General features: G+C 42.7%; 1 protein-coding gene across 1 annotated transcript; it reads left to right on the top strand.

The window, feature by feature from the left end:
- Nucleotides 1-5,247: 5,247 nt before the first annotated feature.
- On the top strand, nucleotides 5,248-27,472 carry LOC126262821 (uncharacterized). Its single transcript, XM_049959669.1, has 2 exons — nucleotides 5,248-6,141; nucleotides 27,107-27,472. Exons 1-2 carry the CDS (start codon nucleotides 5,285-5,287, stop codon nucleotides 27,126-27,128), a joined length of 879 nt encoding a protein of 292 aa, XP_049815626.1. The 5' UTR covers nucleotides 5,248-5,284; the 3' UTR covers nucleotides 27,129-27,472.
- The last annotated feature ends 44,617 nt before the right edge of the window (nucleotides 27,473-72,089 follow it).

Raw genomic sequence — 72,089 nt, forward strand, 5'->3', positions numbered from 1 at the left:
CTTCGGGGGTTCGAGTCCTCCCTCGGGCATGGGTGTGTGTGTTGCCCTTAGCGTAAGTTAGTTTAAGTTAGATTAAGTAGTGTGTAAGGCTAGGGACCGATGTCCTCAGCGGTTTGGTCCCAGAGGAACTTACCACAACTTTCCAATTTTCCCTGCTAATGATTGCTGTGATTGGTGAACGGTTTCAAGAATCCTATCCTCTGATTGCTCGTGATTTCCCTAAATCGCTCCAGTCAAATGCTAGGATGGCTCCTTCGAAAGGGCACGGCCGGTTCCCTTCCCCAAACCTTGGCATAATCGGGGCTTCTGCTTCGCCTATAATGATCTCGATGTCGACGGGACGTTAAACCCAATCTTTCTTTCTTCCTTGCTTCGTTCTGATTGTGAAACTGTCTAGTCGTTGGACGACCTCTGTCCATTACTTGCGGACGAAGATTACCCGTTTTCCTTATTGGGATAGTGCCTTCGAGAGTATTGTGGTGCACACGAACGAGTAGCAGCAGCAGCTTGGTTATTGGATGCACAGAGCACCAAATGCTTATCGACATATTCAGCTTTTATGTACTCCATCTGGAAGCCGCCCTACATGAACTCGACAGGGCCAATTACGGTTGTGCATTGCGCGGTTAATAGGCCACACAAGTTGTTTAATGGGCCCCACTGTCATGTGACAGGCTATTTTCAGGTGACAAAATGATGTCCTGCATATAAGCGACGAGAACTAGGGAACAGATGTCTAAAAAATGAAACTAACCTGACGAAGATTCGAAGCAGATCTCAGTAGTGGATGTGGGTTTGATGTCCCAACTGTCTACTAAGTGAGTTACGACAGCTGGTACTGTAGTGTGGGATGACTCCTATTCTTCTGAACATTCCGATGCACTGCACGAGGTGAAAGTGTTAACAGCTCTTTGTTTTCATACATGATTTTTCTAAATGTATTCGATCTGATTTTGCTACAACTATTGTCTTGAATCTGGGTGAGGACTCACATATCCACTTCCAAGCGCGGCATTCTTCCTTCACCCAGTGTAACAGATTTTTAATAGTAGAACAGGTAGTCACAAAGATACGTGATTAATCAATGTTTTCCCAGATACACGTCTGGAGTCCTGGTTCAGACTAAATTCCCTGCGTCGCGTCGCAGTGCCTTGGCACGTCGCTAGAGGAACTAAATTAAATTGCGCAGCCCATCTCTATTTTATCAACAGACTGCACCGTTTTGTTTTGGCTCCTCCAGCGATCATCTGACGTACCGTGGTGAGAGGATTTCAGTGAGTACCAGGACTGTAGACACGGTGTCCTGCAAACAAGCGAAAAATTCCCCTTTTTATAATTCCGTGCCTCAGTCTGTAAAAATGGTACCCTTAAAGGATCGCTTTGTTGTCCCTGTCTGTATGTCCGACTCCCTGTCTGTCCGATAGTTAAGAACCCTTTTTCTCAGGAACGGGTAGACGCATCAAGTTCAAATTGTGCCACATATTAAGGACTATCGTCTAATGGGGATGTAAAAATTTTAAGCTTTTAAGTCAAATCAGTCAAAAGATACGGCAATTAACATCACATGTTTTAATACTCGCAAACTCACTCATCAGAACCTTTGGGGTTGACTTATACCGACGAAATTTGGTAAGAAGAAGGTTGCAGAATACAAGTAAAGGAAAAAATGCGAGAATTGCTACTTTATAATTATATAACAAGAAAATATATTTTTTTGTCATTTTCTGTCAGTGTGTTAAGATCCTTTTTCTCTAGAACTGTTTGGCCTGTCAAGTTCAAATTTGTCAGAAACTGAAGTCTATGGTCCCTTAACAGTGTAAAAACTGTAAGCTTCTAAGTCAGCGTTGTCAAAAGATACGGCCATTTACGTCGGATATTTTGGTACCCAAAAACTCACTCATCAATATCCCGTTGACTTAGAATTATGAAATTTGACGAGAAGCAAGGTTTCACACAACAGGTAAAAGGGAAAAAAATCCAAAAATTGCTAAACTGTAATTATATCAAACGAAAACAGTTTTGTCATTTTTTATCCGTCTATTTATACGTATTTTAAGACCCATTTTCATCTGGAACAGTTCGGTGTATCGCGTTCAAATTTATGCCACACTCTAAAGTGTAAGATTCCTTGGCGGTGTCAAAAATTTAAGCTTCTAAGTCAATGTAATAAAAAAATTGGTAATTTATGTCAAGTATTTTGACTCTCACGTACTCACTCATCAAAACCTACAGATATATTCAGCAAGAAGCAGGGTTTCACAGTACAGGTAAACTAAAATATCTGAAACTTGTTAAGCTGTAATTATGTCACATAAAAGAATTCCATTTATCACGCGTGAAAAACATTACAGACGAACGTTACTAAATGAAAACATAAAATGTAAATTGTAATCGTGTTTTAGTAAGTAAATAAAATATGTTTCACAAATCTTCTTTCTCTACATGTGTAAACTGAAGTCCCCTGCCTGCTTCCTTTTGTGTGTCTGTGCTAGTCTGAGGAACTACTCTAAATATTTTCATACGGTATTAGAAATACCCGGACCATTGTCTAGCCAGTATCATTATCGACAACAGGGAAAAATCGTTGAGATTCTCGACTACCAGCATGGATGAACTACCTATATACATAATTAAGTTTGTACGGAACTCTGAGTGCGCAAGTCCTACTCGCAAATAGCCAATTTTTTTAGAGACGATAATTAAAACCATGACTACCCCCACAATACACGTGTTTCAGATGTCTGCTTTAGTGGCTGCTCGCGATAGAAAACATGAAATGAAGCATATTAGGTCGAATTATTATAAAAATTGGAAAAATCGTAAATTGTTATTATTAAGGTTCACATTAGGTCCGTTCCAAATTTTAAAAAAAAGTTCCTGTAATTTTCATAGATGTGTTTTAAATGTCGGATGCTCGGATGCTCACGATAGCAAACTTGAAAAAAAGCGCATTATGTCAAGTTAAAAATGAAAATTAGAAAAAAATCATAAATTGTTATTATCATGTATATACTTGTTTTGTAAATAAAACTTTTTCCTGCTGCTAGTTACTTTATTTATCCCATACGCGTTTCGCCTTCTCCTGTTCTAAGGCATCATCAGTGGGATCTGTAACGATAAACTTTTGTTAGTTATAGATTATCAAACTGTTCACTTCGCGATTTTTTTTTAAATGTAATTACTTACGATTTGCTGACTTGCGTTTCCTCACATCTGGTCTGGAGGTCGCATTACCACTTTTATCACTGCCATATAATCACATCTTTGTGTTCTCGCCTTCCACGCGCTGTTCACCATGTTTATCACTCTTTTTTGTGGTGGACTATTGTTCTATTGTCACTCGATGCAACTATTTCGTCGTACACTGCTTTTCACAGCGTAAATATTGCGACTCCATTACGTGTTTCATCTTCTTTGGAATGTTTATCTATTTGTTGCCAACCTAACGAAGTATACGTTCGAGGCTAACTGCTGTTTACGATGATTATACCGCGCGTGTGTATGAGTGAGAGAGAGAGGGGGATAGAGCTGACGAAATTCATTCTGTGAAGGGGTTCATGGGTGAGTGAGTGTAACGATGTTGGGTTCTATTATTATTACATTGGACAGCATTATTATATTCATACTTTTTGCGAACGTTATTCTATTATTTTATCTATTAGTGTATATAATGAATTGCTTGGCATGTGTCCTTGGTTATTCAACAGGATTTTCCTCTCTGCATTGGTTTTATGTATGTGGTAATTTTCTTGCATGGTCCACATTTGCAGAACACCTAAGAGCAAATGACCACAAACCAACCACTAGAGAAAATGACATGAAAATAATTAGATTCCGCAATAAAAAAACACCTCCTGACCATGCAAGAAAATTACCACATACATAAAACCAAAGCAGAGGGGAAAATCCTGTTGAATAACGAAGTACACATGCCAAGCAATTCATTATTTACACTAATAGATAAAATAATAGAATAACGTTCGTAAAAAGTATCAATATAATAATAATGTCCAATGTAATAATAATAGAACACAACATCATTTCACTTACTCATCAATGAACCACTCTACAGAATATTGAAACGAAAAGTCAAATAGCTGTCATCAAAGTTTTGAACCACTCACTAGCAGCTAGTACACCCCCCCCCCTCCTCCCTAGAAAAAAGAAAAACTCGTTGGCTCTATCCCCCTCTCTCTCTCACTCACACACACGCGGTATAAACATCATAAACAGAAGTTAGTCTCGAACGTATACTTCGTTAGGTTGGCAAAAAATAGATAAACATACCAAAGAAGATGAAACACGTAATGGAGTCGCAATATTTACGCTGTGAAAAGCAGTGTACGACGAAATAGTTGCATCGAGTGATAATAGAACAATAGTCCACCACAAAAAAGAGTGATAAACATGGTGAACAGCGCGTGGAAGGCGAGAACACAAAGATGTGATTATATGGCAGTGATAAAAGTGGTAGTGCGACTTCCAGACCAGATGTGAGGAAACGCAGATCAGCAAATCGTAAGTAATTACATTTTTTTACAAAAACTCGCGAAGTGAACTGTTTGATAACCTATAACTAACAAAATTGTATCGTTACAGATCCCACTGATGATGCCTTAGAACAGGAGAAGGCGAAACGCGTGTGGGATAAATAAAGTAACTGGCAGCAGGAAAGGCAGTTTTATTTACAAAACAAGTATTTATATGCTTCCTGCGGAGGATGGCCACACAAACAAACTTGTTATTATCATGCTTAACATTACATCCAAACTGGATTTTTTTTTTTTTTTTTTTTTTTACGTTTGTGACAAAAACTGGTTGAAATGGCTCTGACCACTATGGGACTTAACTTCTGAGATCATCAGTCCCCTAGAGCTTAGAACTTCTTAAACCTAACTAACCTAAGAACATCACACACATTCATGCCCGAGACAGGATTCGAACCTGCGACCGCAGCGGTCGCGCGGTTCCAGGCTGTAGCGCCTAGAACCGCTCGGCCACTCCGGCCGGCTAAGTTTGTGACAATTTTCATTTGTTGAGCTGCTGTAGGTGTCTACAGCTTTATCTCCACATGAGCTACATCAATTTTAACGAATGGAGGTCGTGTAGTGCCGTTTACGACTGGTGCAGAGCGGGCGGCGGCGGAAACTGCGGAAAATCGGCCGGACGTGTGAGATCCGGAAGTCACGCTTCAGGTGGGGCGGATGGGGACCGCGTCGCCGCCCACACAGGATCTGCTGCTACAGCTGTAACGGGGGGCCCTGCACGTCTGTCAGTCTACGCCATGCCGACAACGAGACACGTGGCAAACCGGCTGCCCGTCCTACTGCTGCTGTGGGCTGCCTCCAGAGTGGGCACAGCACTGGCGGAGCGCGGCAAACCGCCCTGCAGGGCCGACGACGTCGTGGTCTTCTACGCGGCTAAAGCACCGCCTCTGACCTGCTTCATCGACACTGACTGCGATGCAACTAACGGCACGGAAGCGGGTTTCAGACTCGGAGCTCGGTTGATGAGAGGCTCTCCCTACCAGTTGGCCAGTTACGTGTGCAACTTTGAAGAAAGCGATAACTTAAACAGTAGTGCATTATTTCGGGAGAGTATACCAGAATTTCAGACAGTCTTCGAGCAGCCGTACTGGATAACCGAGGAGCACGTGCGAATCTTCATTGGAAGCTCAGTTATTTGTCTGTTCGATTCGGATTTGCCGGATGATTTTTTCCACCTTATCGTGCAGCGGCCGCACGAAGACGCGCCGTTTAAATGTCGAGTCCGTGACCTTGACAACACTCTCTACCTCAGGTTTCCCGGTTACCCGATCGTCATTTGTGAGTTAGAACAGAGAAGAGTCTTCTCTCCGTCGACTTACAGATTCAAGCTGCCACAAATTGTGGGAGAGCCGTTTTCCTGCGCTTTTCTGGCCTACGATGAGGTGAACCTGGAGGTCGTGGGCACGGAGCAGCAGCTGCACCACGCGCTGATTCGGGGGTTCCCCGGACGGAAGACCAGTGGCCAGCCGTGGTTCAACTGTTCTCCCAGGGAGGCCTCGGATAAGGAACCGGATTTCGAGATACGAATTTCTGCAGGTGACTTCTACAACTGCCGTTTTCTGGATCCTGACGAGGATACCACAGAAACTGCTGCGTAAGTATGAGTGTGAAGTCATCACCACTTGGTTTTGAAGCTGTGACGTTATCATTTGATTCTAAAGCAGTAATAGTAGTGGTGCTTGGAGATTAAATTATAGAAATTAAGGTACACCTATTATGCATACCCACTTTTTTCGCCCAAACACACACAGAAACATGGCACTTTCTTCTACTGAGTCATACTCATAAGTTCAATTCTTCGAAGTCCAAAACTTGACAAAGGCACACAATTTGGTTGTTGCTATGTCGCTGCACAACAACCAAACTGTGTGCCTTTGTCAAGTTTTGGAATTTGAACTTCTGATTGTAATTTACTAAAAGAATGCATGGTGTTTCTGTGTGTGATTCTACAACGGACGAGAATGCAGATGAGGATAGACGCCACGAAAATGGCTATCTGAGGTTACAGAATAGTGAAAACACTGTATTTTTCTTTTATTCCTGCCCTGTGCCAACCTCTGCATCTCTGCATTCTAATGTGGTCTTACACTAAATAATAATCTGGAGACAAAGCCAGAAAAAAAAGATATAATAATAATGTCTTGTAACTAGGGCCTCCCGTCGGGTAGACCGTTCGCCGGGTCAAGTCTTTCGATTTGATGCCACTTCGGCGACTTGCGCGTCGATGGGGATGAAATGATGATGCGTAGGACAACACAACACCCAGTCCCCGAGCGGAGAAAATCTCCGACCCAGTCAGGAATCGAACCCGGGCCCTTAGGATTGACATTCTGTCGCGCTGACCACTCAGCTACCGGAGACAGACAAAAAAAATGATGAGGGGGCAAAGGTGCTGAAACCGGCCGCGGTGGTCTCGCGGTTCTGGGCGCGCAGTCCGGAACCGTGCGACTGCTACGGTCGCAGGTTCGAATCCTGCCTCGGGCATGGATGTGTGTGATGTACTTAGGTTAGTTAGGTTTAAGTAGTTCTAAGTTCTAGGAGACTGATGACCACAGCAGTTGAGTCCCATAGTGCTCAGAGCCATTTTTGAAAGGTGCTGAAGCCTGAATGAGATTTTCACTCTGCAGCGGAGTGTGCGCTGATATGAAATTTGCTGCCAGATTAAAACTGTGTGCCGGACCGAGACTCGAACTCGTGACGTTCGCTTTTCGCGGGTAAGTGCACTACCATCTGAGCTACCCAAGCACGACTAACGCCGCGTCCTCACAGCTTTACTTCTGCCAGTACCTCGTCTGCTACTTTCGAAACTTCAAAGACGCTCTCCTGCGAACCTTGCTGAAGTATCACTCCTGGAAGAAAGGATATGTGGAGACATGGCTTAGCCACAGCCTGGGATATGTTTCCAGAATGAGATTTTCACTCTGTCGCACACAGTTTTAATTTGCCAGGAAGTTTCATATCAGCGCACAATCTGCTGCAGAGTGAAAATCTCATTCGGGAAACATACCCCAGACTGTGGCTAAGCCATGTCTCCGCAATATCCTTTCTTCCAGGAGTTCTACTTCTGCAAGGTTCGCAGGAGAGCTTCTGTAAAGTTTCGAAAGTAGGAGACGAGGCACTGGCGAAAGTAAACCTATGAGGCGGGGCCGTGAGTCGTGCTTGGGTAGCTCATATGATAGAGCACTTGCCCGCGAAAGGCAAAGGCCTCGAGTCTCGGTCCGATACAGTTTTAATCTGTCAGGAAGTTTCGTGCTGAAGGCTATTTGAACATACAAAACTATTAATAAGCAGACTTGAATGACCATATTAAGCTTGAACGCTTCCGTGGCCAGTGTCAACTTGGAAATAATCCTTTTGACCATTACGACATTTTGATACTGCAACCACAATTAAAACGATGTTTCAGCCCTCTTTGCAACGGTTTTCTTTAGTCCTGCTAAACTGCTAGATTGTCTTCCTTGCGTGCTGTCCCTTTTTTCAGTTGTCACGTGAACATATCACGTCACACTCTTTAACGTCATTGCGCTGTTCTAACTGAAGATAGAGGTTGTGTTCCACTAGCATGTGACACGAAGACAAAAGCAAATGAGCAGCTTTTACCCCCAGGGGCAGCGTTGTCTTGCAACAGTACGGCGATGCGTCACGGTGGTTGCTTCTGTCCGTTGCTGGGAAACATAAAAAACATGTCGCAAATTGGTGGATCGGTCTCAATTAAGCTTGTGTTGGGTTATTACTGATTCGGTGTGTTACGTTTCGAAAATCCGATAACAGGTGGCGTGAAAGTATGGGGAGGCAGCTGGCAAATTTAAATTGTTAGCCGAATATCGTCCAGCCATTTGCAGAACAAACACCAACGACCAACCACCAAAGTAAGACAAGTGAAATTCGTTTTATTGTTTCAGTAACACATCAGCATTTCTAGTAACATGATGAACAAAGGTTGATACGATCGCCGATGAGCAATATTTAGTAGAGTGGAAATAGTCTTAAATACGATGTGGACTTGCTTGCAGAGCTGTTGTATCTTTGAGTGATGGTGTTACGGACGTGATAAGTTTGCGAGCTGACTAAGGACGTGTTTACCGCATCTCTCTCATCATAAAACGGTGCGTTTCAGTTAGAGATGCGCTCAACCAAAACTTCGGTTCGATAGTTTTGGTACACCACATAAATGACGTAATTACGTAGCAAACGGTAGGATTACCGGTAGTACTGTTAGGTAATGAAACATAAATGAATGTGTAAGAGAGAAAATGGGAGCCGAAGACTTCCCTTAGTTTTGCACGTAACTAGAACCGCACATCGTTCAGTGTTAATCCATTGTACATAATACATATTCAAGTAATATAAATTGCATTTTATAAGCATTAAAAACGTTGGATTTTACGCAGCGAAAGCAGTTACTTTTCGTGCAAATATAGTTTACGTGTACAAACATAAAAATATGTGTGATCGTTGTTGTTATTTCGTAGTAGAATGTTCTTTATCATGATCAAAGGCAAGAGTTCCTGTTATTATTGGTAAATGGGGAAGTTGTTTACGAATAACAGAGACAAGTTTTACATCATTTCGATGAAGCATTGATGCTATCTGTGACATAGTTTTGTTTTACGTTTCTTTCATTTTTGTTGACGAAAATGCATTTTCTAGCGCTCTTTGAGAAATCTGTATTGTTTTCTTTATTTTTACTACAACGTCCATTTCACATTACAAATCAACTATTTTCGAATAAAACATGAATTACATATTGACGATTTCAGTTTTTCTACAAATGCTGTTTATTATTAAGTAACAGGCAGGAGGATAACCATGCACAACAGAAATGTTCCGTAGGTTTCCCGGCCTTTCAGGTATCCTCACTCACTTTCCAAACGGTTCACCACCTCCGACTTTTAAGGGAATCAAGTAAGACAATGGTCGCCTATGTAAAGAAAGTAATTGTTATGAGCCAACTCCCGATAGATATGCAACACACCCAACAGACGGGCAATGTGACTACGACCTTAAATGACCAAGACTACTAAGGAAACTACCATAGTCTGCTATTATTTACTGAGGTCTTGAGAAACCTACGTTAGTTTTACAACTCTAGTTGTAGACAATAGGTCTGCACTGCATCGAGGAGTGTTTCCTTAGCCGTTTATCCGCTCCTTTGTGACGTATACTGTTATAGAAAAAAGGGAAAAGAAAGTAACTGTTTACAGTTACTTTTGCTTTATTTGCTTCTTCCACATCGTGCCCAAAAAGGTAAACTTTTGAGGTGGGGCAAAGGGGCTACAAATTCGGTATACTTGGAATAGAATTTACATTTTGGCAACTTAGAGACTATTTTTGATTTGTTTCTGGGAAGATATTATATACAGGTATGTCGTATGCGTGCGTGTGTGTGTGTGTGTGTGTGTGTGTGTGTGTGTGTGGGTGTGTTTGTGTATGTGTATCGTGGATGCGAAGGCTTTCATTTGTTTATACGTAGAATTGTGGCATTATTTAACCTGGAATTGTTTTAACGGGCCACAGTGGTGAAGGAACTACCTTAAGGAATCAATGTTAAAATGGGCATATTCGGGTACACTTTCTGAAGAAACTGGTAGAGGTAAAGACCCGGAATCTTTGCAGACCACAGATGAGACACCATGTTTAAATAGCATAGAAGTTACTTACTGTATTTTATATATGTCATATGTAACTCTATTTTTGTTTTAAAAGAGAACAATTACAACTCTTTTAAACACCTTGAAACTTGTAAATTTGTTTTTGGTGCCACTACAAGTCCCTTTTTTATCTGTTTAATTATTTTTTTAATAACAAAAGATACTGAGAGGTTGATGTCTTTATCAGCGTCAGTTTTTGAGAAAGAGTAATAGCAGATTATCAAAAACTGCAGTTTTGAGAATAACTATATTAAAGTCTTACAGATAAGAAATTAATGTACATAAGCATACAGATACACTTTTAAAACATACCAGGACGACACTGTGAATCAGCTTCATCCTCTTTTTCTTATTTCCTTTGATGTTCTGGCTGTCTTGGCTCCTTGGTACCACTTTCTGTAAAAATTTCAGCCTAAAAGATACCGTCCACGTCTATACTTTTCAGTTCCCTTTCAGTATTGATACTATCTCTTCTTCCAAAGAGCCTTAACACAACAGCATTGAAGCACATCACTTCATCATGAACACCAAACTTCAGCGTTCCTTTTCCAGTTTTTTTAGCCTTGCCCAAATAACAGAATTCAAAGTTTCATTCAGAGTCTGAGCTTTATCATGGCGACCCTTTTGAAGAGCTACTGTTGACTAAAGTCCCTGAAAATTGGTTTGACAGCAACTAGGAAGGTTTCCGGAATTGAATGCTTATGAATTTGATTGGAATCTATAGCTGGAATGTCGAATTTGTACCAGATGTCGGGTCCCTGTGGGCAGAGGTGATGAGGGTTTTCACTCGTTGAGATTTTATGAAAGAAAATAGCCCAGATAGCTCTTCTCAGTAGTTCTGGATACTGTATATTCTAACCTTTGTCAGGCCATCTTTACCACCAACATATTTCCCCTATTTACCTTTCGAATTCGTGATCCTATTCTTTTCTGTACATGCCTTACACACTCCAGTTTATTAATTTTGACTGTAGGCCCACATAGTTTCTATTCTAGGATTTTATGATAAGCCTTACTGTTCCCATTCCCAAGAGAGACTGTATACAGGATACATCTTGATGTCTAGACCTTCTGGAAATCGAAACAACACCAGCCATTCTCATACCTGCAATGGAATCATTACATTCTTTTTTGCACACACGCTGCACAGTGTGATTTTTGCTACAGATGACACAGAACTTATTAAATATTTCAATACTCAGAACCCTTATAGTATGAAAATAAATAGCTCGCAATGCTATTTGGGGATGTAAGTCTACGTTTCTGACAGCTGCCATCAAAACCTTAGGTTGGATTTTGGGTCATTCAACTGAACCTCTTTTGTTGCTGTGCAACACAAATTGTTAAATCGTTTACTTCAGAAGGTCCCTATGTTCTCCTGACATGGTTTTGAGAAATGTAAAAAAAAACTATTTTAATAATTTACAGGGCATTTTCATAATTGTACGCTGTGACGATGTGAGAGATCCACTATGAACAATTATTCTGACTTATTATGTACTGAAATATTGTGTTCGTTTATTGACAAGAGCTGAATATTTCTCCTGAACATAAGATTTTTCTGAAATAAGTGAGAAAGAAAAATATTAAAACCTTTACATCACACAACAAATTGTTCAATGAACATGTAGGTAAATGCTAGAGACAATGTTTAAAGAATTAACAATATTTGTTCTTGAAACCAAACATTTTATTAATTTTGAAAATCACAGATCTTCGGTGTCCAGTGCTCCTGCAGCAGTTAGCCACTGACAAATTACACTCCAGAATTCCAGGATGTGTTCGTCCCACACTATGAAAGCAGTCAGCTTCCTTACATGTATCATCTTCTTTGCGTTGATAGAAATGCAGTCTTCTGAGTAGGCCCGAACAGCTGAGAAGTTGACGCTGAATCGAGAAATTTAAGGTAGTCCTAATCTGAATTTGTAGATATTTAAAACATTGATCATACCACAGGCTATTACAGTCCCCAACACCTCATCACTGAAAATAAAACGATGAAATGTTGACACACTGAATGCTACTTTCAAGTCTGTTCGTGAAGTAACTGTCTCTAGTGAATGAGTGGTCCTTCTGTAAAGTCTAGTCCACCCCGACTTGAAGTCTAAGATATCATCCGCTGAGATAACCTTTACAGAGAATTGTCGAATTGCTTTCGATGATATGATCAGTTCAACTTAATTCATAATGGTATACACTCTATCAGTTCATAGCAGTGATCTCGTGATTGTACCAAAAGATCTATTAGACGGTAAGAAAGAGTGTCCCCTGACAGGAAACAATGCCTCTATTTTCTGAAATTATCCGGTATCCACAAAAGCTAATCACATTCTTGTTAAACAGGGTTTTTTGTTTTCCCCTTGGTAGTTACCGCAAAACAGATAAATAATTTTTATGTCCTTGGGGATGCAAATGGTGACTTAGTGATACAAGAAAGTGCACACATCGTTAGGACCTTTGTGGGTGACACCTTCGTGATAAAGGTAACGAAATGTCGTTTTCTCTTTCAAATTGTGAATGCTGAAACCATTAACCGTTAGCTGCCGGAGATAAAATAGTTCTTGAACAGGCATTCTTCGGAAATAAAGATTCTGCATGAAATCAAAGCTCAGACTCAAAATATGTTTTTCTTTGGATAGCCTTTCATTCACATTCAAAGCAGTATAAAATTTCTTGGCTCTTCTCTTGCGCAACATTAAATCACAAACCGCAGTCGGTCGAGATGCCTCATTCAAACTTTTGCTTTTAATTTTCACATTAATTGCTCACATTCACAACACGCATCTGCCACTGGTCTGACGAAATGAAGGTAAAAATCGTGGTCAAATATGTTCACATAGTATTCGAATTTGATGGGAGAAAGAGGATTCACTTCTTCGAAAAGCTCTGTTGAAATCAGCACTTATGTGAAGCTAAGCTTTACCAGCATAATCAGACTCTTTCGTCGGAAATGATAATACACTCCTGGAAATGGAAAGAAGAACACATTGACACCGGTGTGTCAGACCCACCATACTTGCTCCGGACACTGCGAGAGGGCTGTACAAGCAATGATCACACGCACGGCACAGCGGACACACCAGAAACCGCGGTGTTGGCCGTCGAATGGCGCTAGCTGCGCAGCATTTGTGCACCGCCGCCGTCAGTGTCAGCCAGTTTGCCGTGGCATACGGAGCTCCATCGCAGTCTTTAACACTGGTAGCATGCCGCGACAGCGTGGACGTGAACCGCATGTGCAGTTGACGGACTTTGAGCGAGGGCGTATAGTGGGCATGCGGGAGGCCGGGTGGACGAACCGCCGAATTGCTCAACACGTGGGGCGTGAGGTCTCCACAGTACATCGATGTTGTCGCCAGTGGTCGGCGGAAGGTGCACGTGCCCGTCGACCTGGGACCGGACCGCAGCGACGCACGGATGCACGCCAAGACCGTAGGATCCTACGCAGTGCCGTAGGGGACCGCACCGCCACTTCCCAGCAAATTAGGGACACTGTTGCTCCTGGGGTATCGGCGAGGACCATTCGCAACCGTCTCCATGAAGCTGGGCTACGGTCCCGCACACCGTTAGACCGTCTTCCGCTCACGCCCCAACATCGTGCAGCCCGCCTCCAGTGGTGTCGCGACAGGCGTGAATGGAGGGACGAATGGAGACGTGTCGTCTTCAGCGATGAGAGTCGCTTCTGCCTTGGTGCCAATGATGGTCGTATGCGTGTTTGGCGCCGTGCAGGTGAGCGCCACAATCAGGACTGCATACGACCGAGGCACACAGGGCCAACACCCGGCATCATGGTGTGGGGAGCGATCTCCTACACTGGCCGTACACCACTGGTGATCGTCGAGGGGACACTGAATAGTGCACGGTACATCCAAACCGTCATCGAACCCATCGTTCTACCATTCCTAGACCGGCAAGGGAACTTGCTGTTCCAACAGGACAATGCACGTCCGCATGTATCCCGTGCCACCCAACGTGCTCTAGAAGGTGTAAGTCAACTACCCTGGCCAGCAAGATCTCCGGATCGGTCCCCCATTGAGCATGTTTGGGACTGGATGAAGCGTCGTCTCACGCGGTCTGCACGTCCAGCACGAACGCTGGTCCAACTGAGGCGCCAGGTGGAAATGGCATGGCAAGCCGTTCCACAGGACTACATCCAGCATCTCTACGATCGTCTCCATGGGAGAATAGCAGCCTGCATTGCTGCGAAAGGTGGATATACACTGTACTAGTGCCGACATTGTGCATGCTCTGTTGCCTGTGTCTATGTGCCTGTGGTTCTGTCAGTGTGATCATGTGATGTATCTGACCCCAGGAATGTGTCAATAAAGTTTCCCCTTCCTGGGACAATGAATTCACGGTGTTCTTATTTCAATTTCCAGGAGTGTATGTGTTCATGAACTTCGGCAATTTCAAATTCTGATACTGATTTACGGCTCTTTGATTTTTCTCGTTCATCTGTAGTGCTTTTAGCAAGTGGAAGGAGCAGCATTATTCTTCTCACTTTATTCGCCAACTGCAAATAAGCTTATAAGTACATGTCTGCATATTTGGCTACGATTTGTTCCCATCATCCGATGATATTTTAAAGAACTTGCCTTTTGACTTTTTCTTCCCTTCATCTACGTCGTTACTTTTTCTGCCTGTATTAGGCTCTGAAGTATCTTGTTCACCTTTACTATTAAGATCCAGAAAACCTGTGATGAATTAATAACTGACCCCATCTTGGCTAATGGATTCAAAGCAGGCCGGCCGAAGTGGCCGTGCGGTTAAAGGCGCTGCAGTCTGGAACCGCAAGACCGCTACGGTCGCAGGTTCGAATCCTGCCTCGGGCATGGATGTTTGTGATGTCCTTAGGTTAGTTAGGTTTAACTAGTTCTAAGTTCTAGGGGACTAATGACCTCAGCAGTTGAGTCCCATAGTGCTCAGAGCCATTTGAACCATTTTGATTCAAAGCACTTAGTCTGACAGATTTTGCTGGTATTAGCTTACTTCAGTAATTGGTGTACTCCAATTGCTTTCGTTCAGTAGTTTTTGTTACATTTCGTTCGTACTGCTCAGGATAACATACACCTTTCCTCCTAATTTTCTAATGGATAGGTTCCACTTTACAATCCAATAGCTCATATTGATAGAACATAAGATACTATGAGGACAAAGCGCCACATATTACTGCTTGCTCTTCAACAATGACTTGAAACAAACCATAGATGCATATTTTATGTCGTTCTCCCACTTTTTCTGAGAATTAAAGTGTCTCGATAAAGTACATGGTGTTATTGTTCAGAATTGTCGAAAGCTCTTTCGAAATCAAGTAGAATTTCTCCTCTGTATAATTTGGCTATTTGATTAAACGTGGAGGTCCTTCGCACACTCAGCGATGAGCCGACCATTAAAGAACACGGAAATGTACATAGCGCAAAACGACGTAAGAGTGGACCTACGACCCTTCTGAAATAAGCGATTCAGTTGCTGTACTGGAGTCAATGTTGAGAAAGACAGAGCAAAAGTGGGCATGGCACTTAATTACCGTGTATCACGAAAAAATTAATAACTCTGGACCTATTCATCAAATTGTAATGAAACAAATAGCATTTTGTAACCATATACTATAGTGGATTTAACAAGACTTTTAAAAATTTTGAATTTTTTTTTCAGCCTGTTTGCGACTGCACTCCGTTAAGTAAAGGGAAATCTCATCAATTTTTAAAGCTGTGCTGTACAATGTTGCAGTTCTCTCGGGGAGTTTGGTCCGTGAGAGGACTTTCCAGAGTGAACGCCTTTTTTCAATGTGTTGTGAAATTTCAGCGATGGCAGCTGTTGAGAGATGTATCTCTCAGTATCACCTAGCTGTCGGCGTTCATTCAATGTATAATCAGCTTAGAGTGGTTGACTTACGGAAAAGAGTGAGTGGAAGTAGGAATGTCCAGCAGCGGACGACTAAGCCCTGTGTATTGTACTGAGCTGGAGCTGAAAGGACTGGCGGCCTCAAGTACATATCTACCTAGGATGCGGCTAGCGTAAGGAGGTGACTCACTCAAGCACATATTGGCGACGTAAATGAAACTGCTAAACTTGAGATTTCATAGACTTGGAAATTCCACAGAGGTACACTGAAAACGAAAACACGCTATGGCATGAAAAATTACAAGCGTCATTATTTTACGCCACCTTCATTTACGTAAAAGTAAGAATCGAGCAGAATTCTTGCGTAAATACGTAGATAATAGTATTCTTCTAAGCCAAGGAAATCGTACAAACGTAATAAACGATTTTTTTTATAGGTCCTCTGACTGGTTTGATGCGGCCCGCCACGAATTCCTCTCATGTGCCAACCTTTTCATTTCAAGGTAGCAGTTGCAACCTACGTCCTCAATTATTTGCTGAGTGTATTTCTCTGGTTTTTCCCCTCTACAGTTTCCTCTAGTATCATGAAGGTACTGAACTCGCGTCCTGTCACCGTGTTCTTTCTTCTTGTCAGTGTTTTGCACATGTTCCCACCTTCGGTGATTCTGCGGAGAACCTCTTCATTCCTTATCAGTTCACCTGATTTTCTCATTCATCTGCAGCACCACATATCAAATGCTTCGATTCTCTTCTATTCCTGTTTTCAAACTGTCCATGATTCGTTGCTGTATAATACTGTGCTACAAACGTACATTCTCAGAAATTTCTTCCTCATATTAAGACCTATCTTTAACAGCAGTAGGCTTATCTTAGCCATGGATGCCCTCTTTTCCTACGCTAGTCTGCTTTTTACGTCCTTCTTGCTTCGTCCGTAGTGGATTATTTTGCTTCCTTAACTTCGCCTAGTTCATGATCACCAATTATTATGTTCAGGTTCTTGCAATTCTTATTTCTACTACTTCTCATTACTTTAGTCTTCCGTATTCTGTAATCATTAGACTGTTCATGCCATTCAACATATCCTGTAATACGTTACTTTCACTGAGGGAGCACTGTCATTCGCGAATCTTATCATTGATATCCTTCCACCTTTAATTTTAATTCCACTTTTGAATCTTCCTTTTATGCCCGTCATCGTTCCTTCGACATATAGATTGAGCAGGAGGGGTGAATGACTACTTCCCTGTCTTACAACCTTTTTAATCCGATTACTTCATTGTTGCTCTACCACTCTTATTGTTCCCTCTTGGTTCTCGTACATATTGTATATTACCCTCTTTCCTCGTATCTCATTTTCCAAGGATTTCGAATCTCTTGAACCATTTGACACTGTCTAAGGTTTTTTCCACGTTCCTATGAGCGTGTCTTGATTTTTCGTTAGACTTCCTTCCATTATCAACCGCAACGCCAGCACTGCCTCTCTGGTGTCTTCATCCTTCACAATGCCAAACTGATCGTCATCTAACAAATCCTCAATTTTCTTTTCCCTCCTTCTGTACATTATTCTTGTCTGCGGCTTTGATGGGTGAGGTGTTAAGCCGATTATACGACAGTTTTCGCACCTATCTGCCGTTGGTAACTTCAGAATTGGATGACATTAGTTTTATCAAGTACGTCGCCATCTCATGGATAGAACAGTTATTTGGTTGCAATTCCCCCCAATGACTTCAGAAATTCCGATGGAATGGTATCCATTCTTTCTACCCCTACGTCGTCCAGAGCTCTTTAGCTCTTTTAAATTCTGCTGGATCTTCTACGTCTTTCTTATCGACTTAAGTTTCTTCTTCTGTGAAGTCATCAGACAAGTTCTCCTGCTCATAGAGGCCTGTAGTGTACTCTTTCTACCTATCCTCTCTCTATTCTTCGTTGAACAATGGATTTTTCGTTGTACTGTTAATGTTACCACCTTTGCTTTTAATTTCACCGAAGGGTTTTTTTTATTTTTCTGTATTCTGAGTCGGTTCTTCACTTCCTATAAGATGTCATTTATTTAAATTGTCCAATGAGCTCAAAAGTTGTAAATTTTATGCTAGAAGCGAGACAGTAAAAAGAGGTGCCCAATGACAGGCCACATACCTGGAAAGACACAGGATAGAAGGGTTGAACGAGAGTTGTTTCGAGATGAAAAAGGACACTCCGCTCTGGAAGACCGTGAAGTTCGTGCTGGGAGATGGACGAGTGACTGGTGTGAGGACAGTGCAGACAATGGTTCATCTTAAAAGGGAACCCCTCCTACCCATCATCACCGATTTTGTCCAGATTTATGGTATATGCAGCACTTGGCCACAAATGAAAGTCACAGAAGTAGAAACTTCAGATGGCCATGCATTTAGAAAAAAGTAACATTTCTGGCCTTGGTCGGGCGAGGTTCAAATGGCTCTGAGCACTATGGGACTTAACTTCTGAGGTCATCAGCCCCCCAGAACTTAGAACTACTTAAACTTAACTAACCTAAGGAGATCACACACATCCATGCCCGAGGCAAGATTCGAACCTGCGACCGCAGCGGTCGCGCGGTTCCAAACTGTAGCGGGTCGGGCGAGGCATGAAGCATTAACGTTAGTTTCCAAGCGCCTGTCGGCGCAGTGAAAAGGGTACAGTCCCAGTCCGTACGCGAAAACTTTCTTTACTTTTAGTTTTTACGTTACTTACACAAGAAATGAACCGAAATAATGTTCAGAACATTGTATTTATTAATGTCTTCATAAAAAGCATGAAAATAAAAGGCAAATGAAAATTTGGGATTGAAAATAAATCTGACAGAAGGAATTCTAAGGCGTCCACGAGAACTTCGTATGTAATTTTTAGATACTTTTGTTATTTTACAGACGATGATTTACACTTATTCTGGCTATATTCATCGTAAAAGCTGGGGAAGTAGTAATTTTCTCGCAATTTTGTTAACGTTACAAATACCGAATTTTTACAACTACTGTCTTTTTACAGTTTCTATAGGAAAACAAACTTGATTTACCTTCATAAACGTGTTTCTCTCATCGCACAGTTTCGCAGTAATGAAGTGAAAAGTATCTTTTGGTCAAATATTGCCAAGGGTGGCTGGTGACGTACAGTGAAATGTATTTTGATGCAGTCTTCTCGGGATGTGATTTCATTTTCTCTCCCGATGAGATAAGAGCAGTTTTTAAGCTAGTCGATGAAATTATTTGCATGACGATAAAAACAGGCATCGCAGAGTTGCATTAGCTGCCGAGGGCTGTCCGCAGGTCAAAATGCACCGAACGCAATACGATCTCTTAAAAGAGATATTATATATGTATCCTGTCTTGGAAAGATATTTGCGCATTCCTCGTTGACGCTGTAAGTGCAATCCTTTCTTGGAAATTTGTTTGCAATTCCAAATTATTCTTTGCTTTTGCTTTGCATGCCTTTTACGAAAATACTAATAAATGAAAGATATTCAGCATTATTTCGGTTTATTTGCAGTCTAAGTAATGTAAAAATTAAAAGTAAAAAAGGCCCATACGGATACGACCGAACAAACTTGGGATTATCGTTCTGTACTATTATCGCTGTGCTAACCACTGCCATAAAACTACGGTAACATAAATGGCTAATGCCTCACCCGACCCGTGACGAACATTCTGTAGTTTGCTAAACGCTTGGCCATTTTCATATCTCACTTCTGACACTTGTGTTTCTGGTCAAGACCAGCATATACCATAAATATGGACGACATCGGTGATGACGGGTAGGCGCGGTCCCCTTGTTAGTTTCTGGGCGCTATACAGCCGCCTTATCAAAAGCTACAATTTTGTAAAGGAAGTACCGGACTCTGATATTTTCGTGAAGCATTTTATGTTGTGAGCTGTAACGTCTCCGTCAGATGACGTGCTAAAAATAGTGATTGTTGTGACCAGACGCAACTACTAGGTTAGTGGCATTTTTGTTTTGCATGCTGTTTTTCATGGTATTCCGGTTGATATCGGTTCATTTACGGACTGTCATTTTTATTTGTAGTTCACTATCGCTATTTCAGTTTATATATTGTCATTTTCTCATTTGGAGATAGTCATGCTGTGGACGCCGAACAATGGAATGCCAAGTGGAAAAACTAGAATATTTCCAAAATATTCTTCTGTCTGACAAGGGGAAGGCCTCAGACACGGCCAACCGATTCGGCTCTAATTTGGCAGGTCGCTTATGTACAACCTAAAACGAAGATATTTTGGGTCAACACTCCTGCGTTTTTGAGAAAATCACCCCTAAAGGTTATGACGAACAGTCGACTCAAAATTGGCGGGATCGATAGATAATTGTAAATAGAGAATTTCTCATCATCAGATATGGGGTCCGAAAACGCATACTTTTCCAGGAATCGAGATAAGAAACTTTTACAACTGCCGCTTCTGTAGCCACTTGGTAAACGCTTTTCGCCGACAGCACCGATAGCGCAGTAGCCAAGGTAACTGGCTGGGAATCCTAGTGGACGTTCTTCTTTTCGTTTGTATTTTTCCATTTTAGTTGTTTACTATCCCATGAGGTTTGAGAAATTTATTTGCCTACCTTGTTATTATCTTTCCTTATTGATTTACTTACCTTACTAACCCTCCTACGCCTGTCAATTGAGATATGGAAAAATACAAACGAAAATAAGAACACCCGCGAGGTTTCTTCGAGATTCGAACCCGGGTTCTCCGATTCCCAGCCAGTTACCTTGGCCGTTGCGCTACCGGTGCTGTCGGCGAAACGTTTATCATGTGGCTACAGAAGCAGCAGTTGTAAAAGTTTCTTACCTCGATTTCTGGAAAAGTATGCGTTTTCGGACCCTATACCTGATGATGAAAAATGCTCTATTTACAATTATCTATCGATCCCGCCAATTTTGAGTCGATTGCTCGTTATAACCTTTGGGGATGATTCTCTCAAAAACGCGGGGGTGTTGACCCAAAATATCTTAGGTTCCTTCGTTTTAGGTTGTACACAAGCGACCTGCCAAATTTGAGCCGAATCGATTGGCCGCGTCTGAGGCCTTCCCCTTGTGAGTTCAATAGAGGGGTGACATCAGCGAAGACAGCCGAAACATTTCCTCCGTGTATGGGGATAATACGGCAACGGCCCTGCCGCAGTGGTAAGAGCGGTTCCCGCCAGATAACCGAAGTTAAGCTCTGTCGGGCAGAGGTAGCATTTGAATGGGTGACCATCCGGTCTGCCGAGCGCTGTTGGCAAGCGGGGTGCACTCAGCCCTTGTGAGGCACACTGAGGAGCTACTTGACTGAGAAGTAGCGGCTCCGGTCCCGAAAACTGACATACGGCCGAAAGAGCGGTGTGCTGACCACATGCCCCCCCCCCCTCCCCACGTCCGCATCCAGTGACGTATGTGGGCTGAGGATGACACGGAGGCCGGTCGGAGCCGTTGGGCCTTCATGGCCTGTTCGAGAGGAGTTTTTATGGGGAAAATACCACGGGGCATCGCACGGCAAGGAAATGGTTTTCTCGTTTTAAAGTGGATCGTTCTGACACTAGTGATTCTCCACGTTAATCCACAATGATCCAAGTCAGTGCACTCAATAACTGGGAAATGTGATGAACTGTGATCATCCCACCATCGTGCGACATTTGCATGCAGTGGGGAAATGGTGTGTGTGGGCACCGCGTCCTCTAACCCAAAAAATCAGCAGGTGGCCATATGTGCATCTCAGCTTGCTCGTCATCAGTTGACTCGTGAATTAAACCGGCCATTCCTATCCTGTATTGTTTCTGGTGACGAGAAATGGTAACTTCATGATAACATCAAAAAAACAAGGAAAGGTTGATTGCAACGGAGAAGCAACTCCCCGTACCAAGCCCTGCGCGCATCCTCGAAAGATAATGTTATGCATCTGGTGGAACAGCGACCGTGTGGTGTACTACGAATTGCTTCCCCGAGGTGCAACCATCACTGCTGGCATTTATTATCAACAACTGAGACGTCTCGCAGACACATTCCAAGAACAACGAGCTAGACGACTGGCTGAAGTGATCCTACTCCACGATAACTGCCGCCCGCATTCTGGTCGACTGACAAAAAACGCTATACAGGAGTTGGATTGGGAAGTCATTCCGCACCCACCTTATTCACTTGATCTTGTGCCCCCAGATTATCACCTTTTCCGATCTCTATCGAGTAACCTTCAAGAAACTTCCTTTCCGGATGAAAATGTGCTCCGAACGTGGCTCGACGAGTTATTCGCCTCTGTAAGAGTTACCGTAGCGTTGGCAGTAATATGTATTTGTTTAAACTTGTGGGAAAACGCTACGAACTAATGCACCAACCCAGTACAATCACCCAAAACAGTGGCTTCTACGAGTGCTCTACAAGATGGTTCATTTTTAACTACAACAGATGAAATATTAGTTCACTTTATTATATAAATGAATAAAAGGTTTACATAACTTCGACGCAGCGTTTGTGCTTGATAATTTCCTTACTGTCATTGACTATAAAGCATCACTTGTGGCACTGAGTAACAAACTATTCTGTTAAGGTACAATGTTCGAAATTTAAAACAGCATAAGTTCATTTACAACTTTAACTGTCAGTGTTTCATGCGATGATGACTGGTGTAGCTGAGATCTGGGTTAGAGCAGAACTCTTCTATGCTCGACACTATACTGACCTCAGTACGAGGGCATCGCAGTGCTGGGGGAGAGGATTGTCCCATACGTCGTTGCGGATAGCAGCCAACCCCCACTAATGTCCGTGGTACCGATTCGCATTGCCGACTCGCGTGGCATCGCTATCTCTGGACGACAGCACCTTAACAAGTGAGCACATGAACTTTGTCTTTCATTTACTGTAATATTAGTGAAACACTGTCATCGACTGCTAACTGCCGTTGTTATCGCAACAGTTTTCGGCCTCAGAACGACTTATTTTCTTTAATAAACATTTTTATTTGAAAATATGAACTACAGTGTCTCGTAGTTTAACCTTTAGGATTGGCGCACTATAACATTAGTACTGGCACAGGGCGTTGGAAACACCCCACGGTTTAAGAGGCTAAATAACGCTATAGTGCAAAAACTAAATGTTGTGTTGCTATTATATTGAAGTATAAACTTTTCCATAGTTTTATACGCTTTTTTGGTATTGGTAGTAATAATGTAAACACTAACACTATATGTAGCAATAAAAAATATAAACATTTCTTTCTTTTCGTGTAACACTGATGAACATCTATTGGTTCAAATGGTTCAAATGGCTGTAAGCACTTTGGGATTTAACATCTGAGGTCATCAGTCTCCTTGAACTAAGAACTACTTAAACCTAACTAACCTAAGAACATCACACACATCCATGCCCGAGGTAGGATTCGAACCTGCGACCGTGGCGGTCACTCGGTTCCAGACTGAAGCGCCTAGAAGCGCTCGGCCACAACGGCCGGCGATTGGTATCTATTCGTTCTCTCAAGGTTCAGTGTTTTCTACATTATTTTACGTTTCATTTCTAAACATGAACATGTTGTTTATAGAAATAATCATTAGATACTGTAACTATATGACTTAGACATGTCTTTTGTACATTTCACACTGAAACTTGTTTCCATGTCTTCACTTCTTGGGCAGTTGTACATTACATCTTCCCTTCTTATTTCTTTCATCGTCCATATTTCTGTTTGGAAGCCCCGGTCTTTAAACTGAAGTTCCTTCTTTTACATCGTCTTGTCTTTTCATCTTGTCCACTTTTTGTTTGACGAACTTGGGTAGGAATGTGGTTGTTGCTCTCTGGTACATTAGTGGATGTATAAAGTGAACTACTAGTTCACATAGGAACAATCTTCTGGCCATGGTCTCATTATGTCTGTTAAATGTTAATTGAGTATGTATCCCAGAAATATCCGAAATGCTGAAAACTATTACCCAGACCTGTTCCTTTTTTCCTGAAGTGGCGAATGTGGCACACATTTCATCTATTGTATCGACTCCTGTTTTTGTGAAATTGTTTTTCTCTGGTGCGCTGTCATCTATTTTATTATTGAAGTGCGTAGATGAAAGAAGTATCACGTTCTTGTTCTTTTTTGACACATACTAGACTACTAACAAATCCCTTCGAAATCCAAATAAACTACTGTTTACTTCACGTTTCATCACCTTCACAAATTCAGGAGGAAGTTTAGTTTTATTTTATGTAAGTTACAACTCAAGTAAGTTTCAGCTTCAGCAGCTCTTTAGACAAGCTGCACCAGTTGTCTGCCGTTATATTACGGCCAGTTCACTCAGCTGTCTTGTCCGGGCAAATTACCACATCTTCCGGCGCGTTTATAACTTTGTATAACCCATCTGGCTGTTTTCGGAAGTATATATCCATAATACTGGCGTACCAAGTCCTGACATCGCAGAACATTAGTATTTTAAGACAATAGTTAGAATGCTTGCTTCTGACGGCAACTATACTTTCCTTTGAAAGTGACTAATCGTTCATCCATGTAGTACATTCAGAAACTGAGTAGTTTTGCTACTGGTCGCCTGGAGTAGACAAAATATTTCTCTAGTAAGTACAAATCTATTTACTTTCTTCCTCTCCTGCGTGCTTAGTTACTTAGTTTCACGTTCCATATCATCAAAACTTGTGCGTCTGAACAGGAACTGATACCGATACAAACTCATAGTAGCGCGAAATATCTCAGTTTCTAAATCACTTGCGTCCCACAGGTGTTTTAAGTTCGTTTGTAAAGAGCGGTAAAATCCAGTCAAAATAAATAATCCAACAAAAACCTTAATTTCAGCCACATGTGTCTCTTTGGTTACCGTTTCCTGGCAGATTTCCCCGATTTGTTTCTTATGAACACATTAGCATATCTACATATTTTTTCGAATATACCTTCATGAAAACACAAAAGGAAGCACTTGAAGAAAGATTTCGCAATTCTGGTTGTAACTCTCACAACTGATAGATGATTAATAATACACTCCTGGAAATGGCAAAAAGAACACATTGACACCGGTGTGTCAGACCCACCATACTTGCTCCGGACACTGCGAGAGGGCTGTACAAGCAATGATCACACGCACGGCACAGCGGACACACCAGGAACCGCGGTGTTGGCCGTCGAATGGCGCTAGCTGCACAGCATTTGTGCACCGCCGCCGTCAGTGTCAGCCAGTTTGCCGTGGCATACGGAGCTCCATCGCAGTCTTTAACACTGGTAGCATGCCGCGACAGCGTGGACGTGAACCGTATGTGCAGTTGACGGACTTTGAGCGAGGGCGTATAGTGGGCATGCGGGAGGCCGGGTGGACGTACCGCCGAATTGCTCAACACGTGGGGCGTGAGGTCTCCACAGTACATCGATGTTGTCGCCAGTGGTCGGCGGAAGGTGCACGTGCCCGTCGACCTGGGACCGCACCGCAGCGACGCACGGATGCACGCCAAGACCGTAGGATCCTACGCAGTGCCGTAGGGGACCGCACCGCCACTTCCCAGCAAATTAGGGACACTGTTGCTCCTGGGGTATCGGCGAGGACCATTCGCAACCGTCTCCATGAAGCTGGGCTACGGTCCCGCACACCGTTAGGCCGTCTTCCGCTCACGCCCCAACAACGTGCAGCCCGCCTCCAGTGGTGTCGCGACAGGCGTGAATGGAGGGACGAATGGAGACGTGTCGTCTTCAGCGATGAGAGTCGCTTCTGCCTTGGTGCCAATGCTGGTCGTATGCGTGTTTGGCGCCGTGCAGGTGAGCGCCACAATCAGGACTGCATACGACCGAGGCACACAGGGCCAACACCCGGCATCATGGTGTGGGGAGCGATCTCCTACACTGGCCGTACACCACTGGTGATCGTCGAGGGGACACTGAATAGTGCACGGTACATCCAAACCGTCTTCGAACCCATCGTTCTACCATTCCTAGACCGGCAAGGGAACTTGCTGTTCCAACAGGACAATGCACGTCCGCATGTATCCCGTGCCACCCAACGTGCTCTAGAAGGTGTAAGTCAACTACCCTGGCCAGCAAGATCTCCGGATCTGTCCCCCATTGAGCATGTTTGGGACTGGATGAAGCGTCGTCTCACGCGGTCTGCACGTCCAGCACGAACGCTGGTCCAACTGAGGCGCCAGGTGGAAATGGCATGGCAAGCCGTTCCACAGGACTACATCCAGCATCTCTACGATCGTCTCCATGGGAGAATAGCAGCCTGCATTGCTGCGAAAGGTGGATATACACTGTACTAGTGCCGACATTGTGCATGCTCTGTTGCCTGTGTCTATGTGCCTGTGGTTCTGTCAGTGTGATCATGTGATGTATCTGACCCCAGGAATGTGTCAATAAAGTTTCCCCTTCCTAGGACAATGAATTCACGGTGTTCTTATTTCAATTTCCAGGAGCGTATTTTAAGGTCTTGTCCTTACGTTTCTTGCTGGAGGTTTATTCACCTATTTCGTTGATTCTCCTTCTCCCTAGTGCAAATTTTTATTTCAAAAACAATTTCAATTGTCATCACCATCAGTCTACGTACCCAAAGTTACAGCTACTTCATGCAATGTCTGTATTCGTCTTTCGTCTCCCTACTGCAGATTGCGTTGTTACCATATGGTGATAAAAATCAAACTGCCTTCAAGATCTTTATTTCGTTTGGCAATCAGGTACAGTAGCAATACTAGACAACTCTGGGTTCACTTAATATAAAGTGAAATTCTACAACAACGAAATGTGACTGTCAGCACTACACTCTGAGGAAAGTCATTTGCAACAGCAGTTGAAACGTTGCATAGTTTTAGATACGTACAGACAGTGCGTTCACATACCCAGTAATATTGACAATTAAGAAAGTTTCGAATTTAAAGGAACCTATACCACTGTTACTAGAATCAAAATGCAACAAATCCTTTGAAACAGTTGGTTGTATTACCATGGTATCACTAAATGTATGATCTCTAATTATGAAAAATGTCGAAAACCCAAGGATTTATGTCATTTACCGAGAAAAATAATATGTTTAACTTTTCTCTATATTTCTGCCTTAACTATAAGTCCATAGTCTAATCTCTCAATTCGTATGTTGCAGCAAACGTTTCTTCGGGTGGTAAGGAGCGGCCAGCATATCCCATTCTGCGTCAAAAAAATAACAGATCCTTGTATTATATCCATGTACACCGAAATCGGAACATTAAAGTAGCTTTCATTCATTTACGTATCAAAACTCTTGTCTCAACGAACAACAGCTACCCATACGAGTATGTCGATGCGACGGCGTGTGGCAGATATGGGGTAAGTCAATTATGTATCACAGCGTTTCACAATCGTAAAATGGAGATCTCCATGGTTAATCCCGCATTTCTGTAAATGTTAGCTACAACTTCTACAAGACTTTCTAGTTTTGAAAGGTGTTTGAGAAAGTACTGCCTTGTTAACCGTCTACAGATTCCTGTAAACTGCCGAAAACTCATCTGGCTTATATACTGATACACTATTAAAGAAAAATAATGTATTTCGATATATGTAATGGTACACACTATTCCATAGTGAAGCACATTTTATTTATTTAATTATTTATTTATTTAACCTCATCTGTTATGGACCATCAGACCCTCTCTTACATCGGACCAGGGTTTAACACAGACAGTAGCTTTTTTTACGTCATAGTTATCTAAGAATTAACAATTTTAATAAGACAAAAAGTACTGAAATGATATGAGTGTCTATAGTGACAATTTGATTAAACAATACTGACTATGAACTAAGGAAATTAATTCTGACAGTGCTTCTATTACTGCTGCTGCTGCCACTAATAATAACAATAGTAATAATAACAGTAATAATAACAATAATAGCAATAATGATAGTGGCAGGTATAAAAAGAACCTACACGTGTACAAAATAGATGTTTTCTGATATAGCGAGTTCCAGGGAAAGGAAATTTAAGGTACTGCACCAGCTAAGAATACTGTGAAATGAAGAAGATATGGTTGGAAAGAAGTACTATGTACAAGAGTAACGAGTGCGTACAGACACAATGGTAATTATGGTAGTAGATGACTATTTTAATCTGAATTTTACGTGTACTGGCTTTCCAAGCAAGACATACTACATATAATTTCGTATGGAAAGTATCATATAAATGTTTGTTATATTAGCAACGATATGCGGAGTCAGCTGTCTGGTATGAATAAATCTGGACTTTTCCAAAGGGAACACGCATCCATACTGTCGCTGGAGCAGTGTTGAGGAGCTCAGCAATACCAAAGCGAGAGGACTTCGAATAGAAAGTTACACGTTATTACGACAGGCGAGGCAAACTTTATTGAATGCTTCACTACACTTGATAGCGACTCGGATACGGACAGTATTTTTCAACGTAGTCAGCAGGTCTCTGCAAACAATAGTCCGAAAGCTCTCCCAACGGTTCGACGAGAGAAAGCCGCTCCTCGGTCACGGAGCCATTCGAGAAATGCTGTGTGAAAGTCCTTATCGTCTGAAAATCTGCGATTGTTGAAAATCGATTGTTCGATTATCTGGACATTGTCGAGTGAGGTCGATTTCGAAGACATTCCTCCTCGGTCAGTATCAGACACGTCTGCGCGGCCTTGGTCACATTCTTCGCACCATTTCACTATGGCTGAATGTGACATTGCATCTGGTCAATGTATAACCAGAATTTCAGGTTGAATCTATATGAAATTTAGACGTTTTACCCACAAAAATCGGACTGCCCTCCGTGCTTCAACTTTGGAGTAAGTCTTCAGTTACTACGAGAATTTACTCGCACATTGTGATACATCTGTTATCGGTACTGCAGAAAACTCTGTAGGCGGATAACCCAGAATATGTACTCCCTTCTGACGATGCGACAATCTCATTGCGAAATGGTGTTAGCGTGGAACGATATGTGTAACTTATTTTGGAAGTCCCTCTACCTATATGCTAGAGCTTCCTCTAGCTGTGGTGTCGTACTGGACTTCACTTTGAAAGGGATCTTTTATTTTCGCATTCCATTTCTTAATTTTATCCTTCCCTGAATTACTGCTCCTAGATAATGTTTGTTGCCAGGTACATTTTTAGTCTATTACATGCCAATGTTTGGAGGAGGGTTTTCTGCTGGCCATTTGCTTTCATTTTATTCTCTCTTCTGTTATGGGAATCAGAATCCTCAGACCTTTTCATATACCACGTCCCAGTCGAGTTTCCCGCATGAGATGAGGATATAACGGTTTGGCCACGAATTAGAGGAACTTCGTTTCTTTCTTCATTTGGGGATCAGCGGGAAAGTTAGTTAGCTTGGCTGGCGGGAACAGGAACAAGTCTTAACGGCAGAAGCCAGCATTCCCACAGTTTTTAAATTCGCGTCCCTTGATTGGCCCTGTGTAACTTCTTCTAGAACTTTCTGGAACTTTTCGTTGTTGGAGAGAACCCAAGAGCAACGGCAGCCCTGCTTGGCTTAGCGGCCCACGCTTTCGAAGAGACTCTTGGAATTGGTTAGCGGCCGCCCCTTCGTAAACAAGTGATCCAGAACACTGTGTACCGGAAAGGTTGATGAACTTGGAGACGGGCATCCGGTGAGTACACACGTTTCTGATGGAACACGTTATTAGCATTTAAGTCGGGTTGAGATTTCACTTTTAAACGTGTTGGTATCAGCACACTAAGGTGTAGGAAGTTATGCATTCTACTTATTTTATTTTGTATGTGAAGATTAATTTCTTTCGAATGGAACTGCGCTCCCCCGTAGTAAATTGCGTGGTTGCTATGAAACCGTTGGCTAATTGTGTAGAAGTTCTTTCCCGTAATCTTCAGATGCAGCTAGGCGGCCATGGTACTAATTCCATGTGTTTTAAAATCAATGATGAGCGGCTTCTATGAACGTTCCTGCCATGAAATCAGAAAACTCATGGTCGCTGGCCACTCCCATTTCCGCTATAGCATTGGATGGAAAGGTCTCATGCCTACGAGTGAACTCAAGTCAAATAGTCATGGTATAAATAAATCATCCGCCGCTCCTTGGATTTTGTAATGGTTTGGAACGATGGGATGTCCACGCTTGTTAACTACTATCTCTTTAGAAACCCCATATAAGTGCTGACAGTAGATTGATTCTAGTAGATCACTCTCCCAAAAGTATGAAAAGGCTTTCTTGCTGAATTTTCACCGTAAGTTAACGTTATCCATCCCTCCTTTCTGTGCATGCAACGGGCTCATGTAAATAAATTGTCCACCTGTTTGCCTCTGCCTTATCCGTTAGTAAACGTTGTAGTTCTCTGCATGCAGCCACCTTGTCACTTAAAAGAGTCCCGTATCCTTTGTCTCGGAGAGTAGTGGGCCATGATGGCAGGAACTTTGAAAGATAGCGGACAATGAATGCCGGTAAAGCATTCGTAGCTGCATGGTCGTGCCGGATCTTAGCTCTTCCGTTGTGATATTTAGCTATTTTGTGTTACTTTGAGTAAAATCAATTAGCAAATGTAGAATCGAGAAACGTTATTTTAAAATATCAGGATCCTTGACAGCCCTCGCATACACAGTGACTGGCTTGTTCAACCTCTCCCCCCCCCCCTTTCCTTCGCTCCATTTGTAAATGGAAACGAATGGAAACGTAGAGACATCGATTAAACATAGCCCCTTTCAAGATGATTGTACTCCTTTGTCTAACTGTTGTGTTTCAGTTCGAGAATATCTTCGAGATACGTTTCTATTTAGTGTACTGCATATGGCATTCAACAGAATTGCATGGAGCGAGAAGGGAATGGTGGTGTTTTACTTCTTAAACTGCTTTGTCACTATTTTCCACAACTCATTTGTTTTAGTTTCATTATTTTTAACTTACGGGTAATTCTTCCTGCATAGTATACCCTACATAACAGGAAGGAAGTCATCGATATCTGCAATGGCTCCAGAGTGATATCCAGTTTCTGTTGTTTATTGTAACCAGGGAATGTACCTAAATCTACACGTCTACTCTACAGTTCACACTTATTCAGACTTCAGTGACTGGCAGAGGGTTCGTAGAACCAGAGTAAGTACGTCATCGTCAAGATCATTCACTCTTGGTGAAATACACCCGATTATCTTCTACTGCAGCTGGCACGTGGGACTCAGATGCAGTGCAAAATTTCTGCGGTACTTTAACACTTCCTCAGTTACAAGAACTGAGTTCGCCGATCATGGTTGGTTAGCTCGTGCGATCCTTTCCAATTTTCCAATAGACAGAAGGTACTGGAAGCGAAACTAGCATAGCTGCGGCTTACCTAAATGCTGTGGCGGGTGAAAACGAATAAAATGTGCACGGCAGTGATGAGGCACTTCGTGCAACGCGACTGGTGCTGCGGATCGCCGACAGCCGTCAAGAGTCCCGAGGCCAGGCTGGCGTCTATATTAAGGGGTCCACTTTGCCCTTTGTTTAACGACGTAATTATGTTATACACTCTTTACCTGTCAGCCTTTTAACTCTTAATCTGTCTCCCCTGACGGTGAAAGCTACGGAATATTTGAAGCCGTGTTATGTAATCATGATATATATGTATGAAGATGGTAGCTGTTCTTTCGGACATATATATAGTTAAGGCTCACCGGCCATTTGACCAACTTCTTCTGTGCAGATATACAAACAGTGCCCGAACTCTTACGGGAATCGGCAAAAAGCCGCTAGTAATGAGTATAATGGGCAGGGACACTATGAGTATAGTGCGGGACAATAAGTTGGGAATGTGGGTTTCACGGGAGGCGTGCCAGAGATAAGTCCCTACAGTCGCACTGTCCTCTGTGCCCTTGGTGGCTCAGATGGAAAAAAAGGATAAAGATGGATAGAGCGTCTACCATGTAAGCAGTAGATCTCGGGTTCGAGTCCTGGTCGGGGCACAAATTTTCAACTGTCCCCTTTGACTTATATCAGGTCTGTATGCAGCTAGAGGTATTCATTTCACTGCAATCTAAACATAATATACATTTTCAAGGAATATACTATTTTATAGGCTGGACTGCCTTTTGTGGTAAGTAATCGAGTTAAGCGATTACACTGCCAGATCAGTATGAATGATAAAAAAAATCCAACACTGCTCCCTTAAGTAGTGATAATCGAGCTCCAAATGTACTATGAGCTATGAAAATGTACAATTCTCATGCCTCAGAAAGACAAATTGAAAACATCACCTGACTCCAGAAATTAATTAGAAGTTCACCTATCAGGCCGTTGCGCGCACAGATTCAAGCAGCCCGCCAGACAGAGTTGTTCTCATTGCGTGGATGAAAGCGCGTGAAACTGCTCAGCCTTTGGCTCTGGTTCGAATCTTACTACCGTCCCAAGTCCAATTTTTGTGTCGTTCATTACGTGTTCATTAATGTTAGCACTAATCATATATATACGTATTTTGCAAGCTGGCTCGTTCCATATTGTTCTACAAAAGAATCGATCAAATGATCTGTGGAACACGTAAATGATTAACTAATTTTCTCTCTCGTTCGGCTTTAGGAAATCAAACGAAAAACATGTTTGGTGGCGGCGTCTCTTGCTGACTGCTTGAATTTGCGCGTGTTACTGCCTGACTGGCTAACTTTAGTGCTAATTAATTCGGAAACGGCGCAACGTACCAATTTTTTTCCTAATATTCATTCCTCAGCGCAGTCACATTCAGACCTTCTACAAGCTTTTCAGATTGTTTCTCACCACTTTCTATGACCAAAGAGCAATCGGTGGAATACCTTAGCTGGACCTGAAACTTCACAGCATGCGAAGGTGAGTAACTTATCATGAATATCTTCTGAGATCAGAATTCAGTGATTGATTTACACTACGGCCTGAATAGGTGTGCAACTTAAAGCGACGTCTCGAGTTTCAAAAAGATGGCGGCCATGCAACGTGGACGTTCCAATGCATTAAGACAGACAATTGTAAGGTATATTTTGCAATGAATCGGGAAGATATGGATTTATAAGAATTATATTGTAGCTGCATGCACTCAAACCTATCAGCAAAAGATTTAGATTTACAGCAAGAAATAAGAAAAGCTTATCTCACGTTTCTCGAATAAGTAAAAACTATTTTATACTTCAGGGGAAGTTAAAATCTTTCACTTCATACAACGACGAACTAAAAAAATAGCGTACGATGTTATAATCAGCTTCCATTCAACTAAGTATGAGTAAGCTATAAGCTTCCATGTTATTATGCGCAGGAACCCGGACCGATTCCTACTCGCCTCGCGCAGTGATCGCAACCAAGCAATGCCAGTGTAACCTAGCCGGCTCTCCCGTTGCAGTCTGCAGTTAACACGTCGTCTCTCTCCTACGTTTCGTATTCGCTACCCACAGTAGATGCATAGTGGGCAGAGTATCAGCAGGTCACATTCCACAGAAACAAACATACTCCGGCCAATCGATTACCTTAAATGGTATGCAGGTCACGATGAATTACACCTGAACATTACAAGAAAGTGTTGAAATGAAATAATTAGAAAAGTTACGTGTCTAAGCGAGCGAATGGGCTTGAAGTTAGGAATAACAAAGCTATGGTCGGCCGATTTTGCAACGTGTACTTCCAAAAAATTCCTACCATTCTCTTTTAACTGGCCTAAACAGTGGCCAGATGTTTCTGTGATTTGAGACTGGCAGCGAGAGGCGACAGCAGTGGTCCTCATCGCTCACTACTGTGTTACACGTGAAACAGATGTAGTCTATTATCTGTAATCCTTGTTCGATACAGATGAACTTGGGCCCACAGATACACTAATACAATTTCATGTAGACAATTTTTTATACATTAATAATTCACTTAGAAAAACAAGTATCAGTAAGTTAATAACATATTAACAATGAGTGGAAATGGCAAAATCCAACAATAACACATTTCATTCCCCGTTAAGACAACATTAGTAAATACAGTGAATTGAAATCCGAGCTCTTACGTCAGTTAAAGGTGAAGTACGAAGACCGCAATAAATGCATTTGGGAAGTGTGAATGAAAAAAAATGTTGTGAACGTCATAACTAACCCATTTATAACTAACTATGAAATTACTGGGCTGAACATAGACAAACATAGACTTCATGAATAGATTACAGACCTTACCATTAAGACAAAGCACACTGAGCCAATAAAAATTGAAGAAAATACAGGCTACAAAATATGCGGTATGACATGTACCACGGATCATTATGTTGCATCAAAGAAAATGTGAAAATTTCACGTAACACAGAACGCTACTAGATACTCGTATTTATTTGCGATGTGTATATGGTCAGTAGGCACCTGGTACACACGATGTGCCCACGTAATCGAAATGCAGTTAGGTTAATTCACGATTGTCTTGAGAACTTTGTTAATACCTGCTTTAGTAAGAACAGCTTTTTATCATGAAGGTGCGAAAGTTTCCGTGATGTGCAACTGAAATTTATTCTTTAGTACCAGACATGTTTCGCTTATTCATGTTAGGCATTTTTGTGTCCTGTTCAACCAGCCCTTTGTTGTTATCTACGTACCTGTACCATGTTCATATAACATATATTGAACAACAAAATGGCTGGATGAACTGGACAAAAAAAATTAATACTACTGAAGATGTATAACAAGAATAGACATAACATCTCTCGTATTCAATACTAAATTTCAGTTGCAAAAGAAGATAGTTTTCTTATCTTTAAAATAAACTATAATAAATTAACGTTATTACTAGCTACTGAGCACAATGGCTGCAAATATTAACAGTATTTCGTGTTATACGAATTTAGACTTTCTCGGCGAATCTCGATGATGAAATATTGTCGGGTTATCAGCCGAGTCAAGGTGCCGTTCTGCCTTGACTCGGCTGATTACCCGAGAAGACTTTATCAACAATATTATGTGTCAGTAACAAAAGTCGCTCTCAATACAGCTGTGGTCAAAAACACAGAGACAGAGCGGATAACTGTGATAGAGCACATTGTTTACTGCTGATAGAAATGACTCGTCGAGATAATACGTTCGTTCTCACGGACCCTAAGCAGATCGATTGACTGGAGAAAATGTGCGTCCTTACTTTTGGGTAGTACGGATATCGAAAGGAAAATCTAGCAAGTAGAGTAAAAATTGAATCAAATTTGAGTTAATAGTTTGTCCCGTCCATGCGGAAAACTTGATTGTTGTTGCTGTTATGGTCTTTAGTCCGAATGCAGCTCTTTACGCTACTCTCTCCTGTCTTTTTTTTTCTTTATTGTTATTTGACACCTTACAATAGGTGGGCTGGCAGCAGCACACTACGCTGCTCTTCAGCAATAAGTTGTACAGAGAAAAGACAATGGAGACACAGAGAACAAAGTGAGGGGCAAAAAACAGTAGACACAGAAACAAATAACACGTAGTCGTTCACACGCGAAGACACCTATAGAAACGGTTGGCACTGCGCACAGACACGAACCATGGAGCGTGGGCGGCGAAAAACACTGAGGCACAAACACGACGGCACACACACCGAAACGATTAAAACGATGGCAATGATCTCCGGCGTGCGAATGTCCACTTCACGTGTGCGGGTCCGGGGACCGGCCAAGAGGGGAAGAAGGCGGTGGGGGAGGGAGAGGGGAGAGCAAAGATGCCAAGGGCAGAGGAGATGAGGGAGGAACAAACACAGGAAGAGGGAAGGAGTATCAAAGTTGGTAGGATGGGTAAATGGTGGGGAGGAGGGTATCATCAGGGAGGGGGAGCTGGCGGAAGCCACCTTGGGAGAGGGTATGGAGAGTGGAGAGATGGAGAGCAGGTGGGATGTGGAAATACAGGCGTGGCAGCGGACGGGGGCGGGAGAGGATGGGAAAGACAAGCGGGTGAGGAGGATCGAGTTTACGGGAGGTGTAGAGGATCTGTATCCCTTCGAGGAAAAGGAGGAGGTGGGGGAACGGAAGAAGGTCATACATGATCTGCAGGGGGGAGGGGAGACGGATTGCGATAGGCGAGGCGAAGAGCATGACGTTCTAGGATCTGAAGGGATTTGTAAAAGGTTGGGGAGCGGAGATCCAGGCAGGGTGGGCATAGCAAAGGATAGGGCAGATGAGGGATTTATAGGTATGGAGGATGGTGGAGGGGTCCAGACCCCATGTACGGCTAGAAAGGGGCTTGAGGAGACGGAGTCGGGAGCGTGCCTTGGCTTGGATTGTCCGGAGGTGGGGGGGTCCAGGAGAGGCGACAGTCAAGGGTGACGCCAAGGTACTTAAGGATGGGGGTGAGGGTGATAGAACGGCCATATATGGTGACAGAAATCGAGGAGGTGGAAGGAAGGGGTGGTTTTGCCTACTATGATCGCCTGGGTTTTGGAAGGATTGACCTTAAGCAACCACTGGTTGCACCAAGAGGTGAATCGGTCAAGATGGGACTGGGGAAGGTGTTGGCATGCTGCAGGGTGGGGACAAGGGCAAGGAAGGCAGTGTCATCGGCGTACTGGAGAAGGAGGATGGGGGGGTGAAGGCAGCGGCATGTCCGCCATTTACAAAAGGTACAGAAGAGGGGAAAGGACGGAACCTTGGGGCACGCCAGCGGAGGGGAAGAAGGTGTAGGAATCTGTGATATGGATGGTGACGTAGGAAGGACGTTGGGAAAGAAAGGACCCAATCAGACAGACATAGTTAATAGGACGGGCGAAGGTTTGGTGCTTGAAGAGGAGACCGGAATGCCACACACGGTCATAGGCGCGTTCGAGGTCAAGGGAGAAGGTGCATGGGGGGTGAAGGCGGCAGCATGTCCGCTTTTTACAAAAGGTACAGAAGAGGGGAAAGGACGGAACCTTGGGGCACACCGGTGGAGGGGAAGAAGGTGTAGGAATCCGTGTTATGGATGGTGACGTAGGAAGGACGTTGGGAAAGAAAGGACCCAATCAGACGGACGTAGTTAATAGGAAGGGCGAAGGTTTGGAGCTTGAAGAGGAGACCGGAATGCCACATACAGTCATAGGCACGTTCGAGGTCAAGAGAGAGGAAGATAGCGGAGCGACGGGAATTAAGTTGTTTGGAGAGGAGATGAGTGAGGTGAAGGAGAAGGTCATCGGTAGAGAAGGACGGCCGAAAGCCACACTGGGTAACGGAAAGGAGGCGGTGCTGGCGGAGATGCTGGTGGACGTGTCGGGTAAGGATGGATTCCAGGACCTTGCTGAAGACTGAGGTAAGGCTGATGGGATGGTAGGAGGAGACAGCAGACGGCGGTTTGTCGGGTTTGAGGAACATCAGGATACGGGAGGTTTTCCACAGGTCAGCGTAGTGGACAGGACCACATTATAGAGCCTTGCCAGACTGGAGTGGAAGGAGGCAGGAGCTTCAAGGAAGTGGAGATAGGTGACACGATCGTGACCTGGAGCGGTGTTGCGTTTCGTGCGGAGTGTAGCGAGGAGATCCTGAGTAGTGATGGGGGCATTGAGTTCGGTGTGTGCAACTTTGTCCAAGTACTGAAAACCAGGGGCGAGGGGAGGGACAGAGGTGTCAGTTCGATCGCAGACATCTGGGAAGAGGGAGTAATCGAACTGGAGATCGTCAGGGACAGTAAAGACATCGGAAAGGCAGGAGGCAAAGCAATTGGCCTTCCTAAGGTTGTCAGGGAAGGGTTGATCATCATGAAGGAGAGGGTAGTAGGGAGGGGGCTTAGATCCGGTAAGGCAGCAGAAGGCTGACCAGTACTTGGACGAGTTGATAGGAAGTGTAGCATTAAAACGGGTGAATGTCCTCTGTCCTGCTCAAGCCACTTTCTTTATGCATACCTGCTGCTGGTAAGTTTTGAGCTAGGTGTGACGTCACCTGTGCTGGACTACTGTTGAAATTGCTCGTCAAAATTTTATAAAGTTTTTGTCTTCAGTTACTTATTTTAAAGTTTATTTGTGTTAATATTTGCTGTGAAAGTAACTTATTAGTGAATTTTCACTAACCTCAGTCTTTCTTCCTGTGTTATTGACTCGAGTGGTCTGTTATTCGTGAATGTGCTTACGTCGTTCGTCCAAGCCTCATGTCTCAGTAGTGTGTTTACATTTTGCGGCGTGCAGTTGCAGCTGTAGTGGTTACAAAGCTAAGTACTGACAAAATTATTTGTGCACTGTTATACAGTTCTTAAATTTCATAGTTTTCAGTGGAGTTTCGTGCTGTTTGTGGCGAAATAACGATTTAATTGTGGCGAAATAACGATTTAACAAACTTCTGGAAAAGTTCGCTCACTTCGTGTATTAGAGTTTTCTGTGCTTTGCAGATGTATAGTAAATTTCATGCTTTAGTTTCCTGCTGACGTTTCTTGTTGTTTTTAGTGAAATATTTCTGTAAAATTTTCATTCGGTGTTTTAACTTCGTTGAGTGTTCCAGTGGCCGCTTGAATTTTTGGTTTTAGCTAATAATTTGGTGAAGTTGTGTTGGTGGTGGTATTAGCTGTGGTGTAGTACTATTAATACAAGTAGTTGCTTTCTTAGTAGACAGAGAATTGCGAGACCGCTATAGTTACTATAAATAGTTCTACTGGTGCAACTGAACTTAGGTCACGTAGATATATAGTTTTTTTTTTCAATAACTGTAAAATGTTACCATGAGTGAGAAGTATGGGCTCTGTCGTAGGTTTGTGAGTAGTGGGTTACGGTGTGGGATATGTTCAAAGTATTTTCATTGGGGGGGATGCAGTGGGAAAGCCAGCGGGCATTGTAGAGAGATCCTCTCCTGGGAATGCAGACTCTGTAAAGAAATAAGTCGATAGAGGAGCAGTAGCGTCAGATCTGTGCCCTTCAGGTGCAGTTACAATGCGCAAAGGCTCAAATGGCTCTGAGCACTATGGGACTCAACTGCTGTGGTCATAAGTCCCCTAGAACTTAGAACTACTTAAACCTAACTAACCTAAGGACAGCACACAACACCCAGCCATCACGAGGCAGAGAAAATCCCTGACCCCGCCGGGAATCGAACCCGGGAACCCGGGCGTGGGAAGCGAGAACGCTACCGCACGACCACGAGATGCGGGCAATGCGCAAAGGAGGAACTAGATTGGTTGAGGAGGGTGAAGGGTGGTGGGGAATGGGAACTGGCAGTTGGCAAGAAGGCAGCTAGGAGGAGGAGGAGGAGGTATTCAGGCAGTTATGTTTGCGTATATGCAACAGATTTGACCAACTGTCGGAGATGAATGTACAGGAACGTCTTGTAGCTGTAGGGAACACACAGCAGTCCTCAGCAGTTAGGCGGCATAGGTCAGTTGAAAAGTATAACAGAAAGAAAGTTCTGCTGCTAGGTAGTTCGCACGGTAGATGTGTGTAGCTGCAGGAAGTGTTGGGGAGTGAGTAACAAGTCACCAGCATTGTGAAGCCTAGTGCAGGGTTGGCTCAGGTGATTGAGAGCATAGGGGAGTTATGTAAGAATTTTACGGAGGAGAATAAGGTAGTGATAGTGGGTGGAACAGGGAAGTCTTGATAGGGACGGGAATATGATGTATGTCTTGATCTCGTAAAGATAGCCACTCAAACTTATGGCACTAATGTGCATTTCGTCCAAACTGTTTCAGTGTCATGACCGGCCTCATCTTAATTCGGCTGTTAGGCACGTTATCATGGGGTTGGAGAAGGTACTGCTGGCAGAGGGCATGGGTCACATTTCAGTGGTGCCAATTAGTTCTATCAGTAGATCGGGTTTCACTAGGCATGGCCTGCACCTCAATAGGTATGGGAAGGGGAGTCTGGCTAAGATTACAGGTGACAGTGTAGTGGGTGGTGCTGGGAGAACTTATGGAAAAATTCCTGTAGTAGTTGTGTTGCAGCTGTACCCTTTTTAGATTGAAGTCATCTGAAACGTATACCTGCTTAAAACAGATCCCTCTAACTATGTGGTCACCTTCGGAGGATGTCATATTTCCAAGTAGAGAATTAACATATTTCATCAGAATATGAGGTATCAGAAATACACTCCTGGAAATTGAAATAAGAACACCGTGAATTCATTGTCCCAGGAAGGGGAAACTTTATTGACCCATTCCTGGGGTCAGATACATCACATGATCACACTGACAGAACCACAGGCACATAGACACAGGCAACAGAGCATGCACAATGTCGGCACTAGTACAGTGTATATCCACCTTTCGCAGCAATGCAGGCTGCTATTCTCCCATGGAGACGATCGTAGAGATGCTGGATGTAGTCCTGTGGAACGGCTTGCCATGCCATTTCCACCTGGCGCCTCAGTTGGACCAGCGTTCGTGCTGGACGTGCAGACCGCGTGAGACGACGCTTCATCCAGTCCCAAACATTCTCAATGGGGGACAGATCCGGAGATCTTGCTGGCCAGGGTAGTTGACTTACACCTTCTAGAGCACGTTGGGTGGCACGGGATACATGCGGACGTGCATTGTCCTGTTGGAACAGCAAGTTCCCTTGCCGGTCTAGGAATGGTAGAACGATGGGTTCGATGACGGTTTGGATGTACCGTGCACTATTCAGTGTCCCCTCGACGATCACCAGTGGTGTACGGCCAGTGTAGGAGATCGATCCCCACACCATGATGCCGGGTGTTGGCCCTGTGTGCCTCGGTCGTATGCAGTCCTGATTGTGGCGCTCACCTGCACGGCGCCAAACACGCATACGACCATCATTGGCACCAAGGCAGAAGCGACTCTCATCGCTCAAGACGACACGTCTCCATTCGTCCCTCCATTCACGCCTGTCGCGACACCACTGGAGGCGGGCTGCACGATGTTGGGGCGTGAGCGGAAGACGGCCTAACGGTGTGCGGGACCGTAGCCCAGCTTCATGGAGACGGTTGCGAATGGTCCTCGCCGATACCCCAGGAGCAACAGTGTCCCTAATTTGCTGGGAAGTGGCGGTGCGGTCCCCTACGGCACTGCGTAGGATCCTACGGTCTTGGCGTGAATCCGTGCGTCGCTGCGGTCCGGTCCCAGGTCGACGGGCACGTGCACCTTCCGCCGACCACTGGCGACAACATCGATGTACTGTGGAGACCTCACGCCCCACGTGTTGAGCAATTCGGCGGTACGTCCACCCGGCCTCCCGCATGCCCACTATACGCCCTCGCTCAAAGTCCGTCAACTGCACATACGGTTCACATCCACGCTGTCGCGGCATGCTACCAGTGTTAAAGACTGCGATGGAGCTCCGTATGCCACGGCAAACTGGCTGACACTGACGGCGGCGGTGCACAAATGCTGCGCAGCTAGCGCCATTCGACGGCCAACACCGCGGTTCCTGGTGTGTCCGCTGTGCCGTGCGTGTGATCATTGCTTGTACAGCCCTCTCGCAGTGTCCGGAGCAAGTATGGTGGGTCTGACACACCGGTGTCAATGTGTTCTTTTTTCCATTTCCAGGAGTGTAGTTAACTGCTTATACGAGGGCTATCCACAAACTACATTACGTTTTGGAATTAAAAATAAATAAAGTATTGGAATTTTTTTTATTATATACAGATGAAAGCCACACTTAAATACTACTTTTCTACATAGTTGCGATTTAAATTAAGGCACTTATCGTAGCGATGGACGAGCTTGGAAATTCCTTCGTCGTAAAATTCGGCCGCCTGCGCCTTCCACCACGTGGTTACCTCTTCTTGAAGCTGTGCGTCATCATCAAAACGCTGCATAGCCAACCACTTATTCATTGGTGCGAATAAGTGGAGGTCGCTCGGTTCCAGGTCGGGACTGTACGGCGGATGAGGAAACAACTCCCACTTAAAAGATTCGAGAACTCCACGAGTGGCATTTGCCGTGTGGGCCCTGGCGTTGTCGTGAATCAGCAAGATCTTTGAGCCCAACTTTCCCCTGCTCTTGTTTTGTATTGCTCTTCTGAGGTTGTGCAGAGTTGGCAACACCTTTGAGAGTTTATTGTAGTGCCTCTTTCCAGGAAATCCACAAAAATCACACCTTTTCTGTCCCAAAAGACAGTCGCCATCACCTTCCTTGCCGACATTGTCTGCATGCATTTCTTGGGTTTTTGGGGGGAATTTGTGTGCCCCCACTGCACTGACTGCAATTTTGTCTCTCAGTTCACATACTTAACCCATGTTTCGTCACCAGTAACTATGCGATCGAGTAGTGAGTCGCCATCTTTCTCGTAAGCGTCCAAAAACGTTAACGCTGCAGCCATCACTGATTTTTGTTAATCTCTGTCAAGATTTTTGGTATCCATCTTGCACAAAACTTGTGGTAACCAAGCTTTTCGGTAATGATTTCGTGCAAGAAACTTCGTGAAATTTGTGGAAAACTCATAGAGAGTTCCGTTATTGTGAAATTACGGTTTTCACGGACCGCGGCATCGACTTTTTTGACAAGTTCGGCAGTCACTATGCTAGGTCTTCCACTTCGCTCTTCGTCGTGAACGTTAGTTCGGCCATTTTTAAATTTTATGACCCATTGACGCCCTCCACCTTCAGTGATTATGTTGTCCCCATACACTTCACAAAGCTGACGATAGATTTCTATCGGTGTACAGTTTTTTGCAGTCAGAAACCTTATTACAGCACGCACTTCACACTTCGCGGCATTTTCAATTAACGCTGACATTTCAAATTGTCACAGTAGCTCAACGGAGTACAGCACTAACCTCTCACTAGCACGGCAGGATGCCGACTGAGCGGCGGAATGCCATGACACCAAGATGGCCGCGCTAGCCCCGCCCCTAACGGACACAAACGAAAACGTAATGTACTTTGTGATAGCCCTCGTAGATGTTGACTCTGAAATTATTGGTATGTGGGAGCACCACTTAAATAATTTGACAATTCAGAGGCTTCCTTTATCAGGATACAGATTTGCTGGCTGTTTTTCAAGCAGTTCCTTGCGGGAGTGGCTATGTACATAAAAAACAGTATTCCATTTGAGTCCATAGACGTATCACGGCAGTAAACTGGACAGATATTTCAATGTTGTGCAGGGGCAGTTGAATTTCGTGAAACTAAACTTCTAATTGTTGTAGTTTATAGCTCCCCTAACTCTGACTTCAGAGCATTTCTGCTCAATCTAGAGAGAGTTCTTGATTCACTTTGTAGGAAGTACCAGAAATTAGTTATATGTGCTTCAAAATAAATTTTGTATATGATGGTGCAAGAAAAAGCAAGTTGGTAAATGTCCTAAATTCATATGAACTGACGCAGACTATGTTTTTTGCAACTAGGGTGCAGGGGAACAGTAGCAGAGCCATAGACAATATTTTTCATTTATTCTTCATTACTAGATGGGAATTCTTTTGTAAAAGGGTGAATGGCCTTCCACACAATGCTGCACAAATTTTAACATCAAAAGGCTTTTATTCTCAAACAAATGTCACATGTAATTACAAACTACGCAGGATAGTTAATACAACAGCAATAGAGTTTTTTAAACCTTGTCAAGGAAAAAGAATGACAGGATGTTTATAGTGCCGAAAACATAGATGATAAATGTAATGCTTTCCTTAACACATTTCTCATGCTCTTGGAGAGTTGCTTTCCATTAGAATGTTCTAAACAGGGTACTAGCAGTAATAGACAGCCTGGGTGGCTGACTAGTGGCAGAAGTAGATCATGTAGAACGAAGTGTGAATTGTATTACGTTGGAAGTATTCTCAATCTAGGTACAGTAGCCCATTACAAACAGTATTATAAGGTGCTTAAAAATATTAGGAAGGCAAAGAGTATGTGTTATGCAAATAGAATAGGTAATTCACAGGATAAAATTAAAACCATATGGTCAGCAGCACACGGTTGATGATATAAAGTCAGATCGTAGTAAAAATATTTGTTATTGATAAATCAGATGTATGTACAGTATTTAACCATCATTTTATGAGCGTTGCTGGTGAATTAAATAAACATTTGGTTTTGTACAGGGAATCATAACTTTCTTGGAAAATTCCTTTCCGAAAGTGATGTCTGAAGTACTTCTCTGTGGTACATACAAGGGGGATTGAGTAGTAATTAAATCACTGAAGACTAATGACTCATGGTTATGATTGATTGCCTAGCAGAATATTAAAGTACTGTGTTGCACTTGTTAGCACTGTATTTAGCCATATTTGTAATTTTCCCTTTAGGAATGGCCACTTTGCTATTAAATGTACAGTTAGGCTTTAGAAGTCGATTAACAACTGAAAATGCTATATTCTCTTTTCTCTGTGAGGTACTGAATGGGTTCAACAAAAGGTTTCGAATGCTAGGCGTATTTTTTGATTTAACTGAGGCGTTTGCTTGTGTTGATCATATATTGCTCCAGAAGTTGGACCATTACGGAATACAAAGAGTAGCTCACAATTGCTTCACCTCTTACTTTAGCAACAGACAGTAAATGGTCGTTATTCACAACGTTGAGCATGGTTGTGATGTGGGGTCTCAGTGGGATATGGTCAAGTGGGGGGAGGCACACCCTGGGATCAGTGTTGGGACTGCTCCTGTTCCTCATTTATATAAACGATATGTCCCACAGTATTATGGGTAACTCTAAAATATTTGTTTGCTGTTGACACAAGGTTAGTAGTAAAGTATGTTGTGTGCAACATTGGATCGGTTTCAAATAGTGCAGTTCATGTGCTAAGTTCATGGCTTGTAGAAAATAAACTAACGCTAAATCAGACTCAATTTTTAGTTTCTAACATACAATTTAACAAAACCGGACGTTTTAATTTCACAGAATGAGCATATGATTAGTGAAACTGAACAGTACAAATTTCTAGGTGTTCAGGTAGTAAACTGTCGCGAAAACCCCTCGTTCAGGATCTTGTTCAGAGACTTCTTGCTACCATTTTTACTATTAGAAACTGCACTCTATGTCCTTTTGAACGTGCTTACTGTATTTATCGCTTAGTCCCTACTATTTTCCATTGAAAAACTGACTCTTCCTTCAAGCCTCTCGATGAGTCCTGTCAGCCGATCTCTTCTTTCGATCAAGTTGAGCCAAAACAATTTTTCCTCCCAATGGACTTCCGTACTTTCTCATTAGGTAATTGATTTACCCATATAATCTTCAGCATTCTTCTGTAGCGCTGCATTCCAAATGGATCTATTCTCTTCTTGACTCACATTCTTAACGTCCATCTTTCAATTTCTTACAAGGCTTCACTCCAGACAAACGCTTTCGGAAAACGTTCTGACCCATAAGTTTGTGTTATGTGTCCTTCGTACACCCAGTAGCTGTAGCACTTCATATCTCCTCTACTTCGGCCATCATCAGTTATTTTGCTGCTCAAATAGCAAAACTTATCTACGATATCCATCGTCTCATTTCCTAGCATAATTTTTCAACATCACCTAATTTAATTCGACTTACCATTACCTTTGTTTTACTATTATTGGTATTCATCTTATTATCTCTTTTCAAGACACTATTCATTCCATACAGTGCCCGTTGCAAGTCCTTTGCTGTTAATGACACAACTGCTGTGTCATCAACAGACCTCGAGATTTTATTTATGCTACTTAACTTTAATTTTCTCTCTAAGTTTCCTTCTTGGTTTCCTTTATTAGTTTTTCAGTGCACGGACTGAGGCTACAACCGTGTCTCCTTGTCAGCGGCTATTCCATGTTCTTCTACTCTGTAGCTGCCGTCTAGTTTCTGTAAAAGTGTAAATAACCATTTGAATCCATTATTAACCCCTACTAGCTTCAGGATTTCAAAGAATCTACCTTAGCTATTCCGGTCAACATTGTCAAAACCTTCCTCTAAATCTACAAACACTGTAATCGTAGATTTGCGCCTTTTTTGGACATAACTTCTAAGCCGTAGGGTCAGTATTGCAACTCTTGTTCCTACATTTCTCCAGAACCGGAACTGGCCTTTCCTGAGATAATTTTCTACCAGTTTTTCCTTTTTTGTAATTTGTCAGTATTTTGCAACCATGACTTTTAAGCCGGTGATTCGTTAATATTCACATTTGTCAGCACCTGCCTACTTCGGAGATCGAATTACTAAATAGTCCGTGAAGACAGAGTATTTCGCCTGTCTCATATCTCTGACACACCAGGTGTATTAGTTTCGTCATAGCTGGCTGTTCCAAAGACATCAGTAATTCTGTGGGGATATCGTCTACTCATGGGGGCTTGTTTCATGTTTAGAGTTGCGTGCTTCTTTTCGCAGTATCATTCTCCAATCTCATCTCCATCTGCTTCTTCTTCTCTTTCTAAAATATTGCTTTCTAGTTAATTTCCCTTTCTAGCCCCTCAAATACACTTTCTTTTCTCAGCTTTGTCTTCTTTCCTTAGTAATGGCTTGTCATTTGAGCTCTTGATATTCATATTGATGCTTCTGTTATCCAAAAGTCTCTTTAATTTTCCTGTAAGTGGATAGACATATTTCAGCTGATTGTTTACCTCTGCAGCCTGTATCTGTCCTGCCATTTTGCACTTTCTGTCAATATCATTTTATTAGACATCAGTATTTAAAATTTTTTTCCTTTTATCATTACATATATTATCTTCCGGGATATCCAACGACTTCTACTTTTTACTTACCTGGTCCTCTCCTGCCTTCACCACTTCATCTCCCAAAACTTCACATTCGTCTTCTGTTACATTTCTTTCCCCTGTTTCAATCCACCTTTGCCTAATGCTCCCTTTGAAACTCTCAGTAACATTCAATTCCTTCAATTTCTTGTGTCTCATCTGCTTAATTCCATATTTTTTTGCAACTTCAGTTTTAATCTGGAATTCATAACCAATAAATTATCGGAATCGTAATTTATTCCAGAAAATGTCTTATAGTTTAAAATGGCGTTTCTAAATTTGTCTGACCACTACATAACCTATAGGAAATCTGGCTGCGTCTCCAGGCATTCAGTTACCTTTCATGATTTTAAACGTAGTAATAGCAATAATTAAATTGTGCTCGGTGCAAAATACTACCAGGTCCTTTCCTCCCAGTCCGTGTTCTACTACAGTATTTTTTCTTCTCTTCCTTTTCCTAACGAATTTAAGTGTCCCATCATAACTAAAGTTTATCTATCTGAATAGTTTCTATATTTTACTTCCTCATACATTCGTTCAGTATCTTCGCCTAAGGAGCTGGTTGCCATGTAAAGTTACACTGCTGTGATGGGTCTTGGCCTCATGTCTATCTTAGCTACGATAATGCTTTCACTACACTGTTCACAGAAGTTTACCCGTAATCACGTCTTAATATTCACCGCTAGACCTACTCCAGTATTGCCCCTATTTGATTTTGTATTAACAATACTGGACTCACCTGAGCAAAAGCCGTGTTCTACTAGCTAACATTGAAACACGTATGTATTCAGTAGCAGCGATGGCGAGGCATGACAGAATCTCTGACCAGAGAGTTATTTATCGTTGCTAGTCTGCGCTTGACCGCGCGCGAGTTCAGTTCAGTTGCGAGGCAGTTGTTGTACGTAGCGAGTCGCGAGAGCATGTAGTTCGTTCGTGCTAGTAGCGCGCACGAGACAGTCGGAGTTGTGTGTGAGGAGTCGGCGGGCGTCGACATGGGCCTCTGGTCAAGGTTCGGAACGAAGTATATTTTTAAATAAGGTAATGAAGCAGCATTGCGCACATCTGATAATGTAATGTATCTTAACTGTAATTAATTTGTTCAAGAATTGCCCCAATAATAATTTTGTTCTCAAAACAATCCTTTTAAGAAAATTATCATTACAATTGAAACAATATTTCCTTTGCTTTTCCTGCCAGAATCAATTTATCAGGTTGATCTTAACGTTAATTTTGTGGGGATTTAACATTTTTTGCACATTGTTGTTATCATTGAGTTTTATTACTGTGGGAAGCTAACATTTGGTACTATTTGCAATTCTATTGAGTTCTTTTCATTTTTGTATTTTTGTGGGAAGGTTACACTAGGTTCTATTCCCATTAACATTTAATTATTGTCATTTACAAAATTCTCTGGGGAGGTTACAACATACTTCACTAATTTGCACAACTCATCTATTCCCATTCCTAAATTATATAGCACACCTGTTCTATTAATGAATCCAACGTTCCACTCTCCAATCCATAGAATGCTAGTCTTGTTTTCCTGATGACAACCTCCAGAATATTTTACCCAAGGGATTTTCCACAATTGCATAACCGGACTGTATGCTACACGCCCTTGGGGAAAATAAAGACTATGGTTTCCCCTTGCTTGCAGCCGTTCGCGGTACCAACATAGGAAGGCTATGGTTGCTAATTTTACAAGGCCAAATCATTCTATCAAGCAGACTGTTGCCCTTGCAACTACTGAAATGGCTGCTGCTGCTCTGCCGAAACCATAGGTTAGTCTCGCCTCTGCACGTTTACCCTCTGTTGTCGTTCTGCCTGCAGTACGGTTAGCTGTATCGTTGAGGCTGCGTCACTCCACCACTACAACGTCCATGGCTCATGGGTTGACTGTGTGTCAATTATTTCGCATCACGAACTTTTGAACAATGGCCCGCTGCGGATAAGCGTTGTGCGATGTTCTAGACCGATAAGAGCATCAAAGGTCACAGTGGCCCAGGGTCAACTTATAGCCAACCGATGTAAAATGAGATAAGCTTTGGGTTCTCCACAGTCGTTACCACGTGCGAACAAGTTGGCTTGTAGGTAGCCTTTAACAAAAGAGCAGTTTCGTAGTAACAGGTTATAGCTTGAAAAAACATATCTGGAATATTAAAGTATTAGCTTGGCACAGTGCGAGAATTTTCGCTCGGGAGCTAACTGACAAAACATAAACTTCAACAGGCGTCTGTCTCCGGTGTGATAGATCACAAGTTTCCTATATTAATTTGTTCTAGAGAAGGCCAAACTTGTTAATCTCTGATAACTAGTATGCTGGTGATCCCTCCTTTTTGGGAACCGTTGATTTCCACTCGTTCACAGTTCCTTTTTTATCCAACTGTGTTTGTACATGGAATCTTAGATAAATTTCCAGAAAAAACATAAAGTACGCACAAATATTACTACTGTTCGATAAAGTCATTGATGAAGTTATACAGACAGGTCGTTTACTTAGGTTTCCTTAGCCGAATGGTTTCTCAGAAAGCATCACGTTCGCCGGCTGAACCGAGTGAGGTGGCGCAGTGGTTGGCACACTAGGCTCGCATTCGGGAGAACGACGGTTCAAACCCGTGTCCGGCCTCCCTTATTTAGGTTTTCCGTGATCACCCTAAATCGCTCCAGGCAAATGCCGGGATGGTTCCTTTGAAAAGGCAAGGCCGATTTCCTTCCCCATCCATCCCTAATCCGATGGGACCAATGACATTGCTGTTTGGTCCCCTCACCAAACGAACGAACCAACCACCTATCGTCGGCTGGCGTGACATGGTAGTGGTCACAATACAGGTAGAGGGAGGCCAGAGCACGCTGAACGTAAGCACGGATTGCGGAAGGAGTCGTAGTAAGTACCATCTCTCCGTTTACAGTTCGTTTACAGAAAATATATACTTGCTTGGGCACTACTAATACCAAATAACTAGACGTAACCACTCCTCTATAAAACCAACATTATAGTTCTCTTTTGGAGTGTATGGGGGTGTAAATTAACTACGCACTTGAGTGCCATACTATGTGTGCTCGAAGTAAAGATTTATTTGGGTAAATTACTACTTCCGACACAGGAGCTCAGAAACTGCGTATTAAATTAGCTTTGTACCAGCAACGGGAGCGACTATGTAATATGCTGGGAGACCGTCGTATCTTCATAAGTGAAAAGAAGACTTTTTTCAAAACCTCGACGACGTAGCACACAGCAATGGTTTGAAGATCTGTACAATTGGAATATGTAGCCAGTTTTTGACCAGTCATTAGTTGAAACGGGCGCCAAATTCATGCATGGAATCAACTATCATTTATTCGAGTGAGAGAGCTTTTGAGCAAGCACAAGCAGCTATGAACAGACGAGTGTGAGAAGAACATACGAGTGTGAAACAGATATATAAGTCCACAGTTCAGTAGATACGTATTAGCGTTTTTAAAACGTACATTTTACACACAAATGTATTTTAAAATACAATAAAAGTTCACTATTAGCTCAATGCTGGTAATTTTACTCATATTTCGGTCATTTAACTTACTACAGAGAAGGGCAAGAAAAAATTGATGAAACTCGCAATGAATGGCTTTTTAGTTAAATCATTACTTTCTGCTGCAACAGCATAAAATAAGACTAGTTTAAGCGGTGCATATGTTTTGACTGAAAAGATGTCTTTTATTTATCTTGCAGACATAGTATATATGAGAAGATTGTGCTGATAGTTTTTGAATTAACTGCAAACACTCTTCTCGATGGACCATCTCATGGAGCACCTTTCCGTGCTGCAAGGGAAACCATCATGCAAGGTGAAGGGCAAAAGCCATTTACGCATTGAAATAGTTTGTTCCGTGACGAAGTTTAATTACGACCACAAGAAGAGACTGCATAATGGTTACTTGTATTTTCCTTACTAGTATGTAAGTCGAAGCATGATCCCGTGCCGCTTCAGAAACAAAAGCACGGTATTTGGATTTCAGAATTATTTCATCGCAGGTCATCAGTAGTGATACACAACATGTGGCTTTCCTAAAACCTTAAAATAATTTTTGGTTCCTTTCCTCCGTTCTGTCGCTTTAATCTTCTAAATTAAATGTGGAAACGCCACTAAACAGAGTTATGCAGCGGAACATCAAAAATAAATAATGATCCAAGCAGGAATCGATCAAATTCCAATAATTATAGCTAATGTTCGTCTCTAAGAAAGGTCCAACAGCAAAAAAAGAGAATTTATTGAACAATAAGTATGTTTAAAATAAAACCCGATTTTCACATAATATTTGCCTCATACGTGTTGTAAATAATGTTTATAGTTTGTATTTTTAAAGTCAAGGCAGCAATGCGTTATTAATAATTAAGTTGAAAGTAAGTGATTCGTTAATAATTACTTCTCAACATTTTATGACATACGTAGTAAACATCATTTTAATCCAGGCTAGGACTTTTCAAATGGAGAGGCATTGTTTCCCCTTTTCTTACTGAGCCGAAATCATGAGCAATTCATTCTTTTGTGTAAAGAAATTTAACCAGGTGGTATCACAAAGAAGCAGACCGACGTTGAAAAGTAAGCTCCTCCATAAGTCTCACACATTATTTCTGGAAGAAATGTGAAAATCGTAAGTCTTATGTAAACTTTATTACACTAAATTAAAAATAATTAAAAGTTTTCTTAAGAACTAGTCGTTAAATCTAGCACATAAAACATTAAGAAATCTGAGGAAAAAAATAAAATGCCGCGCAGTTTTCTTGGTGTCAAACAATAAAATCTAGTTGCCTTGAGATAAGAATGTATTTTACAGTTTTGAAAACGACGAAGAGCTAAGCGGACATTGTTGGCTGAAAATATATACGCTATTTCATAAAACTTAATTTATATGTAAGTCATATAATCATAAAACAGTTGAACTGGAACGATAAACAGGTGACCAACAAAAACGAACGAAACCGACCGAACGAGACCGAGGCATGTAGAAGAGTGGAGAAACTAGACCGAGGAACTATACCAACCGATCGAGACGAAAGCGGGAATAATAGAGGCCGAAGTGGACAACGAACAACCATTTGTGGGAACGTGACCAATTAAAATGAATGGTTAATGACCGTGCCTGGGAACGAGACCGACAATGACCAAAGTGAATGGTTAATGATCATTCCTGAGAATGTTATTGACCACAACCAAAGCGAACGGTGAACGACCGTTTCCGGGATCGTGACCGGCCGTGACCGAAGTCAACGGTGAACGACCATTCCTTAGAAGTCGTTCCTCGGTCTTTCCATTTACTTTAGTGAACAATTTTCCTTTGGCCTATCCATTTGTGAACGACGCATCTGTAATTTGTTCATCTCGACGTCACCTACGCCTCTGTGGTATTCTGTAACCTTTATCGTTTACATACTGTACGCACACAACCATTACATTCAGCTACGCTCTACAAATACAAATGCGACACAACTATCATAAACCTGCAAGCATGGAGGAAGGAAACCATTTCCGATACACGGATGAACCTACACTGTCAGCTATTATAGCCAACAGTGCCACGTGACACATTTCTTTTAATGATTACCTTTCTTAAGAGTAATGCTACAATAGGAAGAACAATATTTCTACTTAGCAAGTGCTTCCGAAAACAAAGCAATGATTACTTAAGAGCCAAAAACAAACATACGATTCTGTGACAGAAAATGTGAAGGTAAAACGATAAAAATTTAAGAATATTAAGTAAAACACGCATTTGCTGAACAAACGACCAAAGCTGAGTTGTGAGGCAGGGTAAAGACCCACAGTGATTCAGTGGCCACGTTACTACGAAAACAAGTAGATCTTCCCTATAATCTTGATCAAAGGCAAAGCTCAGTTGAGGAAGTGAACCGTGTCAAACAGATCGTATGGCCAGCGTGGGAAGCATTAACTAAATTAGCAACCATATGTCATCTAGCTTATCTACACTCCTGGAAATTGAAATAAGAACACCGTGAATTCATTGTCCCAGGAAGGGGAAACTTTATTGACACATTCCTGGGGTCAGATACATCACATGATCACACTGACAGAACCACAGGCACATAGACACAGGCAACAGAGCATGCACAATGTCGGCACTAGTACAGTGTATATCCACCTTTCGCAGCAATGCAGGCTGCTATTCTCCCATGGAGACGATCGTAGAGATGCTGGATGTAGTCCTGTGGAACGGCTTGCCATGCCATTTCCACCTGGCGCCTCAGTTGGACCAGCGTTCGTGCTGGACGTGCAGACCGCGTGAGACGACGCTTCATCCAGTCCCAAACATGCTCAATGGGGGACAGATCCGGAGATCTTGCTGGCCAGGGTAGTTGACTTACACCTTCTAGAGCACGTTGGGTGGCACGGGATACATGCGGACGTGCATTGTCCTGTTGGAACAGCAAGTTCCCTTGCCGGTCTAGGAATGGTAGAACGATGGGTTCGAAGACGGTTTGGATGTACCGTGCACTATTCAGTGTCCCCTCGACGATCACCAGTGGTGTACGGCCAGTGTAGGAGATCGCTCCCCACACCATGATGCCGGGTGTTGGCCCTGTGTGCCTCGGTCGTATGCAGTCCTGATTGTGGCGCTCACCTGCACGGCGCCAAACACGCATACGACCATCATTGGCACCAAGGCAGAAGCGACTCTCATCGCTCAAGACGACACGTCTCCATTCGTCCCTCCATTCACGCCTGTCGCGACACCACTGGAGGCGGGCTGCACGATGTTGGGGCGTGAGCGGAAGACGGCCTAACGGTGTGCGGGTCCGTAGCCCAGCTTCATGGAGACGGTTGCGAATGGTCCTCGCCGATACCCCAGGAGCAACAGTGTCCCAAATTTGCTGGGAAGTGGCGGTGCGGTCCCCTACGGCACTGCGTAGGATCCTACGGTCTTGGCGTGCATCCGTGCGTCGCTGCGGTCCGGTCCCAGGTCGACGGGCACGTGCACCTTCCGCCGCCCACTGGCGACAACATCGATGTACTGTGGAGACCTCACGCCCCACGTGTTGAGCAATTCGGCGGTACGTCCACCCGGCCTCCCGCATGCCCACTATACGCCCTCGCTCAAAGTCCGTCAACTGCACATACGGTTCACGTCCACGCTGTCGCGGCATGCTACCAGTGTTAAAGACTGCGATGGAGCTCCGTATGCCACGGCAAACTGGCTGACACTGACGGCGGCGGTGCACAAATGCTGCGCAGCTAGCGCCATTCGACGGCCAACACCGCGGTTCCTGGTGTGTCCGTTGTGCCGTGCGTGTGATCATTGCTTGTACAGCCCTCTCGCAGTGTCCGGAGCAAGTATGGTGGGTCTGACACACCGGTGTCAATGTGTTCTTTTTTCCATTTCCAGGAGTGTAGTTACTCAACAAGTTTCGTACAAAAAAAGAAAAGCAGTGAAGTTGTGAATTATAAGGAAGAGATGGAATAATGTGTTTTTGTTTTCTTAAATGATTTCACAGAAGAAAACACTCAGTTGCAGTAACACAGATATGGATTTAGTGATAAGTGATTGAGAAATAGAAACCAGCTAAAATCACTAAAATTTGTAATACATCATTTAATCGAAGGGCACTGGAACAATGAAACAGTTGGCGTTAGGAGAAAGGTGCTGTTCATTTGCGTTTTAAATTAAGGGTCGTTGGATGTATCTGCATAGGTGCACGCTATAGCACTGAAGTGAATTAACGGAACATCATGTATCATGACCTACTTGGAGAGGGCAAATATCTTCTGCTGGAACGATAAAGGATTCGACAAACAGAGGCAAAAAGAAATTTACCTTGCTCTGTTCGTCAATGAGATCCTGAAGGCAGCAGAGAGCAGCACCCAGTTGTCGCCGTGTTCCTGGGTTGAACTGAAGGTTTATTAGAAGATAGACATACGTCGTACTCAATGGGGAGGTAACGTCAGATGTGAAAATAGCTACGGACATGCCACAAGGAAGTGTTATGGGGCCACACATAAATGATCCGCTGCGTTACACTGTTCTCGGAAAAGAACTGCAGCGCGCAGGAAAGCCGAAACACAACGAAATTGTGTCAAATTGAGAGAATACTTCCTTGCAGAGCTTCGATGCAGTTAGCCCTAAAAATCGCGGAAAGACTACGTTTGGGGGCTAATCATTGGAATGAGTAACAATTGTAAAACATATCACGGCATTCATCTAACGACGTAAGTGGAATGACCACATGAAGCAAGTTGTAAGTAAAGCAGAAGCTGGAGGTAGATTCATTGGGACGATTCTAAGGTAATCTAATTGAGTCACGAAAGAGGTAGGTTGGAATGCGTTCCTTTGATCGATTCTCGGCAAATGTGGACGCAGGGTTGATTGCGGCACTGCTTTGGGAAACGGTGGCAGCTATCCACTCTAGCCCATCACGTGAAAACCTCTTCATTTTTGGCTAACTACTGCAACCCACATCCATTTGAACTTGCTTGCTATATTCATGTCTAAGTTTCCCTTTATCATTACCTACAACCCACCCTCCGCTCCCACACAATTGCCTCCGTTACCAAATTAATTATCACAATTATCCTCTGGTGCCTCGGGATTTGTTCTGTCGGCCGATCCCTTGTTTTAGCCAAGTTTTGCCAAAATTTCTATCTTCCCCAATTCGATTCAGTACCTCTTCGTTAATTATTCGCTCCAACCAACTGATTTTCAGTATTCTCCTGTAGTCCCACATTTCAAAATGTTCTACCTCCCTCTAATCTGAATTGCTTATCATTCGAGTTGCACTCCCGTACAGGACTACACTCCAGATAAATAACTTCAGAAACTGTTTCTTAACACCTATATTTTTATTAAATATTAACAAATTTCTTTTTTTCAGAAATGCATGCATACTATAGCCAGTCTGCCTTTGCATTCCCTCTATCTCGGCCACTGTCATTTTGCTGGACGAATAAAAAACTCATCTACGGCTTTTAGGATCTCAATTCCTAAACTGATATTCTCAACGTCTCCTAATTTAATTCAACTACATTCCATTACCTTTATTTTAGTGTTACTGAATTTTATCTCCTAAACTCTTTTAAAGACACTGTCCATTCTGTTCGTCTGCTCTTCCATTTCCTTTTCTGTCTTTGAGAGACCTACAGTGTCATCGTCAAACCTCGAAGTTTTTATCTGCTCTCCTTGGCTTTAATTCTCTTTCAAGATTTCTCCTTTCGTTTCCCTTACTGATTGCTAAATGTACAGATTAAACAACACTTGAAATCGGCTAAAGTCCTCTCTCACTCTTCTCAATTACTCCTTCCCTCTTATGAACTTAGAAACTTATAACTGCAGTCTGGTCTCTGTACGTTGTATATAACTTTTCGATTCCTGCACTTGATCTCTGCTACCTCCAGGATTGCAAAGAGTATAGCCCAATCATTATTGTCAGAAGATTTCTCTAAATCTACAATTGTTCGAGGTTTGCCTTTCTTCAACCTATTTTCTAAGATTAGTCGTAGGGTGGCTGCTGCCTCGCATGTTTTTACGTTTCTCCGGAACCCAAACTGATCTTGAATTTCCCTGACATCGGCTTGTATCTCTTAGTTTGTAGGAAGAAAATAATCATCATCCCCTGAGAGGACTACTATCGTTTCAAGAAGTGAAAAGCACTGTAGGAGGAAAACGTATTATCGTTAACTGCTCAGGTACGCATGAAGGACGGATAACAATAACACTGCTTTCAAAAGGATCGGTAACTGATAATTCACCTGATAAACTTCTACGTTTAAGCTGTTAAGAGCAATACGAAGCATGCACATAGGCCACAAAAAAGACTTGCATCAGAACAGGCAAATCTGTTGGCGTGAAGCCATAGGACTCCATGCCATGAAATATTCATCGATCGTGATACTGTTCTATACAGGGCAGTCATAAATAGTCTAAAACTTGAATTTTGGCAATTGGCACTCCTTTGTTCCCCTTGTTAGTTATCATTTATTACAGCAATACTGAAGCTGCTGTTGTTACACTGCAAGGGAAGAAGCGAGTGACGACTGGATTTACGAGGTGAGTGGGTACAATTAGCAAACACAGACGGAACTATAACCCCACCCTCCCCCATTCGCTTACAAGGTAATCGAGCCCTCAAGTTCATGCGCTAGCACGCGCTGAAATGTGTTAGTACACGAACATCTATGGATTTGTGAGTTACCATTTGCTCAAATATTCACTACTAGTTAAAATATGCCTTTTTTGGAAGTGTTAAATGTAAGCTAAGTAAGCAAAACTTACGTTTGTTCGGTCTGAGGACACCAAATGAAGAACACGTTTAGCGACACCGTCTCCGGCAGGCTGCTTGCATTTGCGCGCGTGACGACCTGTTTGGCTGCCTTCAGTGCTAAATAACTCAAAAACGGGTCAAGGTATTGAATTTTTTCTTTACAGTTACTTTCAGCACAGCCTCCTTTGAAATACCCTTATTGGATTTCCAGACTGTTTCTGGCCACCCCGTATATCATATTGCTTTTTATTACCCTAATGCCTTTTACACGTTATAAGCTCATTACAAACTTCAACTATTGTATCCCCCTTTATTTTCGCTGTTCAATTAATTATTGAAAACTAGTGTATGCCGACATAAGCGACATCTTGTTAACTTGCAACACAAACATCTTGTGGCTACTGTACGGCAGCTTGTTTTGAACAATACTGCTACTGACATTATGACTCGTGCATATGATGTTATTTATATATATTTGACGATGCTGGTGCTGATGCATTTAACATTTGACGATGGCACTATGGCTGCAGTACATTAGGACTTTGTTTTTATAAAACAGGTTCAAAATGGTTCAAATGCCTCTGAGCACTATGGGACTTAACATCTCAGGTCATCAGTCCCCTAGAACTTAGAACTACTTAAACCTAACTAACCTAAGGACATCACACACATCCATGCCCGAGGCAGTATTCGAACCTGCGATCGTAGCGGTCGCGCTGTTCCAGACTGTAGCGCCTAGAACCGCTCGGCCACCCCGGCCGGCTAAATCAGGTATGCCTCTTCATACTTAAAGCACAGAAATGCATATATTTGTCAGTAGTACTTTTCATTTTGGTCTGTTTACTATTTTTAAACTGTAGACAAACTGCGAGTGTATGGTTTTCCCATTTTTTGCAGCAGATCTTTTGATGGTCATTATAGACCTAAACCTGTAATCTGTTAACAAAAACAGTTAGTGACCATAGATGTAAATTAAAGGAAACTTACTGTTTTGTTTGCGACAATGTCGCAGCTTGTGAGACCCCGTATATCCTTATGTGAAGCTCTTTTAAAGCGATATCTAAGACACTGCGGATGACACTCATCCTGTCTCGTATTAGTGACAGCATAATCCTGTTGGCTCCTGGAGTGTAACATAGTGTTCGAGTCTGGCGAATGTATGTGCAACTGGCACATAGTGCGAGAACAAGACTGGAAGGGCAGTTCGACATACCGGTATACAAAAATTTAGTTTCATGAAAACAGTCAGCGTAGTACCAAGTAATGCTACAATCATCCCACGGACATTTGAGCATCTATTGATCGTATGAATATAACATATTTTACATATACATATAAACTGTAAGTCACTGTTTGATTTACTACAAAGGCACAATTTATCTTTCTGACACAGAAATTAATTCAAGCAATTTTTTAAACATAGACCGTGACAATTTAAAGATTTTTTACGTCTTCCTCGTACAAAAGGTAGTAGCAGTTTCATTCCTGCGAGTATAACCTTAGGTAAAGGTATAACTCTCTTAAATTATGGTAGCCATTGTGGCTGTTCTTGACAATACGGAGACAGTAAGATGCAACGAAAACTTAAGAAATTGAGTCCGTCTACTGTCTTCTCAACAGAGTGTTCTATTCACAAACTTATACCCCGAAATACAGGTTCATCTTCAGTAAGGTATATATCTTCCACACTTCACTTGGCTGCGCTACGGTTGCAGGTTCGAATCCTGCCTCGGGCATGGATGTGTGTGATGTCCTTAGGTTAGTTAGGTTTAATTAGTTCTAAGTTCTAGGCGACTGATGACCTCAGAAGTTAAATCGCATAGTGCTCATAGCTATTTAAACCATTTCACTTGGCTGCCTGGATCTACGTTGTTATCATCACAACACAATCGCGTACATGTAATAGGTTACAGTGCGTTATTAATTGAATTCAACGAAGTTTTAGTGAAATATAGAAATTACGGAAGAATGTATGGAGATTTTGGTAAAAAAATTACATCTCTAAATTTTGCGATTTGTACTTTACTGTGATGTCGCATAAAGCGTCTTTCATGTTCACTCTCGTATATACCATATACATAAACGATATTCAAAGGTGGCACAAAAGACACAATAAGCTTCAAAGAGCATAGTCAACGGGTAGCTTAGAAATTGAAACACGAGAAAAGTAATAATATCGTCTATTCTTCTTAAAAGTTGAAATTAAGCACGAAAATCAAGTTCAAACAGGTCATAGTGGGTCCGCAACCGATTATATTGAGATAGGGAACCAATGGTCGGAAATTCATGTTTATTGTTTTATGGACACACACAGCGTACACCGGATGACAACGTAGCTGACAGTTATTATTCAAAACGACGATCGGTGTCTAAACAGTCGCAAAAGCCATGTTTGGAGTGAGGACAGTCCCACGCCAGCCACATTGGTGGCCACACCATTGATTCTCTGCCAATGTATGGGCTGGCTTGGTCCAAAACCATCCAGTAGCATCTTATTTGCTGCCTCTCCTTTTGACTGGTCCACGTTACCTGGCGGTCTTGCGAGATGTGTTGCCACGGTTCTTGGAGACCGCATCTTTTGTTGACCGCGAAAGCATGTGGATTAAACGCGACGGTGTGATAGCTCACTTCGATGTTAATGACCGCGAGCACCTGAGCAACATGTACCCTCATCGTTGGATCGGAAAGGGAGGTCCTGTCCCACGACCAACATGATCGCCGGATCTCACACCTGTGGACGTTTTCCTCCGCAGTGGTGTCAAGCTGTTTGTGTACGAAACACCCGTAATAGCAGATGATCTGCTTGATACGGTACAAGCTACATGTCTCCTGGCGCAACAAACACCAGGGATCTTTCCTTCTCTACGTTTCATCCTCACTGCATGGAACAATTTTAGAGATTTTTGTCCACATTCGTCTCTTTTAAAATGTATCAAGGCGCCGATAACGTCGTCATCGAGCGCCCATCACACACACACACACACACACACACACACACACACACACACAAAAACACCAGGGGTCGTTGAGAGTGTGCGGTGGAATTTCATGTGCCGTTGCCATCCACACACTGAGACTGGCGATCGTTGCTTTGAACAGTTACTATGAACTGCGTCGTTGTTGTGGGTGTACGCTGCGTACGTTCATACCACAACATATATGCATTTCTAACCATTGGTTCACTGTCTCAATTGGTTGTGGACCCGCTATCACCTGTTTCAATTTGATCCAAACGATTTGAGACAAAAAAAATGGTTCAGATGGCTCTGAGCACTATGGGACTTATCTGTGGTCATCAGTACCCTAGAACTTGAACTACTTAAACCTGACTAACCTAAGGACATCACACAACACCCAGTCATCACGAGGCAGAGAAAATCCCTGACCACGCCGGGTATTGTTTGATAGAGCATTGGCACAGTGACACTGGTGAAGTGCATGTCATGGCGTTCAGGGCCGCCACTAGAACATACAATGCGCACCGCTGAGTTACCGCCACGGTCACGATGGGCGGATGTTCTGGATCCCTGTTCGTCAGTGCTTTGTCTGCAACGGCCGCCGCACAACGCTAATCGCTTCGCATCGCCATTGGCGCCCTTTCAAACAGACTGCACAACCAACTCATACTCCACGCTTTTCAGTTGAGAAGCACCTATCATACTTCTCAATTATATGTAAATTTAAATGGCGGCGTAAATCCATTTTGGTGGTTCAATCAAATTTAATGCTTTATAAGATTTAGTTTTCCTCCTACACTGCTTTTCACTCCTTGAAACAGTATATATTCCCTTTTGTAGTTCAAAAGAATTATACAAAAATAGTCACTCACATACCGTAAATTGGTAACATCTTATTAAATAATATTCTTATAACTGGGCGTTAATTGTCACAAGCCTTATTGATACAAGCCAACAGGCTTACCGCAGTGGTAACACCGGTTATCAAACTCCTGATTTGGAGTTTGAATAGGACTTGAGATCAACTTACTTTCATTTATTCCGCTCCTAACAAGAAATAAAAATATAATAATAAATGAATCATCAATTAAATATTTTATTGTCCAAGCAATAGCATCGACCGAAGTTAAGCGCGGTCGGGCTGGTCTAGCACTTGCATGGGTGACCAATCGGTCCGCCGAGCTCTGTTGGCAAGCGGGGTGCACTCAGCCCTTGTGAGGAAAACTGTGGAGCTACTTGATCGAGAAGCAGCGGCTCCGGTCTCGGAAACCGACATACGGCCGGGAAAGTGGTGTGCTGACGACAAGCCCCTCCATATCCGCTTCCAGTGGCGCCTATGGGCTGAGGATGACACGGCGGCCGGTTGGTACCTTTGGGTCTTCACTTATACAAAATATGCTTACTTTTGTCTATCGATCGCTGTTCTTATTTCAAAATGATCGGGTTTGTGCAGAAACGCCTGTCGTCAAATACGTTAAACAATAAAATAAATTACAAATGTTCTCCAATCCAGTGTCGACAAAATTACAAAATTAACACATTTTTAATCTAATTACAGTACCAAAGTCGTATACCGTATCGTATCTGGTAGTTACGGAGAGACCAGCCGCAAACGGAAGTATGAATTCCCTGTCATATACTAGAACATACTTGTATAAAAATTTTAAAAGAAATTCCGCTGATCCCACATAAAGTCCGGATGCAGCTGATATCATTACTTCCTTCCCTTTCCTATCCCTCCCCAAACGCACCACCTTCAATTATACAAGAAATTTGATTGATGCAATAAGCCTGCAGTGTACAAAAGGATTTAAATTATAATAGTGAAATAATTTTCATGTAAAAAACATTCCAAAGCATTATGCATAAAATATTCATGGGAGTTTCCTAGCTTTACAAGCTTATTGTATTAAATGGAAAAGTTAAAGAACCTCTGAAAAACTCTTAAAAATGTGTCGTTTCTTCGATGCACTGGACGATCGCAGAGAGAGCTGCGTGTCTGGCCGCAGTAAAGCACCCTGTCCCACCCTAAAGCCGATAAAGGTTATAACATGTCTGTCAAAATGTGAGAATAATTACTACGTGCAAAACCACACTGTAAGATGAGCATTTCTCCCAAGGTTTTCATTCGACGGGCGTAAATCTTGAGTTCCTCCAGCACATTCAAATAAAACATTTCAGATTTCTGTATAGTACCTCCATTCATTCTCCTATTGTGCGAGGTTAATATTTGCTGTTTTTTTATGTTCACCTGGAACGCTGCCCTACTATTGTGCGCACAAAGTACCTAATAACGGATCTCAAAGTTTCATCCGATCAGTCATATATTTATTACCTTCTGCACATTTAACCTTATACATCTCGTAAGAATATTTTTATTGCAATGCCGGGTTTATACCTTAATGTCTGTGCAGTTTGCCCCTCTTTCCATTGCAGTATTCCTGTTGTTATATGAACATTTTTACTTCCTTCTTTCATCGATCAGTTGAACTACCTACGAGGTGGAATCCAAAATTTTCGGGACTGGCGCTGCCATCTGGAAAATAGGAATAGTAGATCTTTGAACCGCTAGGTGGCGAAGAGATGCATATCTGATGAGTCAGTGTGCGGAGTGTCATTCAGCTAGGAGGACGTGTTGCGTGTTCACAGTGATTTCTGTAATACTGTGTGTTTGGTGTGTGGCGATTTTACGATGGATTCGCGAACAGAACAGCGCATGCGTATCAAATTCTGTGCGAATCTCGAGAAAAGTGCTACGAAGACCCTTACAATGATTCAACAAGTGTTTGGGAGAGAGCTGGATTTACGGTTATGACCAAGAGACAAAGCAACAATCGTCCCAGTGGAAGAGCACGGGCCCTCCAAGACCCAAAAAAGCGACACAGTTGAAGAGCATGATCATCGTTTTCTTTGATACCAAGGGAATTGTGCACAAAGAATTCGTCCCACCCAACCAAACAGTGAATTCCGCGTACTATTGTGACGTTTTGCGACGGCTCCGTGAAAACGTGCGGCGACGACGGCCCGTACTTTGACGACAAGGGAACTGGCTGCTGCATCACGACAACGCGTCCTGTGACATGTCCTTGCTCACCAGAACCTTTCTGGCAGAAAACGTGGTGGTTGTACCCCACCTACCGTACTCGCCAGTTTTGCACCTTGCGACTTCACGCTGTTCCCAAAACTGAAACTCAAGTTGAAAGGCCGTCGGTTCGATACTCTAGAGAGGATTCAAGAGGCATCGCTGGCGGTGGTAAACACCCTCAAAGAACAGGACATCGAGAAAGCGTTTGACCAGTAGCAGAAGCGCTGGGGCCGGTGTGTCCTTGCAGATGGGTACTACTTCGAGGGTGATGGTGACCATTTGTCCAAAGGTAAGGTTTTCAACAGATGGCAGCAACAGTCACAAAAATGTTTGATAGCACCTCATACATTTGCATCGATTTTCCGCAACCCGCCTTACGGCGCTTGGCAGAGGGCACCCCGTACCGCTACTAGTCATTTCCTTTCCTGTTTCACTTGGAAATAGAACGTGGGAGAAACGACTATCTATATACCTCCGTACAAGCCCTAATTTCCCGTAGCTTATCTTCGTAGCCCTTTCGCGCAGTGCACGTTGGAGACAACAGAATCGTTCTACAGTCAGCTTCAAATGTCGGTTCTCAAAATTTTCTCAGTAGTGTTCCTCGAAAATAACGTCGCCTTCCCTCGAGGGGATTCCATTTGAGGTCCCAAAGCATATCAGTAACACTTGCGTGTTGTTCGAACCTACCAGTAACAAATCTAGTAGCCCGTCTCAGAAAAGGTTCGTTGTCTTCCTTTAATCCAACCTGATATGGAAAGCAAACTCTCGAGCAATACTCAAAAACGTCGCACCAGCGTCCTACATGCAGTCTCCTTTACAAATGAACCGATTTTTCTTAGAATACTCCCAGTACACCGAAGTCGACCATTCGCCGTCCCTACCACAATCCTCACGTGCTCGTTTCATTTCATATCGCTTTGCAACGTGACGTCCACATATTTAAACGACTTTACTGTCAAGCAGGACACTACTAATGCTATATTCTAACACTACGAGTTTGTTTTTCCCAGTCATTCGCATTAACCTACCTTTTTATACGTTTAGAGCTACCTGCCATTTATCACACCAACTAGAAATGTTGTCTAAGTTAACTTTTGTTCTCCTACAGACGCTCAATTTCGACATCTTACCGCACACCACAGCATGATCAGGAGCAAATTGCTGCCCAACCTGTCCACCAAATCATTTCTGTATGCAGGGAATAACAGCGGTCCTATCACACTTCCCTGGGGCACTCCTGACGATACCCTTGTCTCTGTTGACATGGCGCCGTCGAGGACAACACACTGGATTCTGTAACTTAAGAAGTCTTCGAGCCACTCACATATCTGTGAACCTATTCCATATGCTCTTACTTTCCTTAACAGCCTGCAGGAGCACCATGTTAACCGTTCTGGAAATCTAGAATATGGAATCTGCCTGTTGCCCTTCATCCATAGTTCGCAGTATATCATGTGAGAAAAAGGCAAACTGAGTTCTGCATGAGCGATGCTTTCTAAATCCTTGCTGATTCGTGTTCACGATCTCAGGAAAATTTATTACATTCGAACTGAGTATATGTTCAAGGATTATGCAGCAGACCGATGTTGGGGGTATTTGTCCGTTGTTTTGCGGGTCGATTCATTTGCCCTTCTTACACACAGGAGTCACCTGCGCCTTTTTCCAGCCGCTTGAGACTTTGTGCTGGGCTAGAGATTCACGATAAATGTAAGCTAAGTAAGGGACCAATGCTGTTGAATACTTTTTGAAAAACTAAATTAGGATTCCATTCGGACGTGGCGACTTATTTGTTTTCAACTGTTTCAGTTGTTTCTCTACGCCAAAGATGCTTATTACTACGTCGTACATAAGGGAGTCTGTTCGATGGTCAAACGACAGTACATTTCTCCTGCGGGAACGATTCCTTGAACGTGAAATTTAAATCTTCGTCTTTGGTTTTGCTGTCTTCAACTGACTGAATGGAAGCCTTAGACCCACTCAGCGAATTTACATGGGACCAGAATTTTCTCGGGTTCTCTACCAGATATTTTCCTAAGGTGTGACGGTGGTAGTAATTGTATGCTTCGCTAATACATCTTTTTACAGACACACGAATCTGTACTAACCTTTGCTTGTCGTCATCTGTGCGTTCTCGTTTGAACCACGCGTGCAACAGCCTCTGCTTCCTCAGCATTTTCCGAATTTCGTTATTAAACTATGGTGGATCTTCTCCATCCTTAATCCACTTAATAGACACACAATTCTCCAGACCAATATTTACAATCTGCTTAAACTTCGTACACGTTTCCTCTACGTCCGCCGGCCGCTGGTGGCCGAGCGGTTCTAGGCGCTTCAGTCTGGAACCGTGCGACCGCTACGGTCGCAGGTTCGAATCCTGCCTCTGGCATGGATGTGTGTGATGTCCTTAGGTTAGTTAGGTTTAAGTAGTTCTAACTTCTAGGGGACTGATGACCTGAGATGTTAAGTCCCATAGTGCTCAGAACCTCTACATCCATCTTGCTGGAACTAAGTGCTGTCAATTCACTGTCAAAGTGAGAGGCTAGCAACTGCTTATCCGCTCTTTCTAGCAGAAACACTCGGCCTAACATTCTTCATTGACTTACTAGCTTTTATAACAATAGTTTCTGTAATGACATCACGATCGCTAATACCTTTTTCTACACTGACATTGTCAATAAGGCCTATTTGTACCTGCAAGATCTAAGGTATTTCCATTGCGTGTGGGATGCCGAACTAGCTGCTCAAGAAAACAAGTCCAAAAGTATTTGTTTGACTGTCTGTACCCCCTGCGATGAACCATACACATCCCAGTCTATACTCGGTAGGTTAAAGTCGCCTCTAACTGTTAATGCATGATCTGGCCATTTACGTGCAACTGGCCACAGACATTGTTTGAATGACTCTAGAACTTGCGAAGCAAAATCGGGTGGCCGGTGAAAACATCCATCGATTAACTTGGTTTCACTTACACCTGCTTTATGCGACCAGATAACTCAACTTCGACATCAGTAGAGACAATATTTTTGTCATCTGTGATGAACACTCCCCCTCCTATGGCCTCTAATCTGTCTTTCCGATATGTTTCATGGCTCTCTATCTCAGAGCTTTCCACTTCGGTTTCAGTATTTCTTCTGCTACCCAAGATTTCTTTGTAGCTATGTTTCTTGTACCTATGTTTGTTCGTTCAAAAACTGCGGCAGTTCTTTTGAGATATGTCCACACCTCTTCAACTGAAATGCCTACTTTATAGCAGTATCCACATCGTTAGTGTACTTGAAACGCGTCTCATAATTGCTCAGTATTTCAGTACCGCCCTTCCTTCCACTGGGATTCCAACGAATGATTCTCTTGAATTTTTTTATTCTTCATCATCACTAAATTGCGATCTGACTCTATATCTGTTTCTGGGAAAGTCTTACTTTCCAAAATCTGATTTCGGAATATCTACCAGACCATGATGTAAACCAGCTGCAATTTTTCCGTATCTCTGAGTCTTTTCCAAGTATATCTCCTCGTGTTGTGTTTTGAAGAGTGTATTCACTATTACTACCTGGAATTTGTTTCAAAACTATCTCATTCCTACTACCGAGCATGTATTCGCCCTGAACTCTTTCCTCCCTAAACCTTCCTCTAGTACAGAGTTCCAGTCGGCAACAGTTATTAGATTTTCATATCCCTTCACATACTGAATCACCCGTTCAACATCCTCATATACTTCCTCTCTTTCATCTTCTGTTTGCGGCATTAGCATGCATATCTGAACCATCGTTGCCGGCATTGGTTTGCTGCCGATTCTGATGAGTAAAGTTCCATCACTGAACTGTTCACAATAACTCACTGTGTCCTCTACCTTCCTAATCATAATGAGTCCTAATTCCGTTTTACCATTCTGTGCTGCTGTTGATATTCATCTGACTAGAAATCCTTATCTTTCTTGCATTTTACTTCACTTAACCTCATTAGGGTCTATATCTGGAGTGTGCTTTTGTATTTCTCTTTTCAGATTTTCAAGCTTTTCGACACTTACAGACTTCCGACGCTCCTCGCAGTGATTCGTAGAATGTTACCCTCTCGTCAGTTAGGAATTGTTAACTGAGCGAAATGATTGAAAGGTGCGTGTGACGCGGTAAGAAAAGATACTGACGTATCACAGACGACCATATTATATCGACGATACACGCCGCATATCAGGAATAATTGATTTATCCATATAATCTTCAGTATTCTTTCGTAGTACTTCATTTCATGTGGATCTATTATCTTCTTGCCACTTTCTGTTTGGTGTTTAGACAATGCTTTTTATGTGTTAGCGCGCGATCCAGAGTTACTCCCAGATATTTGGGAGTAGGATTATGGTAGAGTACGATGCCTCCCCAGGATATATTTAAGGATCTATTTGCCTGTATATTCTTCAGGTGGAAAGCGCAGGTCTGAGTCTTGGCAGGATTATGTTTCAAGTAATTCCCATGATAGTAAACTGTGAATTCGTCCAACGATTTGGATAGCATATCTTCTACAGTCTCAAAACAGTCAGCCTGAGTCGTGATAGCGCAGGCATCAGCATAAATAAAGCTTAGAATTCCTTCAGGGATAGGTTGATCATTGGTATAGCAAGCACTCTGCCTTGTGGTAGCCCATTTCTCTGAGTTCTCCATCCACTTTTCTTACCCTGAAATTCCACAAAATGTCAGCGGCTCAGGAGAAAGTTTCTAATATTGCACATGAGTGTGAAGTCTTTAGTTATAGCATAAATTTTATTCAGAAGGAGCCGATGGTTGATCGTATCATAAGCCACGGATAGATCGATAAAGACAGCACCTGTACTGAGCCGTTTCTCATATCCATCTTCGATATTTTGTGTTGTTGTTGTTGTTGTGGTCTTCAGTCCTGAGACTGGTTTGATGCAGCACTCCATGCTACTCTATCCTGTGCAAGCTTCTTCATCTCCCAGTACCTACTGCAACCTACATCCTCCTGAATCTGCTTAGTGTATTCATCTCTTGGTCGCCCCCTACGATTTTTACCCTCCACGATGCCCTCCAATACTAAATTGGTGATCCCTTGATGCCTCAGAACATGTCCTACCAACCGATCCCTTCTTCTGGTCAAGTTGTGCCACAAACTTCTCTTCTCCCCAATCCTATTCAATACTTCCTCATTAGTTATGTGATCTACCCATCTAATCTTCAGCATTCTTCTGTAGCACCACATTTCGAAAGCTTCTATTCTCTTCTTGTCCAAACTATTTACCGTCCATGTTTCACTTCCATACATGGCTACACTCCATACAAATACTTTCAGAAATGACTTCCTGACACTTAAATCTATACTCGATGTTAACAAATTTCTCTTCTTCAGAAACGCTTTCCTTGCCATTGCCAGTCTACATTTTATGTCCTCTCTACTTCGACCATCATCGGTTATTTTGCTCCCCAAATAGCAAAACTCCTTTACTACTTTAAGTGTCTCATTTCCTAATCTAATACCCTCAACATCACCCGACTTAATTCGACTACATTCCATTATCCTCGTTTTGCTTTGGTGATGTTCATCTTATATCCTCCCTTCAAGACACCATCCATTCCGTTCAACTGCTCTTCCAAGTCCTTTACTGTCTCTGACAGAATTACAATGTCATCGGCGAACCTCAAAGTTTTTATTTCTTCTCCATGGATTTTAATACCTACTCCGAATTTTTCTTTTGTTTCCTTTACTGCTTGCTCAATATACAGATTGAATAACATCGGGGAGAGGCTACAACCCTGTCTTACTCCCTTCCCAACCGCTGCTTCCCTTTCATGTCCCTCGACTCTTATAACTGCCATCTGGTTTCTGTACAAATTGTAAATAGCCTTTCGCTCCCTGTATTTTACCCCTGCCACCTTTAGAATTTGAAAGAGAGTATTCCAGTCAACATTGTCAAAAGCTTTCTCTAAGTCTACAAATGCTAGAAACGTTGGTTTGCCTTTCCTTAATCTTTCTTCTAAGGTAAGTCGTAAGGTCAGTATTGCCTCACGTGTTCCAGTATTTCTACGGAATCCAAACTGATCTTCCCCGAGGCCGGCTTCTACTAGTTTTTCCATTCGTCTGTAAAGAATTCGTGTTAGTATTTTGCAGCTGTGGCTTATTAAACTGATTGTCCGGTAATTTTCACATCTGTCAACACCTGCTTTCTTTGGGATTGGAATTATTATATTCTTCTTGAAGTCTGAGGGTATTTCACCTGTTTCATACGTCTTGCTCACCAGATGGTAGAGTTTTGTCAGGACTGGCTCTCCAAAGGCCGTCAGTAGTTCCAATGGAATGTTGTCTACTCCGGGGGCCTTGTTTCGACTCAGGTCTTTCAGTGCTCTGTCAAACTCTTCACGCAGTATCGTATCTCCCATTTCATCTTCATCTACATCCTCTTCCATTTCCATAATATTGTCCTCAAGTACATCGCCCTTGTATAGACCCTCTATATACTCCTTCCACCTTTCTGCTTTCCCTTCTTTGCTTAGAACTGGGTTTCCATCTGAGCTCTTGATGTTCATACAAGTGGTTCTCTTATCTCCAAAGGTCTCTTTAATTTTCCTGTAGGCAGTATCTATCTTACCCCTAGTGAGACAAGCCTCTACATCCTTACATTTGTCCTCTAGCCATCCCTGCTTAGCCATTTTGCACTTCCTGTCGATCTCATTTTTGAGACGTTTGTATTCCTTTTTGCCTGCTTCATTTACTGCATTTTTATATTTTCTCCTTTCATCAATTAAATTCAATATTTCTTCTGTTACCCAAGGATTTCTACTAGCCCTCGTCTTTTTACCTATTTGATCCTCTGCTGCCTTCACTACTTCATCCCTCAAAGCTACCCATTCCTCTTCTACTGTATTTCTTTCCCCCATTCCTGTCAATTGTTCCCTTATGCTCTCCCTGAAACTCTGTACAACCTCTGGTTCTTTCAGTTTATCCAGGTCCCATCTCCTTAAATTCCCACCTTTTTGCAGTTTCTTCAGTTTTAATCTACAGGTCATAACCAATTGATTGTGGTCAGAGTCCACATCTGCCCCTGGAAATGTCTTACCATTTAAAACCTGGTTCCTAAATCTCTGTCTTACCATTATATAATCTATCTGATACCTTTTAGTATCTCCAGGGTTCTTCCATGTATACAACCTTCTATCATGATTCTTAAACCAAGTGTTAGCTATGATTAAGTTGTGCTCTGTGCAAAATTCTACCAGGCGGCTTCCTCTTTCATTTCTTAGCCCCAATCCATATTCACCTACTACGTTTCCTTCTCTCCCTTTTCCTACACTCGAATTCCAGTCACCCATGACTATTAAATTTTCGTCTCCCTTCACTATCTGAATAATTTCTTTTATTTCATCATACATTTCTTCAATTTCTTCGTCAAGTGCAGAGCTAGTTGGCATATAAACTTGTACTACTGTAGTAGGTGTGGGCTTCGTATCTATCTTGGCCACAATAATGCGTTCACTACGCTGTGTGTAGTAGCTTACCCGCATTCCTATTTTCCTATTCATTATTAAACCTACTCCTGCATTACCCCTATTTGACTTTGTGTTGATAACCCTGTAGTCACGTGACCAGAAGTCTTGTTCCTCCTGCCACCGAACTTCACTAATTCCCACTATATCTAACTTTAACCTATCCATTTCCCTTTTTAAATTTTCTAACCTACCTGCCCGATTAAGGGATCTGACATTCCACGCTCCGATCCGTAGAACGCCAGTTTTCTTTCTCCTGATAACGACATCCTCTTGAGTAGTCCCCGCCCGGAGTTCCGAATGGGGGACTACTTTACCTCCGGAATATTTTACCCAAGAGGACGCCATCATCATTTAATCATACAGTAAAGCTGCATGCCCTCGGGAAAAATTACGGCCGTAGTTTCCCCTTGCTTTCAGCCGTTCGCAGTCCCAGCACAGCAAGGCCGTTTTGGTTATTGTTACAAGGCCAGATCAGTCAATCATCCAGACTGTTGCCCCTGCAACTACTGACAAGGCTGCTGCCCCTCTTCAGGAACCACACGTTTGTCTGGCCTCTCAACAGATACCCCTCCGTTGTGGTTGTACCTACGGTACGGCTATCTGTATCGCTGAGGCACGCAAGCCTCCCCACCAACGGCAAGGTCCATGGTTCATGGTTTTGTGTTAAGTATAATATTTGAGAGGCGCAACTTTTTCCTTCCCTGAAACCTGCTTGCTGTGGTATTGGAGGAGGTTCCACCAATCTAATCATTCTCTGAAGAATGAGCCTCTCCAGTATTTTGTAGATGTGACAGAGTAATGAGATAGGTCTAGAATTTTTTTGGATCTTTCCTATCCTTTCCTGGTTTCGGTATGGCAATTACTCTTGCTCTTCGCCATACTTCAGGGATCTTGCATTCTCGAATACTGTTGTTCATAAACTCCAGTAACCAAAGCATTGTAACAGGACCAAAATTATTGATGTGTTCAATTCCTCAAATCTTCAAGAGAGAAAGGAGATACCATATTATTCTCTTGATCCGTTTGCCTGAATAATGGTTTCCTCTCTATATTTCTGGGTTTAGTTGATTTGCCATTAATGAGGAGTTGGTGAGCAATTTGGTCTTGTTTAATATTAACATATGTGTTGACCTGAGTGTTATCATTACTCAGGCGACGTAATAGTCTCCAGGCCTTTTGGCTACTTTTACTCATGTCACAGTCGGCCATTAATTGTATCCATTCTTCTCTCTTAGACTCAGATATTGAAGAGAGCACATTCTGTGCAAGGCTTGATGTGGCTTTACTGAAAAGATCTTCTTCAAACTTCCTGTGGTATTCTTCAAGAAGAGCAGCCGTTTCAGATGTTATAACCTTGCTATAGTTCATTCTGCATCCGCTTGGAATTGATACTCGGGAGGAGGCATTAACGATGTTAACAAAATTCTCGTATTGATCTATCACAGGATCTATCCTTACAATTTTCTCATCTAATAACTTTGAAAATGTCAGACAACCAGCCTTTTAGAAGTTGTACCTTCGTCTGAAAGGGATTTCTTGAGGACTTACTTGTGGGAGAACTTAACACATAATGGGTCGATGTTGTGTATTCGGTATTGGCTTACAGACGGATTTAATGCAGGTATGAAAAGTACTTTCACTTACAAAAATCAGATCCGGATTATACCCACGTTCCCAGCTTCCACTGTAGAAAGAATGAGGTAGTTTTCTGTCATGAAGGAAGGAGAGATGGAAAGTTTCAGCCCACAGAAGGACAGCCTCACCATTTTGCTCCTATTGAGTGTACCCTCAAACATCGCTGTGACTATGGAAATCACCTATCACAATAGAAACTTTCCCCGTAATAAAATTTTCAGGTGGGGTGAAGGAAAAATCTGTTGCTGGAGGTTT

This window comes from Schistocerca nitens, chromosome 6 (assembly GCF_023898315.1).
Source record: "Schistocerca nitens isolate TAMUIC-IGC-003100 chromosome 6, iqSchNite1.1, whole genome shotgun sequence".
NCBI classification, from domain to species: domain Eukaryota; kingdom Metazoa; phylum Arthropoda; class Insecta; order Orthoptera; family Acrididae; genus Schistocerca; species Schistocerca nitens.

What these genes read in the sequence shown, in the direction of transcription:
- LOC126262821 (XM_049959669.1), top strand. Translation starts at nt 5,285, where the DNA reads ATGCCGACAACGAGACACGTGGCAAACCGGCTGCCCGTCCTACTGCTG. An exon ending in GATACCACAGAAACTGCTGC is followed by an intron (nt 6,142 to 27,106) that starts GTAAGTATGAGT and finishes CGTATGTTGCAG; the next exon opens with CAAACGTTTCTTCGGGTGGT.